Source organism: Chinchilla lanigera, unplaced genomic scaffold (assembly GCF_000276665.1).
Source record: "Chinchilla lanigera isolate Chin_1 unplaced genomic scaffold, ChiLan1.0 scaffold00056, whole genome shotgun sequence".
Lineage (NCBI taxonomy): Eukaryota > Metazoa > Chordata > Mammalia > Rodentia > Chinchillidae > Chinchilla > Chinchilla lanigera.
In genome coordinates, this window is record NW_004955457.1 from 8,820,371 (window position 1) to 8,883,485 (window position 63,115).

Genomic DNA, 63,115 nt, shown 5'->3' on the forward strand with positions numbered 1-63,115 from the left:
ATTTCAATGGTGGTAACAGTCTCCTAACTGATCGTCTACTTCCATTCAAATCCTTTCCCAGTCTATCTCCCAAACTCCTACCAGATGATTTTTACAAAAGCACAGATTCTATCATGTTACTCCCTGCTACATTTTTACTTCTATTCCAACTGGCAATGAAATAAAATCCAAACCCTTAAGCATAACATCCAAAGGTCTTCATAATCAGAATACTCCCTTCTGTGTCATCTCTTTTGCAGCCAAACCAAAGCAATTCCATTCTTCATAACACGCCACACAATTTTTTCATCTGTCTTAAGTCTGGCATTAGGCTATGAGTGACATGGGCTTTATAAATAGGCAAGAGGCTTCTCTCCTGAAGGACAGGCTTTGTCAGGCATTGAGGTGGGATGTGTGGTCTGATCATCATGTACTATTCCCCCAGTCAGCAGGAGCCCTCAGGAGCCAACCGTGTATCACTGCCCAACCTTCACCTTCAACTTAAACTCCTTCTCTCCCCTTGGGTAAATCAAGAGAACATTTTGTGGGGCTGGGGATTTAGCTCAGCAGCACAGCGTCTGCCTGGCAAGTGCAAGGTTCTGAGTTCGATTCCCGGCACCGGAAAAAAAAAAAAAAGGAGAGAGAGCATTTCATAACCCATTGCTGTGCCTCAATACCTTCCAAGTAGACATAGTTCCTCCAGAGGGTTACAAAACGCTTTACCCGTACCAAACATCTTGAGTACATTTTGGGGTGTGATAATAGAGTTTGTTCCCGTCTAATTGTGGGAAACACTGGGCAGTTCCCCAAATACCCTCGCCCCTCCTCCACATCTACCCAAAATCATGCTTGCCTGAGAAGAAAGCCATGGGTAGTTTGTTCACTGGTGTATGATATTGCTGGATCATGGATCTGTGCTTTTCACCAGTTTCTCTCAGAACTGGAGATTCTATTTGTTCTTGTTATCCAACAAAAGGCAAAATACATTTTCCTCCCAGGGCCTCTCTGGTTTTAATAGGAGATATATTTGGCTCTTGGGTTCCTTTTACCGGGGAATAATGGGAAGCTCGTTACATAGGCAAAGGGCAGCAGCATGAAATTTTCCTCTGTCTAATAGAATCCTGCAGATTCTGGCAGCTGCCCACTTCTGCAGTGGCCCCTGAAAGCCCATCGAACTCTCTCTGCATTCATCACGTGTGCTGCCAGAAGGACCTTTGTGTTGTTTTGTCAAAGCTGAGAAACAAAATCTGTCCTTCTGCCGCCCAGCCTGGTCTAAGGCCACATTTAAACATTTAATTGTGCGTGTTTCTACCAGATGTCCCTTCCCCACATCACCTGCATTTTAGAGACTGTCACTTCCATTTCTGCTAGAATGCGTGCAGGAAAATTTATTTGTTCAGAAACCAGCTTCTATTTTACCATCTATTAAATCAGAGTAGATCAGAAACCAATTTGTTTAATTCAATCAATACTTTCAGGCTGCAGAACCAGGCAATTGGAGGATCTGGATAAATGTAGCCGAAGAGTGTGATGACTTAGACCCTCACAGCAGCTGAATCCTGAGATCAATACCCTGCCACATCCTTAGGAAACCCGACCATGGCTTTGTGGCGGTTCCCTGAACTCAGCCCCACCCCAAACCTTTTCTGCACATCTCTAAGAGACTTGGGTGGGCCTGTGTATATTTGCAGCCACTGTGCAGCTTGGCAGTTACTTAAGTGATGACTCAAGATTTTATGATCATGAATATCTTCATTAGTCTTTATTTTAGTCAGAATTGCTTATTTGCCTTTCAGCAGCACATATGTTTTAAGACAATGACAGTAGCTATTTGCTCTTGCAGTCAGGTCTAAAAGCCTCTTCCTGGTATTCTTATGCTCTCCCAAATTGACAAAACCTTTGTCTCAGTGAGCCACTGCCAGCCCCGGCCACTTGGCTGTGCCTGTCAGATAAATGATAGTGTTTCCTTTATTTTTAATTTTTAATTTTTAAATTTCTTTGACAGTATTTCCATTAAACCTGTGCTGAAAGAGCTGATGCCCACCTGCTTCCATCTCCATGTCTGGTTACTGCCCAGATCCTTCTAGCCTGCCTCTGAGACCCCATTCACAGCCTACATCACCTCCAAATTACAGAGTGCACACGCACACACACACACACAAATGTATACATCAGGAAAAGAAAAACTTGTATAAATATTTTTGTTCTGGTACCAGGAATCGAACTCAGGACCTTGCACTTGCCGGGCAGGCAGTGTGCCTCTGAGATATATCCAGTCTGAAATCTAACAAATCTAATCCAATATTTTAAAACTAAATTTACTGAGACATCATGAGATTAACAGAAGTTACCTTTGGCCTCTACAATTACAACAGGTACTCACAGTGGTGGTCATGAGCTTCCAGACATTTATTAGTATGGCAAATTGCTGAAGTATCTATCTATCTATCTATCTATCTATCTATCTATCTATCTATCTGTCTCTCTATATATTTTTTGGCCCATTCTGTATGTGAATGTGCATGTGTGTGTGTATATGTCTCTATTTGGCTAAATTGGGGGAAACTTTTCTCATTTTCTCACAGTGTGTCACTTGCATTAGTTCTCTTATTTCACCCAGATAAGCAGATAAATATAAAACACCATGATTGAGTACACAGTCTAACAAGAATTTCTTTTATTAATGTTGTTTTGGTGCCTCCCACTTTAGCCTCTGGACTGGCTGGGATTACAGTTCACACATGAGTGCCTTTGTGCTAGCACCATACCAATTCGTTTTATTTTGTTTCATGTTTTTGAAACCCGGGACTTCATACATGCTAGGCAAGCGCTTTACCACTGAGCTATACCTGCAGCCCCCAATTTTTAATAGTTTTGTAGGCATCTCTATGGTCCCTTAAATTCCATAGAAATGCACAAGGTGGCAAGCTTTTCAAATTGGCAGAAATGCACAAGGTAGCCAGGTGTGGTCACTCATGCCTGTAATTCCAGCTCCTTAGCAGGCTTAGGCAGCAGGATCACAAGTTCAAGGCCAGCCTGAATGATTTGGGAAGACCTTGCCTCAACATTTTAGAAAGGCCAGGGGAAGTAGCTCAGTGGCAGAGCATTTGCCTAGCATGTGGGAGGCCTTGGGTTTGATCCCCAAAATGAGAAGAAAAAAGAAAGGAAAGACACACACAAAGTAGTACGCTTTATTTTATTTTATTTTATTTTATGTATTTATTTATTTTTGTCTTTTTGAGACAGGGTTTGGCTATGCAGTCAGGCTGGCCTTGATCTCAGTTTGTAGCCTAGGCTGATCTCAAACTCACAACGATCCTCCTGCCTCAGCCTCCTGAGTGCTGAGATTACAGGCAGGCACCACCAATACCGGGCGCATGCTTTCTTTTAAACCACTTTTTTACTTTGAGGCTGCATGATCACTTCATTTGCATGGTCTTATAAGTTACAGTCTTTGTTTTAACAATTGATTTGTCTATTTATTTGCTGACAGTGTCTTGCTCTCTACCAGGCTAGACTTAAACTCCCTATATAGCCCAGGCTGGCCACAATCTTCCTGCCTCAGCCTCCCAAGTACTGGCTTTACAGATTTGTGCCACATACCTGGCTAACAGTTCCATTTCTTACTGTATAATATTGGTAAGATTGCAAGTTGCGGATAGTACTCTGGAAAGTATCATAAATGAGTGATTTGGACCTGGTGGGAAATACGAGAGCACATATATTTCTTCTCTAAAGAGCAGTTCGAATGTTGCTATAGGAAATACAGGCTCATTATGAACATATAACATAAATCATCAAGAGAGGCAAAAAAATTGGAATTTTGAGGAAATTTCCCAATGTTCAAGTAGGAGTTCAAATATTTTGGAATACTTTTTCAGCTAGATTAAACACACAGGCCATGAGGCTGGGGACTTAGCTCAGTGACACTGCGCCTGCCTGGTAAGAGCAAGGTCATGAGTTCAATTCCCGGTACCGGAAAAAAAAACCAAAAGAAATAAAATAAAATAAACACACAGGCCAAGCAGTGTGCAACTTCTAGAAAGTAGTGATGCTTGGTAGCTGGATGAACCACAGCAGGCTGAACCAGGACTCCAAGATGGTGGCTGTCCCCCTGGAACAGAAGTCCAAGCAAGATGTTCAGGTTGGCCTAGCCTTGGCTTGCTGATGCAGTAGGCGGGATAGTTCTTTGTTGTGGCTGGCTGCCCATTATAAGATATTTAAGAGCGTCCCTGGCCTCTGTCTACTTGGTTCCCGTAGCACAGTGCCCTCCCCTTCCCAGCTGTGACAACTAACAGTGTCCCCAGACATTTCCTGCTAACCCGTGGGAGATCACATGCCCTGGGTTAGAACCACTGGTATAGATCTTGGTGGTAACAGGCATGAGAACTGGTCTCAGGACAGAGTTTCATGGGGTGCTACATGAATGGTCCAGCACTTTCCCACAGAACTACAGCCCCACCCCTTTTTATGTTTTACTTTAAAACAGAGTCTCGCTAAGTTGCTTTATTGGGGATGTAGCTCAACATAAAGACCCTGGGTTCAATCCCCAGTACTGCAAAAACAAACAATGACAGACAATATTTCTTATCAGTGTGTGTGTGTGTAGGATGGGGGATCTGGGAACTGAACCCAGGGAGCACTGAGCAATGCCTCAGCCACCAGCACCCTCTTTTAATTTTGAGCTAGGGTCTTGCTTAGTTGCCAAGCAGGTGATTCCCCTGTCTCAGCCTCTGGAATAGCTGGGACTACAGGCATGTGCCACCACACCCGGCTCTTACGCTACTACTGCTCTGGTCCAAACCAAGCTCATCTCTGGCCAGGACTATTGCAATAATTTTCTAATGGTCTCCTTATTACTACACTTGCTGCACACTTGCTGTTCTCAACCCAGCAGGGACAAGGATCTCTCTTGCTCCTCCTCCCTCCCTTCTCTCTCTTCTTTTCTTTCTTTTTGAAGTGCTAAAGATCTAACCCAGCTACTTCCCCCTTCCCCAGCTATTTTTAGCTTCTAGTTTGAGATAGGGTGTCATAAGTTGCCCATGATGATCCCGAGCTCTCCCTCTCCCCCTCAGCCTCCCCGGTAGCTGGGAACGTGGGTGTGAACCACCATACCTAGCAAACCACCTTTTAGCACAGTGTGTGTGTTTAAACATCTCTGCCTGCTAGAATCTAAAATCTAAGAGAGAAGAAACAGTTGTCTTATTTAGTGAGGCATCTCAACCAGCTAGAACAGCATCGGACAAGACGGGCACTTATCAAATAGTTGCCAGATGATGAGGGATTGGGGCTCAGAAATGGTGGTTGTACCTCTAGGTTGCTGTGATGGGCTGCAATGATGACTTTTCCAAAAATGGTATATTGAGCTCCTCACCCCCTCAAAAGGGGGACTTGAGCTTAGAGATTACATAAGGGGAACGTTACATGACCATGAGGGAGCAGACAGGTGTACACACCTGCGAATGCCAGGTCCCCTTAAACCAGCAGAAGCTGGGCAGACAGCATGGAGCAGCCTCCCTCCCTGTGCTCAGGAGGGAACATACGCTTCCCGCCTTCACCGGGGGACAAGAGACTTGTTATTTTATGCCACCAGTTGCATATTTGATGGCGCTTTGTTACCTAGGAAACGATTAGCTATTCTCTGGGTATTTGGGCGGTCTGAAATCTAACAGGGGCTGGAAGAACCTGGGGACGGTGAGCATCTACAAGCGACCGCGGCGACTGTACGCCCTCTGTCGCCCTCTGTCGGGCGTAGTCATACGGGTCTACAATCCCAGAGCGCTGGAAGGCTGAGGCAAGGAGGATCATGCGTTCAAGCCCAGCTCGAGCCATTTATTTTTTTAATTAACTTTTAATTAATTTTATTGGTACACTCTAGATATACATAATGATCACATTCATCATAGGGGATTTGTACCTATACATGATGTATCCTGATTCTTCTTTTTTTCCATTCCCCCCTCCCTTTTTTCCCTCTTCCCCTCCTTATTTATAAAAGCTTTGTTTCCACTTCTTCCTTCTTTCTCTCTTTTCCTCCTCCCACTCCCTTGTTTCCCTTCCCTTTTGAACATTTTCTTCCAGCTTCCCAATATCTCATCCTCCATTTTGGTCCTTATTTTGTTTCAGTTTCTCACACCTGAGAAACAATGCACTATTTGAACATGTGTGTCTGATTAGTTCACTGAAGAGTATGGCCTCAGGGTGCATCCATTTACCTACAAATGTCTCAAGTTTATCTGTCTTTATGGCTGAGTACTACTTCACTGTATTAAAAAAAAATTTTTTTTTTTTTATCCATTCCTTGGCTGATGGGCATTTGGGCTGTTTCCAAGATTTAGCTATTACAAACTGTGCTGCAATAAATATGGGAGTGCAGACATGGCTGTGACATGATGCTTTTAACTCTTGAGAAGATACCAAGCAGGGGGATCAGCTTGAGCAATGTAGGGACTTAGGGAGACCCTGTCTCAAAAGTAGAAAGGGTTGGGAATGTAGGCCAGTGTGAAGGCCCTGAGTTCAACAACGAAAACACCCACAAGGCCTGTGACTGTCCAAGGACGCAGCAGAACGGTGCTGGATTCCACTTTCCCCTTTCTCCACCTACCCCCATGCTTGCCGTCACCACTGCGGAAACATCAGGAAACCCGCGCGTCTCCCGCCATGCCCCGCAAAGCGCCTTAGGGTCCTGAGGCTGCTTCTCCAGGTCCCAAGCGGTCCTCGGATCAGATCCACCCAGACCTCTCCTCGTCTACGTTCCGGTGGGATGGCAGACACGTTCAGGGGTGGGAAAGAGAGGAGGATGGTTTTCCAGGAGCTTTTCTTTGGGGAAATAAGGCTCCTTTTGCTCACTGCACAGGGTTTGCAAGATGCAGACCCCTGCCTGGGCTGCTTGGCCACACAATTTCTAGTGACCTGAAAGGACAAGGCGGAGACCCCGGGAAGGGGTGGGTGTTCTGGTCCACAGGCCGAGCGGGAGCCAGGAGCGGGAGAGCAGGCCGGAAAGGGCTGACTCCAGGCAGTGCCGGCCAGAAGACCTAGGCCTGAAAACAGAGCAACAAACACGGGCCAGTTCTTTTTTTTTTTTTTTAGTGGGGATTGAACCCACAGCCCTCACACTGACCCTCACACTGAGCTTCATTCCCCATAACCCCTTTAATTTTATATTTTGAGATTTTTTTTCTTGTATCAGGAATTGAACTCAGGACCTTGCGCTTGTCAGGCAGGCGCTTATGCCACTGAGCTATATCCCTGGCTAATTTTATATTTTGAGACAAGATCTCACTAAATCACTAATTTCCCCAGGCTGGACTGACACTTGAGATCTTCCTGCCTCAACCTCCAAGAGTGCCGGCTTCATTTATGTTTCTCTCCAGCGGGTGGAAACCCCAGGAAAAGGTGGCCCACACCCCAGGCCCATTATATAGGTACAAGTGTAGCTTTTGTTTGCTTTTAAAGATGGGTTGTTTAAGCATTCTTTGAATTCTCTTAACCTGTTCTTGTGTCGTAGAGTCAGGGTCCTGCTCTTTACTTTCCCACTGAAGCCATCTTATGAACTCTGAGTCTTCCTGAGGATTTGGGGTATGATGGCTCTGCAAGAAAAGGAGCCTACATTTAACAATAACTTTGATTGAGTTCCGGAAGTTGCAGTCTTCTTAAAGTTACAATTTTTAGTGATGGTTTTCTTTTCTGTTTTTTTGGTGGGGGAGGTTGAGATAGGATCTCTCTTTGTAGTACAGGCTGGACTTGAACTCATTTTGGGCTCCTTTATGTAGTCCAGGCTAGCCTTAAACTTGCAGCAATCCTCCTGCATCTCCCTCCCAAGTGCTGGGATCACAGGTGTGTACCACCACGCCCAGCTCCTAGTTATGACTTTTCTTGTCTCCTTTCTACCTACCTTTTTGCTCTTCTACCTCAGGTAAAGGTTACAAAGATTCTGGAATCAACACTGACTTACTGATGAACTCACAAAACTGTCCCCTGCAGGGCCTGGTAGTACACATTTGTAAGCCCAGTACTTGGGAGGCTGAGGCAGGAGGATGACTTCAAGTTGGAGGCCAGCCTGGGATACACAAGCGAGTTCAAGGCCAGCCTGAACTGCATAGTGAGACGCGGTCTCAAAAAGACAAGACGAAACAAAAACAAAAACCTCCCCTGAACCTTGAAATTTATTCTTGACTCTGAGCAGGATTTGTAGCTGACTCAATCATTTATTAAGCATATGTTAAGTGCCTGTGATAGATTAAGACTTCTACTGGACACTGTGAGGTCCGGAGATGATGGATTTTTATTCCTAAGGAGTTGACTGGTAGGGGAGACATTAAAAATCGATCAGTGACATATACTGTGTTAAGTGTGACAGAAGAGGGGAATGTAATGATTAAGAGCTCAGGCTTTTGGCCTCAGATATAAATTTAGACTCAGATTACAATTTCAGGTTGTATGATCTCGTGGTAAACTGCTAAGCTTCTCTGAACTTCAATATCCTTTAGGTAATTGAAAATAATAATAGGCTAGGAGTGGTGACACCCACATGCCTAGAATCCGAGCTACTCCAGAGGCTAAAGCAGGAGAAGATTACAAGTTCCAGGACAACCTGGACAGTGTAGCTCTCTTTCCCTATCTATGAAAAAAAAAATAAAAGTACTCATTTACTATATAAGATTATTGCCTGGCATGGTGGTGCATGCCTGTAATCCCAGTACTTGGGAGGCTGAGGCAGGAGGATCATTGTGAGTTCGAGACCAGCCTGGGCTACAAAGTGAGCTCAAGACCAGCCTGAACTGCATAGTGAGATCCTGTCTCAAAAAGATGAAAAAAAGGGCCTGGGGATTTAGCTCAGTGGCACAGCGCCTGCTTGCAAGCGCAAGGTCGTCAGTTCAATTCCCGGTAGAAAGAAAAAAAAAATTTTAAAAAGACCAAAAAAAAAAAAAGGGTTACAAGATTATTACGAGGATTAAATTAAGTCAGACATGCCCGGCAACTAGTAAGTTCCCAATAATATTATTACCAATAATAATAACTAGTATTAAAATTGTCTACACAAAGGTAATGTCAGTAAATGTTTTCAAGAAAAGGTAGCATTTCAGCTGAATACTGAACAAAAAGAAGCTGGCCAAGTCCCGGATGAAGCTATTGAATTGCTTCTATTTTTTAAATTATGTCCTGTCAGATTTCTCAAAAGATTTTAGGTAAAATAATGACTTTAGTGATAGGCAATTGAGTTTGAGAAAACATGTTTTGACCTCCTTATTCTAACCTCCAGTCTAATCCCAAATCCTACATATTGCCCAATTATGTAGGAAATGATACAACTATTAATCTTTTTTCACTTGATTTTGAATATTACAGGTAAAAGTAACAAGAAATAAATTTGGTTTTGAGAAGCTGACATTAAACGGGTGTGGTGATACATGCCTGTAATCCCAGCACTTGGGAGGCTAAGGCAGGAAGATTGCTATTAGTTCAAGGCCTGCCTTAACTGCTGAGTGAGACCCTGTTCCCCTGCCCCCCCAAAAAGCTGACATTCAAGGTGTTTACCTGTGACGTCAGGAGGCTGGATCTTTAAAAGGGGTGGAGTCTCTCTAGAACTTAAGGGCTACAGATCTTGAACTCATTGCGGTGTATTAATTTGTTTTCTTTTGGGTCTGCCACAAAATTGTGCATAGCAGGAACCTGACAAATGCTCATAGCATACTAAGATTCTCTTTAGCCGGATTACTTGTGCAAGCATTATGCAAAGATGAACTGCACCTGGAGAGTCGGTTATTGTAACCGAACAATTACCAAATATCCAGATGAACTCTCATAGCTTGGAGAATGATAATGAGGTGAAGCAGGCCCATCAGCACTTGGGCACCATGCGTATAATCACAAGTCCTACTAAAAAAAATACCATGTCTGGTTTATGAAATGAAATGCTTTTATCATTACAGTCCTTCTCATTCACTGAACTTTTGTTCTTTAAAATTTCTCTTTTACATTTGCATCTCTAGATTTCTTCCTTGTCTGCCTAGCAAGGTCATGGCAGAGCTGGAGGAGGCAGTGTATGAAGAACTGAACTACTCCTATGCACTGGAGTATTATTCTCAGGAGCCGGAGTTGGAGGAGGAAGTGCCCCTGGGAGCTGTGCACTGGCTCTCCCTGCTGCTGTGTGGTTTGGCATTTATTCTGGGAATCCCAGGAAATGCCATTGTCATCTGGCTCACCGGGTTCAAGTGGAAGAAGACAGTCACCACACTCTGGTTCCTTAATCTGGCTATTGCGGATTTCATTTTTGTTCTCTTTCTGCCGCTGTACATCTCCTACGTGGCCATGCATTTCCACTGGCCCTTTGGCACTTGGCTGTGCAAAGCCAACTCCTTCATCGGTCAGCTGAACATGTTCTCCAGCGTTCTCTTCCTGACTGTCATCAGCCTGGACCGCTACATCCACTTGATCCATCCCATCCTGTCTCATAGGCATCGAACCCTGCAAAATACCGTGGTTGTTGTCATAGCTGTCTGGCTTTTAGCATCTCTCATTGGGGGCCCAGCCCTGTACTTCCGGGACACTCTGGAGCTCAATAACCGCACCCTTTGCTATAACAATTTCCACGAGCACGACCCCGATCTCATTGTGATGAGGCACCATGTTCTGACCTGGGTGCGATTCATCCTTGGCTACCTTTTCCCTTTGCTGACACTGAGCATTTGCTATTTGTGTCTCATCATTAAGGTAAAGAAGCGAAGCATCCTGATTTCCAGTAGGCATTTCTGGACAATCCTGGCTGTGGTCATAGCCTTCTTAATTTGCTGGACTCCTTATCACCTCTTTTCCATTTGGGAGCTCACCATTCATCACAATAGCTCCTCTCACCGGGTGCTGCAGGCAGCGGTCCCCCTCTCCACTGGCTTGGCATTCCTCAATAGTGGCTTGAACCCCATGCTTTACGTCCTAATTAGTAAAAAGTTCCAAGCTCCCTTCCGGTCCTCAGTTGCAGAAAAGCTAAAGTCCACACTGTGGGAGGTCAGCTGCTCCGGCACAGTCAGTGAACAGCTCAGGACCTCTGAAACCAAGAACATGTCCTTCGTGGAGACAGCTCAGTGACTTACTGCTTTCCCAAAACTGGGGTGAGGTTTTGGAGCAACTCTCCTGACAAATACTTCCAAATGAAATTTGCTTTTAGGATTTAGAGCTGACCACATTTGTGTTTATTTTTGGTCAGTTTATTGGCCTCACATTTTTGTGTGAGTATAAAACTCTGGCAGGATATGCATATTTTTCCTCTGGAAGCAAAACTGATCTGTCACTCTTGCTAATTATCCCACAGTGGACTATCACCACTGTGAAAATAGTCCCAGTTTTTAAAAAAAATAATTTTAAAGCCTCAATCTTAAATATGTGACTAATGTGCCAGATGTGGGGATGCAGTTTTGTAATCCCAGGTATCTGGGAGGCTGAGGTAGGAAGATCACAAATTCTAGGCCAGTCTGAGCAATTTAGGGAGAACCTATCTCAAAATTAAGAGGGGCTGGGGATGTAGCTCAGTGGTTAAGCACTTGCCTAACATGTGTGAGTTCCTGGTTTCAATCCCTAGCACCAAAGGAAAAACAAGTTGTTTTGCTTAAACTCATGTAATTTTGAACATGTAAACTATTAGACATACTTTTTTTTTTTGGTTTGTTTTGTCTTGTTTTGAGACAGGGTCTCTATATATAGTTCAAGCAGACCTGGAGCTCACTATGTAGCCCAGGCTGGTTTTGAACTTGCAGCGATCCTCTTGCCTCAGCCTCCCAACTGCTGGGATTACAGGCATGTGCCATCATGCCTGGCTCAGACTATTAAAATACATGTCTGAGGCAGGAGGATTGCTGTGAGTTCAAGGCTAGCCTGGACTATATAGTAAGACCCTGTCTCAAAAAAAATATACTTAATTTCTTTCTGTAGTAAATGCATACACATTTATGAATTATTTGGTTAGTTTAAAAACTGTTTGTTAGGGCCAGGGATATAGCTCAGTGGCACAGTGCCTATCTGGCAAGCTCAAGGTCCTGAGTTCAATTCCTACTACCAAAACAAAAAACAAAAACTGTTTGTTAACTATGGATGCTTAATAAACTGCCCTAAAACTTAAAGTTGCTGAACATAATAATTTACTGTTTCCTATCTCACAATTCAGAAATTTAAACAAAGGTGTGGTGGTGCACACCTGTAATCCCAGTACCTGGGAGGCTAAAGCAGAAAGATCACCTTGATTGTAAGGCCAGCCTAAAACCCATAGTGAGCTCAAGGCCAGACTCTGCTTCCAAAAGACAAAAAAAACCCAAAAACCAAAGAGAAAAACAGTTTCCACAGGCAGAGAAGAAAGTCTGTGGTCTGCTTCGCTACCCATGGACTGCACTGAGGAGACTGAGGTTTGGCTGGTTGATCTGTCTCCCGCTTCCGCCACCATCCCTCCACCATCTACCCCTTCCGCACCCAGCTCTTCCACACTGGTGACCTCTCAGCTCAGGGTGGCTGCACTGGGCAGTGCTCCAAGACAGAAATCCCCAGTCCTTTACTGCTTGCTTCTCTTGGTGCGAGAAACCAAAAGTGTAAATAAGTACCAACATAGGTATTGTGACATAGGAAGAAAATGTTCAAATGGGGATGGGAACAAGGGGGCGGGGAGGAAAGAAGGGAAAATAAAAAGAGAAATGGAAAAAAATGTTAACAAAGCTTTTGTAAATGGGGAGAAGAGGAGTTAGAAGGAGGGTAGGGGAATGGGAAAAAAAAAGAATCAAGTTATATTATGTACAGGTACAAATTCTCTATGATGAATGTGATCATTATGTATGTCTAAAAGATACCAATAAAATCTGATTGAAGAAAAAAAATTTCCCAGTCCTTACGGGGCGTGGTGGCACACACCTGCAATCCCAGCACTCTAGAGGTTGAACCAGGATTGCTACAAGTTGGAAGCGCGCGCGCGCGCGCGCGCACACACACACACACACGTCACAGAGATGGTGGATGTGCTACCCCAATCTCCTAATTATTTCAGAGAACATACAGATGACATGTTCCTGCTCCTATATTTATAAAAACACCAATATAAAATCAATGTACGTGTTTAGGTCAAGGATTCCTTCACCGAACAGTGAGTGCTTCAGCTTTGCAGGAGCCCCAAGCTGTTTTCCAGGAAGTGAAATGCTGCCCTCTGCTGGCGTCCACGGTGCTGACAACCTGAAAATTTCTCCATTTTAGGCTGGAGCTGGGGGACTACGCACTGCTCAGATTTATTCAATACCAATCTGCACCCGATTAACTCTTTAGTTTCCCACACTCCAGGTAGCACAACATAAAATCAGATTGTAAGAGCACTGTCTGGTTGTATGAAAAACTTACCTAAATTGGGTTTGATGGTACAGGTCTGTAATCCTTCCTTTTTTTTTTTTTTCTTTTTTTTGGTACCAGGAATCAAACTCCAGATCTCACACTTACCACTGAGATATATCCCCTGCCCTGTAATCCCAGTATTAATTTATAATGTTTCTAAGAGACTGAGGCAGAATGGTCTGGCCATCCTGACCAATTTTGTGAGAACTTATCTTAAAATTTTTAAGGACAGAGAGGCCAGGCAAGGCATCCTAGCACTCAGGAGGCTGGTGCAGGATGATAGCCATGACTCCAAGGCCAGCCTGCACTACATAGCAATACCGTCTCAACACACTAAACACTGGGGCTTGGGAATGTTCTATCTAGGTTCAATCCCCAGTGTAACAACCAATCATCTGACTTCTTTGATTCCCACCTACAAAAAGAAAACTTTTCCTACACTTTACTTTTGTAAAGAAATGAGTTTAAAAAGGAGGAAAAAAAGCTGGGCGTGGTGGTGCATGCCTATAATCCAAGCCCTTGGGAGGCTGAGGCAGGATTGTTTCAAGTTCAAAACCAGCCTGGGCTACAAGGTGAGCTCAAGGTCAGCCTGAACTACAGTGAGACCCAGTCTCAAAAAGACAAGAACAAAAAAAAAAGGATGCAGCTCTTCCAACACCCCAGGTTCAATTCCTAGTCATGGAAAACACTAGAAGCTGGTGCAGCGGCACACAGCTATAATGCTAGGACTCAGGGAGGCTGAAGGATGGTAAATTCAAGCCCAGCCTGGGAAATTTAGGGACAGCCTATTCACCAGCACCTCAAACAAATGTTTAAAGCAAGGGTGCTGGGTTCAATCCCATGTACAAAAAAATCCCAAGTACAAAAAAGTCCAGCCCCCAGGGCAAGAGGGGAAGGCAGATTCTTAGTAAGGACTGTTTACTGTTCTATCCCAGTGTTTACTTGGATTACTAGGTTCAATTCATTCCCAAATCAAAGTGCAATAGCCCACCACGTACCTCACGAACCTTTACATAAAGGCAAAGCCCTCTGGGCATCATTTAGCTGTAGTGTTCATCCCAGGACGTGATGTAATGCTAACTCCACAACACTCCCAATAATTAACATGTTTCAACTTTACAGCATAATGCGTTACAGATTTCCAATGTGTGTACAAAGTGATTATAATCTATGACACATTTTGGCAAGGGTTCCCTCCTGGGCTAGATGTGCTCTGGTACTGTTGCACATCCTGTAATCTTCGTACACTTACTACTTTCAAGTGAGAGTTGTTAATTTTTCCATCAACAAACTCCAATCCAAAGACACTAGGTCACAACAAATTATCACCAGCGTCACACATTGCTGAGAATAATTAATGAGTACAGATGGCACTATGATTCACCCCTTATTTAACAGATTCAAGAGCCAAAGGCTGTCCTTCAAGCTTTTATTGAAGTGCAATGATCCGGGATGAATTTAGATCTTGTTAAAAGCAGCCACATCCATGGACTGCACATAGTCCTCAAAAGCAGTGATCTGCTCCTCCAGCATGTCCGTTCCAACTTTGTCATCTTCAACCACACACTGTATTTGCAGCTTTTTAATTCCATAGCCCACTGGAACTAGTTTAGCTTAAAAAAAATTAAGGAAAATCTTGTTAGAAGTGCCTTACTGATTTGATGGGCAAAGGTTTAAAATGCACACAAGTTTCAGGTGCCGATTTCAGAATGCAGAAATGAAACTCACAGGAGCCCCAGACCAAGCCGTCGGCTTGAATGCTTCGGACGCACTCCTCTAACTTCACCATATCTGTCTCGTCATCCCAAGGTTTCACATCTAGCAAGATGGAAGACTTGGCAACAAGTGCAGGTTCTAGAAAACAAACAGCATTATTCACGTACAGTTGTATTTGTTTTCCCAAATCCAAATCTCAGCAGGGCATGGTGGCCCATGCATGCAAATCCTAGCAGTCTGGGAGACTGAGGCAGGAGGATCCCAAGTCGGTCTGAAAATAAAAAAAATGAAAAATGGCTGGGGGTGCAGCTAAGCACAAAGGCCTTGGGTTCAATTCCCAGTACCACAAAGACAAAAATGAAAGTTCCAAATTTGTGTTTTGAAATGTACAGTCTCCTTAGTCAAATAAAAGGACAGAATACATTTTGTGTCTGTCACACACATGCCCACTTTCTTTTTGGCTAAGAAAGAGGTATTTAATTGTGTAACAATTTCTTTCCCACAGTGGAATGCCGCAGCTGCTACAATTAACAGCTGCAGACCAGTAGCTGTGGAAGTTTCAAGAGAAAAAATTGCTACGAAAGGTTTTCAAACACTAACCAACTCAACAAACGTGGAAGAAATTACTTTGCGGTCAAGCCTCACAAAAGGCTCCTCATATAATCATGGAATGAAGATAAACATCACATATAAATGACCTACTTTTGGCTTTCTTGGACTCATACTGTGCAAGCCTTTCTTCCCTTAGCCTCTTTGCTTCTTCGCTTTCCTGTAAAGAAAAATTGCAGAATTTCACAAAGCTGTTGTTCTTCTGGTTGAAGCTGGTGGTGAAATTAGCACAAACACCAGCTTTGTCAGAAAAAAGCAAATCCATCAGGAGCTCAGCCGAAAGATGGTGATTTGATTTTATTCATCATGTAACCAGTGAGAATTCTGTAAAGGCAGGATTTAAACCCAGGAAAACTGGCTACACTGCCTGTGCTTATGCAGACAACCTACCAGTCTACTCTGACATAAGATGCCATACCTCTTCATCATCAGATCCAAAGAGATCGATGTCGTCATCGTCTTTATTGTCTGCAGCTCCATTTCCAGTGGTGTCTTCCACATTGGCAGGGCCGTACTTGCCTAAAGCTTTCTTCACTCCTGGCAGGCTTGAAAAAAATTTAAATTCAGTCCCTCTTAATTTGGTATAATGTCTTTTTCTAGAAAAGTACACAAGGACATGTTCTTACTGCTCTGTATCATGAGATCCCTTCTGTAATAATTTATCCTGTAACACACACCCAGCAAATACTCCTCACCCAGCAAACATCTGCACCATGTGAGATGTTACAGTCAGTACTCACTAGAATTTACTTTTTCAGTATGAATGTTTGAGATCTCGTTAAGCACGCTCAGTTCCATTCTTAATGAATGAGTCCACTTCCCCAAACCTCCACCCTCTCACCCCTTCCACGCCCCCACAGGTCAGGGCGGAAACAGATGGGCAGGGCCCTGTGGGCAAAAGCTGAGTTGCTGTTGTCCATGTTCTACCTGTTCTGCGAAAAATGGAGGACTTCAGTGTCTGGCCTTCTAAGGTCACAGGGCGATTAGCTTACAATACCACCCAACAACGCTAGAGCAGCCGGGGGTCTCCTGTCGTCATGCGAAAATTCTGAAGTTTAGAAAGCAGTTTCATCCTTCAAGCCCGTGCAAAGACACCTTTACCTGGCCTTTTCCTTTTCGTAAGACTTGATGTGATTGTACCAACGCAGGGCATGACACAAGTCGGCAGGCGGGGGGCAGGAGACGGCTTCAAAGACGGCCACGTCCGCTTGCGAGGGCACAAACCTGCCAAGGATAAAAAAGAAGTTCGCCTTAAGAGACAGCTAAGTGGCAAACACTACGCCCGCCAAAGTCACTGGCGGAAACCAAACCCATCATCTATTCCCAGTCTAGCAGACACATTTACCGACTTCTTCCAAAAGTTCTAAGTTGCTGCAGATCGAGGCCCCCTCGCGGGGTCGCCCGCTATCCCAGGACGCCCGCCACTCCGAGACGGGGACCGGCAGGGCAGCGCTGGCTACGGGGCAGCAGGGCGCCAAGATGCTGGAACTTGGCGGACCCAAGAGTAAAGCGCTTCCCAACTTCCCACGAACTGTCCCTCCGGGCCCGGCTCGCCCGCCCGCAGCCACGTGGCCGCCGGGACGCGCCGCCGCCCCTCCGCTCACCCCTCGATGTAGCTCTTGTCCGCCAGGTAATCGTTGAGCACCTGCAGGCCGGCGGGGCTTTTCAAGTCTCCGAAACCCATGGCCTCAGCTGTCTGCAGGAGCTGGGCAGCGGCGGAGGCAAGAGCGCAAAACGCCAGCGGCCGGCGCTGAGAGCCAAAAAAAAAAGGGCCGCGATAGCCCGGAAAACGCCTTATATAGAGACGGAGGCGTTTCCCTCCACGGCGCCCGGCGGGAGGTTAAAGGTCACAGTACGCTCCCGTTCTCATTCCTCCAGTAAACACAGCGAGGCCCGAATTAAATGGCCCACCAATTGTCTGCAGACCTTTCGGTGTTTTTGGAAGTAAATTAATAAAAGGAACATTTCTCAAATTTGTATTTCTACGGCTCACGAAAACTACGTGAACCGCCCTTTCAAACGCCAGAGATGACCGAAGGAGCGCGGTGTTAAGGCTCCGGCAAATTCCGGCGGAACTGCAGATCCAAATCGTCCCCTCCACTTCTTCCCCACCTGCCGTCAGGCTGACGGAAATTGCCGAAATCAATCTAATCCGGAAATTGTCGAATCTGGAGATTCTGGTCCCTCCTGGCTTTCCGTTCTCCCTGCCCGGCTGACGGAATTACCGGGGGCCGCCATATTGAGTAAGCGACCGGGTCTCTGAGGGGTCCGTGGTGTCTGGACACTCCAGCAGAGCACCCTCGGCTGCTCCGGGGAGAAGGTGAGGTTGTGTTTAGATAGGAAGGCTATTGTGCCATGGTCCGGGGCTTATTTTTTGACCTGAATGTGCCCTTTGATTGAGGCACCTCATTCTCCTCTTGTCCTTGACCGGGCACCGCCTCCCGTCCAGCTGCCTTGGGAACCTCGGAGCGGATAAGTGAGGGCTGTTAACTTTCGTTTCTGGTCCGATGGAGCAGAAAGAACGGGGAGGAGCTCCCTCGAGAGTGCTTGCCCCAGTGCAGGCTTAAGAGCGACCGTCCCTCTGCAGGGAAAGGCAGGGCAGTGCCCTGTCAGGAGGACGCCGTTTTGTCCGCAGCAGGGGACGAGTGTCCCAAGTAGCTTAGGCCTAGATTGAGCATTTGCCCCAAATTTCTTTCTCTCTCTCTTTTTTTTTTGGTTGGGGGGCAGGGTGTCACTATGGAGTTTAGGCTGGCCTTGAACTCACAGTGTAGCCCAGGCTGGTCTCGAACTCACAGCGATCCTCCTGCCTCAGCCTCCTGAGTGCTGGCCACATTTCATACGCTACACCGAAGCGGTACTTACGACTTAGTTGCTATTGCCTTTGTAACCGTCCACTCCTGTTTCGTTTTGTCCCTTGACCACTTTGGGTGGCACTTTTTATTCCTTTCACTAACCAGGAAAATGACAAAAAGAACTTTACGAAAGTTAGCCCAAGGTCGTACTGCAAGTAACACACCTAAGTTGTTATCATGCTTGTATTTTAAGATCTGAATTAGACACAACTCTGTTAATCCTCTCACTTGACAATATGGAAACTGGCATGTATTGTTTTTGTTGCATAAAACCCCCTCCTTTTTTTTTCTTTTTTTTTTTTTTGGGAAGGGCACAAAGTTCTGCGCGTGTGTGTATGTGTGTGTGTGTGTATGTGTGTGCACGCGCATCATTAAATGGGGTGCTATAAGATTGCCCAAACACCTTCACTTTTTTATTCCAGGAAATGGTTTCTATATGATAGGCAAAAATTAGAAATTTAATTCACGTAGCAAATAGTTATTAAATGTGTACTACCAAAATGTGCATAAGTCCAAATGTGTCCATAAAGAAGAATAAAAAGACAGCTAAGTAGAAATATTTCAGGCAGTCACACAGGGCTAGGCCTGCCTCAGGGCAGAAGATGAGAACACCTCAGAACTGGTTAGAGGCACATCTTAAGTATATTAAAGTCACAGTGGACAAATTTGCATACTTCCCTAAAGGATAAAGGGAAGTTTGAGATGATTGGTACAACCCTTTTGAGATTTCCTGTCCCACCAAGACTCAGACTACTAAAACTAAAGACAAGATTAAGACTATAGATTATTGACCAAGGTTAATGATGTCATCCATATGCCCTTGCATTGGATCGGTATTAGCCAAGCAGCTGTACTTGTAATCTTCTTGGTTGATTATACTTTTGCCCCACCTTGTATGCACCTCATGACTTTGCTCTGTAAAACTTTCTCAGAGAAGTGTACCTGTTGGCAGCCCATTTGGGATCCCTTCCTGTCTCAGGCGCTATTCCTGGACCCCATTCCTATTCCCCAATAAATTTTCCTACTCAACCTCCACTGTTCCTTAGAATTCATTCTTCTACTTCGGGAAACACCAACTTGGTGTGTCTGACATCTAGCAGGTTGGGAGGTGGATATTTTCCCCCTGTATACATGTGACTGGGGAGTAGTTAGGAAATGTTTAGATAAGCTGGTAAGGAGAGTCTGGGAAAAGGATGGTAAGCTAAGATGGGGAAGGCTTAGAACAGAACGAAAGATTCTTTCTGTCTTGAGGCCATGGAGAGAAGGATAGGGTAGAAAGTGGAAGCCAGGCTGCAGGAATAGTCCAGGCAAAAGATGATCATGACTTAGAATAGTGTGAGCCTATGGAGAAGTGAATATGTGGAAGAAAGTATGGACTACTATAGTCCCTATGTGGGAAAATGTCCACTCTAGTTTTAGAAGGAATTGGTTATTAACATTTTCCCACTTACTAGAGGTACACTTTCCCTCCATGTCTGCAGTCAGTCATTTGTGGATCGGAAAAGTCCTAAAAGGTTCCAAAAAGCAGAACTTGAATTATACACCGAACACTAGCTGAATACCCAAGAATGAAGGGATGTGTAGGCATACCCTACTGTAGCAGTTTCAGAGGTCCTGAGTCTCTCCAGCACTGGTTTGAGCATTGTTCATCTTGCTCACTTTCATGTTGTTCACATACTCTTAGTTCATCATGTTCATCTTGTTCAGCCCTGATGATGAGATGACTTATTATTTCCGTTCCCACTTGATAAATCTGCTTAAGGCACAAATGAAAGTGTTGCAAATCTGTATTTCTTATGTTGGAGCTATGCAGTGTTTCACTTGATACTGGATGTTCAAGAGCCAGCCTAGTTCTGTTTGACTTGCTATCTAAAGTTAGCACAAGGCTGCATTTGGTGGCTCAGAACTGTAACCACAGCACTCAGAAGGCTGAGGCAGGAGGATTGATGGGAGTTCAAGGCCAGCTTGGCTACAGAGTGAGTTCAAGGCCAGCCTGAACTGCATAGTGAAATCCTGTCTCAAAAAGACAAAGGCCCAACATGGTGGTGCACGCCTATAGAGCCAGTACTTGGGAGGCTGAAGCAGGAGGATTCCCATGAGTTTGAGGCCAGCCTGGGCTACATAGTGAGTTCAGGGCCAGCCCCACCCCCCAAAACAATCCCTGTGCTCAAAAAGACAAACAAACAAAAAAAGCACTACTTTTGTATTAGAGATAATATTAAAGTTTTAAACTTGTGTGAAATATGTAGGGATTATTGATTTTTTTTTTCTTGTGCTAGGGATCAGTCCCAATGCCTTGTGCCAATGCAGAGCAAGTACTCTACTGCTGAGCTACATCCTCACATTATTGATTTTGAATCTGTTTAATGCTCTGATTCACCAAAATCTGGTTTATTAAGTGTATCTCTGTGTGTGTGCAGTACTTATATCTGATCTATATTCTCATCCCTTTTGTTTTGTTTTTGAGAAAGGGTCTTGCTGTGTAGTTCAGGCTGGCCATGAACTCGCTTATGTAGCCCAGGTTGGCCTCAAACTCATGGTGATCCTCCTGCATCAGCCTACCAAGTTCTGGGACTATATGTGTGAGCCACCACTCCTGGCCCTGTCACTTCTTAAATTTTTTTTTTTTTTTTTTTTTGAGGCAGAGTCTTACTAAGTCACTAAATTGCTCAGGCTGGGCTCTAATTTGTGAACTTCCTCTTTCAGCCTCCCAGAGTTCTGGGATTACAGGCATGTACTACTACAGCTGGTTTCAAGTTTACTTTATATGCTATCAGTAGGGCTGAGGCTATAGCTCAGTAGCAGAGTGCTTGCCTAGCATGGGCAAGGTCTCAGCACTCCCCTACCCAGAAGTCCTTTAAAACTAGGTGCCTTGGGGGCTGGGGATTTAGCTCAGTGGCACAGCGCCTGCCTGGCAAGCGCAAGGTCATGAGTTGGATTTCCGGTACCAGAAAAAAACCAAAATCAAAAAAAAGAAAAATACATGCCTTTGTGTAGGATTTGGTGACACACGCCTGTAATCCCAGCACCTGGGCTGCTGAGGCAAGAGGATTACTGTGAGTTTGAGGCCAGCCTGAACTGCATGAAACGCTGTCTCAAAAAGACCAAAAAAAAAAAAAAAAAAAAATCGCTTCTGTCAGGTATGGTGATACATGCCTGTAATCCCAGCCCTCTGGGAGGCCAAGGCAGAGGGATCACAAATTCTGCCCATCCTGAGCGATTTAGAGACTTAGTGAGACCTTGCCTCAAAAAAACAAAAGGAGAAAGGCCCTGGGCTAAGGTCCCTAGTACCAAAAAAATTTTAAAAGACTGGGAATGAGGCTCATTGTGAAGACCCTGGGTTCCGACCCCAGTACTGGGAGAAAAATGTGTATGTATGTATGCATCTATATGCCTTCATAGTTTTTTAAAAAAATGTAGACAGACTTTATATTTTGTAGTATAGCAGTACACAGTGATTACTTCTATCATGGGGAATTGGTACATGTACATAACACATCTTTTTTCGTCCCCCTCCCCATCCTATTCCTTCCTTGCTTCTACCATCTCCTGTCCCCTTCCCATTGGAAAAGCTCTGTTTCCATATTTTTCAGTTTTTTAAATCCTGTTTCCTCTTCCCTCTATCTTTTGTTCCCCTTCCCATTTAAAAAAGATCTCCCTACTTCCTATTCTCTTTTATTCTACTGTCTGTATTTTGGGTTTCTCCTAAGACAGACCATGTGATATTTAAGTTGTGTCTCTTATTTATTTCACTTAATACAGTGGTCTCAAGGTGCATCCCTCTATCTCCAAATGCCCCAGGTTTATCCTTTTTTATGGCAGAGTAGTAACTATGTCAGATGTCCCACATTCTGGAACGTGGTCATAATATCATTTGGTGCCCCCCTTTTTTGTCTTTTCGAGATGGGGTCTCGCTGTGCAGTTCAGGCTGGCCTTGAGCTGATTTTGTAGCCCAGGCTGGTCTCGAACTCACAGTGATCCTCCTGCCTCAGCCTCCCAAGTGCTGGAACTATAGGTGTGTACCACCACACCTGGCCTGGTGCCCCTTTTTGTAAGGACATTGTGCTAGATCTTCAGAAACAGTAAATGATGAAATTTCTTGTCCTCAAAAGAGTTCACAGGTTTAGGAGGTATTAAAATTGGCATGTGTGGCTGCACATGCCTGTAATCCCAGAACTAGGAGACTGACAGGAGGATTGCTGTTGAGTTTGAGGCCAGCCTGGGCTATATTGCAAGATCCTGTCTCAAAAAAAAAAGATACTAAATTTATTAACATACAGCTCATTAAATGGAATAATACCTGTAATCCCACTACTAGGGAAGCTGAGGCAGGAGGCTGTGGGAGTTGGAAGCCAGCCTGGGATACATAGTGAGTTTGAGACCCTATTAGGATTATGTAGTGAGACCCTGTTTCAAAAAACAAAACAACTTTATGCATATATGCTATTTTTCAGTAGTACTGCTACAGCTATTGAATTCTTTTACTCTTGAAATCTTTCGTGATACATTCTAACCACCTAATTTTCATTTTAATACCCTTTGAATTTCAAAATGAAAAATTACAGTTTTAGATGCTTAATCCATGTGATCAAATGAGTAGACCGGAAGTTCAGTGTGTAGCCAAGTGTGGTGTTATATGCCTGTAATCCCAGCACTCAGGAGGCTGAAGCAGGAGGATAACTGTGACTTCTAGGACAGTGTGGGCTACACAGTGAGTTCAGGGCTGGCCTGAGCTACATAGCAAGACCCTGTCGCAAAAAAAAAAAAAAAAAAAAAATTCAGTTTAGCCTATGTGATCAAATGAGTGTACAAGAAACTAAACTTCTGGTAGTTTTTTTGTTCGTTTGTTTGCTTATGTGCATCTTTGTTTAAGTGGCAATGTCTTTGTAATCCATTCCTGTTCATTCAGCAAACTCTGAGAGTGGCACTGTTGATACTTTGGATAATTATTGTCGGGGGTGATCCTGTGCACTGTAGAATGCTGAGCAGCTCCCTACCTTCACCCCATTAGATGCCAGTAACCGCTTCCCGATTGAGACCACCGTCTCTCCAGATACTGCCACACGTTGCGGGGAGCATAAGTGCCCCCAGTTGAGAACCACTCTTAAAGCTTACTGCGCACCAGTCTTGGGGGTAGTCACTAACAATGGAAAGACTCAAGGAATTCAGTAATGTAAGGGTAGAACAAGCACGTAAGCAGATTGTTGCAAATCTGAAAAATGTATTGCTTAGCACAGAAAATGGCCCTTGAAGCACATCAAAGGCTTTGGCTTGTAAAGCAGCTCAAGGCAGGAATCGCACAAACATTTTAGGAGGTAACTGCGCTTAGTTCATTGACAAAATACATATTGGCAGAAAATGAAGGCAGACAAGTAGGCTTTGTTTTATACAGCTATTAATATACATTTTGTTTGTTCTTTGCAGTACTTGGGATTTGAACCCATGGCCTTGGCACTGAGCTGTATCTCCGGCCCTTTTTTTATTTTGTATTTTGAGATAGGGTCTTGCTAAGTCAGTAAACTGCCCATGCTTTGCTGAAACTTGGGACTCCTCCTGCCTGAGTCTCCCAGAGTGCTGAGATGACAGGTGTGCATTACCATGCTAGGCTAAGCAGTTATTCTGGAAGTTTATTTTAGTGTATTGTAGTGTTTAAGTTTGATCATTTCTTTATGTTTATAAAACAACAAAGCTGCCAGGAATGGTGGCACACACCTGTAATCCTAGCACTTAGGAAGATCACTTTGAGTTCGAGGACAGCCTGGGCTATAGTGAGTTCAAGGCTGGCCAGAACTACATGGCAAGACCCTGTCTCAAAACAAAAACAAACAACACAAAGATGTCTTTTTTTTTTTTTTTTTTTTTTTTTTGAGACAAGGTCTTGCCATGTAGTTCAGACAGACCTTGAACTCACTGTGTAACCCAGGCTAGCCTTGAACTTGTAGCAGTCCTCCTGCCTCAGCCTCCCAAGTGCTAGGATTATAGGCATGTGCCACCATGCCTGGCCTGGCCAAAGCTGCCCTTTATGTAGAATTAAAAAGCCCAAATGTATATACTAGCTACTCTTACCTACTTGTCAGGTAGCACTCTGAGACTGAGTATTCTCTTTTACAGAATTGGAGGAATAAGGTCAGGATTTGTGAATACACAGTGACTTAATATATGCACAGTACTTTAAAACAATACCAAAAACTGTAATTGGGTGTTTTTTTCCCTACAATAATATCACTCTTCTTTGTTTCAGTTTTAGCAATATGTTGAGGATCCCTGTTAGAAGGGCCTTAGTAGGCCTTTCCAAGTCTTCTACAGGATATGGTGAGTTGGGTTTTTTTACATTCGTGTTGGACTTACCTTTGTGAATTCATTGGTCTGTAGAATATCTTTTCAAAAACCTGAACCCCTTAATTTGTTTTAAATAAAATAGAAATAAGTGATCTAAGTTGACAGAAGTTTTCAAAATAACCTTTGCCTCAGTTTATAGAAATTCTGTATAGCAGGAAGTACTGTAAGAGAAACTACACATCTGCCAGGCGTGGTGGCGCACACCTGTAATCCCAGCATTCGGGAGGCTGAGGTAGGAGGATCGTTGCGAGTTCGAGACCAGCCTGGGCTACAAAGTGAGCTCAGGGCCAACCTGAACTGTCTTGAGACCCTGTCTCAAGACAAAGAAAAAAGAAAGAGAGAAACTACACATCAGTGCCAAAATGGGAAAATGAGTCATTTTGTTTTTGAAGTGCTACAGGTCTCAATTTGAGCTACTATTAAAAGTAGACAAAAACAAAAAAAAAAACAAAAAAAACAAAAACCGAGGGGCTGGGGATTTAGCTGAGCGGCACCACACCTGCCTAGCAAGCGCAAGGTCGAGAGTTCAATCCCCGGTACCGGGGAAAAAAACAAAAAAAAGTAGACAACCATATTTTGTTTGATATACAGGATTGAAAAGGCTTGTTTTCTAATTCAGTATTTTAAAAGCTTTCATCTAGAGAAAGAAAAATAATATAAAATGCAGAAAAATCTTACATACAGTTAATTAATCCATTTTTTGCTATAATGAGTTCGGTGATGGTAGTTTATTTTTTACTTCACTGTCTTGATGTCAGTTCGAACAACTGCCACTGCAGCCAGCAACTTGATTGAAGTATTCGTTGATGGCCAGTCTGTCATGGTGGAACCTGGAACTACTGTCCTCCAAGTGGGTATATGCTGTGATTTTTTATTTTCATTGGCACGTGTTCCATGATTTTGAAAAGCCTATTTTCTTCAAACTATTTATTTGCTTCTTAGAACTACAAATAACAATTATATGAAAATAATTTGATTTTCAACCTTCATGTTTCTTTTTTTTGTCTTTGTGTTAAAAACTGAGTTGTTCTTTACGTTTTTGGCATCTTAGTGAACTGTGGTAGTTGTTTTGTTTCACTTCTACCTCTTGCATGATACACGTTAAAAAGCATGAAGTTACCTGTACCGCTTACCATATGAATATGTGCTGCCAAAGTGAGCATGAACTAGTTACCATCTGTAAGTTTATCAAACAGTAACCTTAGTTTTTTGTGGACCTGTTGGAAGCTTTTCACTTTCATGTAATCTTTCTATTTTTAATACTGTTTCTAGGGTTGCATCCTACAAAGCAGGTCAACAGAGCATAGTATGCTCTTGAATTCATAATCTTCCAAATTTCTCCAGAAGTAACGGGTGGGTCCTGAAGAAATGACGGTTCATTCCACCTGTAGGTTATTACAGAGCTAACTCTTGGTTGTTATTTTCAGCAGTCATTTCCAGACCATATGCTAGACATAGATATGTAGGAATTAAGTGTGTAACAGAAGTGTTTTCAAGGTGCAGTAGAAGGGGTGGGCAGTGGAAAGTCATTTGGTAGAAAGAAATGGCAGGGAACCTCGGGTGATCCCTGAGGAGGTTTTAAACGATAAAATAGATCGTTGTGTTCGGAAAGTTTCAAATAGTTCATTAGTGACAAATCATAAGGTATGAAGAGGAGATAAGATGACAGGAAATCAAGCTGTTGAGGAAGGGCAGGTCTAGTCATGAGCTAAAATAATCTGCCAAAAAAAAGAGCTTATTGTTTGACCCCTTGGAAATTTTGGTGACAACAACTGTAGAGGATGATAGTGTGAAAAATGGCAAAACTGGAGAGAGAAAGGGAATGAGTATCTTGTATATGTGGAGCAGGAAGTAAAAGGGCCTAAAAGAACGAGAATAAAAACAAAAAAGGTATATTCAAGGATAATAAGTAGTCAAACCTTTAGGAATGACGGAGAACAGGAGCTATGAGGATTTTCTGTTCTTTCCTGGCTTGTTTGGGGATATATTAGGAGACAGCAATAATTTGAATTTAAACTGTCTATGGAATATATACATGCAAATCCCTTTTTTAAATTTTTTTTTTTTGGTCTTTTTGAGACAGGGTCTCATTGTGCAGTTCAGGCTGGTCTTGAGCTCACTTGTAGCCCAGGCTGGCCTCGAACTTGCAACAATCCTATTGCCTCAGCCTCCACAGTGCTGGGATTACAGGCGTGTTGCCACCACACCTGGCTTCACAAATCCCTATTTAAATTCAAAGCTTAGGGGAAGTAGCCTATTAGGGTTTTAAGGAAAGGTTTAGATGGAATCATGGAACATGAACTAGAATGAAAACTGGGGAAATGTCCGTCTTTATTCTTGAGGCTTTAAGCACATAATTAAAACATTTTTGCTGACTCAATGGTTAAAGCATTGGAAGTGAATGAGATTAGAGTGAGAGCTGAGGATGGAAGAGCTGACTGCAGATATTTGAACATGTTTATAGACTGGAGGAAGAACTACAAAAGAAGCGGTGACCATTAGTCAGGCAGGGTTATTCTCTCTCAATTGCCAAACAGAAACTGGAAAGAGGTTCAGCCAGAGTGAAAGCAAGAGTCCGGGGGAGGGGAGTATATGGAACCAAGAGCAGAAGTGGATCAAGGCCAGCTAGATTGTGTGATTTGCTGTCTCTAATCCAAAGGAAGGGAGCCAAGCAAAGAAGTCCAGATAAAAAACCACTGGGACAGACTTTAAAGAGGAGCTTTTGTCAACAATGGCTCAAAGCAGACATGGGGAGTCAAGCCTTCAGCATAGTCTGAGAATGCTTTATCCAAGTGTTCCATGTGAGACGGCATGCTGAGGTTCCTTAGACCCCATGAGTTTGCTTGGATTCTGAGCCAGCAGGAGTCGGAATCAGGAGCAAAGGAGGAAGGAAATACTGTGTCTTTAGGGACTGATGTTAGAATGGATAAAGATAAGAGATACTTATGGCAGGAATGAGATGGCCTCTTCTGCTTCAGCAAGAACAGAGTGAAGTCACATTATTCTAATGGAAAACTGTGTCTGTCTGTCTGTCTATCTATCTATCATCTATCTGTGGTGGATTGGCAACTGGTGGTCAACTTGTAATACCCAGCTGAACTGAACCAGTGTGGTGATGGGTGTGGGAGGCCCACCTGGGGATTGTTGCCAGCAGCATAAGAGGCAGAACTGGGGAAGAAGAAGACAGGGTGTTCAGAGCTGGTAGAAGCTGTTGGGTGCTGTTGGAAGCTGTAAAGAGCTGCTAGTTCTCTTGGAGGAGCTTGTCATGCTGGCTTTCCCGATGAGCTTGGTTGCTTTCATTGTCCATGGAGTTTGGGACCGTGTTGTTGCTGAGAATGGCTTTGGTTCACTTTGGGAGAGCTCTGGTCCTCACTTTGGGCATTGCTTCCTGGCTCTGGAGGGGAAGATGGTGCACCGCTCAGTCTCCTGGAGAGGCTTGTTGCGTTGGCTCTCCTGATGGGAACTCTACTTTCCTCGTCATCAGAGGAGCCTGGGCCTCACTGTCACTGAGGATGGCTGTGGTTTCAGTGGAGTTCTGGTTCTCACTTTGAGCGTCACTTCCTGGCTCCAGTGCACATCCCTCAGCCTGCTAGCACAGATCTTTCTTAATGCTGGCACAGACTTTCTAGTTTCTACCACTGCCTTTTGGGCCTTCCCAGCACAGATCCATGGAACAGGCCTGCATAAGACATTGTCATGGTCTCTAGCCTCCAGTTAGACTAATGGGAGGCATTGTTATGGGCTCTAGGTCTTCAGCTGGACTCATGCAGGACATTACTGTGGGATCTCGGCTCTCAGCTGGATTCTTTGGTCTTTAGTGTGTGGACAGATTTCCTGCACTCTCTTTTTGTATATGATTCTTTTAGTGACTATTATAAATAATCTTATAAAATATGTGTCCTATATTACATTGTTCTCCTTGCAAAAACCCCAAATCGAAACTCTGTCCGTCTGTCTGTCTGTCTGTCTATCTGCAGTGCTGGGCATTGAATGCAGGGTTTTGCAGAGTTGCCCAGACTGGCGTCAAATGTGTGATCTAGCTGCCTCCAGGTTCTGAGTAGCTGGGTCACAGGCATGCGCCACTGCACCCCACACAAATTGTGTTTTGTTTTGTCATCTAGGCTTGTGAGAAGGTTGGCATGCAGATCCCTCGGTTTTGTTATCATGAAAGGCTGTCTGTTGCTGGAAACTGCAGGATGTGCCTCGTTGAAATTGAGAAGGCTCCTAAGGTACTTAATACCTAAGATTCCACACCATGCTGTAGGAAGTAGAAAACTTTAAATCTTGCAGCTAACTTTATTTAGAGTCTGCTGTTATAGAGTCGAACATAGCCCTGCTTTACTTTTCAGTGTTTTTTGTGTGTGGGTGAATGACTACATTCCAGAACTGGAATCACCTTGATAAAAGGGCTTTATGAACTTAAGTGCCAAGTTTAGATACTAAAAACAGCTATTAAAATTTCCAAGCGCCTATCAGATGCACAACCAGGATGTGGAACCATAAGTAGCATGTTAGAAGTATGTGTGAAGTAGCATTTTTACTAGAAAAAGGGGCACTGGGAGGGTGAAGCATGGAGAGCAGACCTGGGCCCACAGACCTGAGAAGGAAGGAGGGACTTGAAACTGGTCCCCGGCACCCTTGTGCTAACGAAAGGAAGGAGTGCAGGCCACATCTTCATGCTGCCTGTGTTCCAGTCCAAGCATGCCTGAGGACATTGCAGAACTTGGGAAAGTGAGGTTCCCAGGGACTTCACTGCTGACTGGGCCTCTGCTGGGGCTTCCGATGCCTGGGTCGCAGTTGGTATGGCCTTGCCTTGTCGCAGATCTCCCTTTGACCCAGTTTCCTATGCACCTGCCCATTGGACCACAGATAATGGACGTAAATTGCAAAACCCAGTAGGGTAGAGGCTAAGGTTCTAGGCAGACTTGAGCGCACTCTGTCTCTGTGTACTGGGGAGGTGACTTCCCCTTGGCAGCAAAGAGCTTCATTTTCAGGAGTGTAGCAGTTGTGTTGGCATATGCAGTTTTAACTCAGTAGTGCCTCTGCATGAAGGCATAGGTTTTTTTGTTTTATTGTCCCTGGTACCAGAGACTGCACCCACGGCCTTCATACTCTGCTGCATTCCAGCCCTTTTTAAATATTTTTTTTTTTAAATTTTGAGGCAGAGTCTCCTGCCTTAACTTCTCAGCGTGAGTACTATGATTACAGATATTTGTCAGCATTCCCAACTGAAAGCATAATTCTTAGATGTTGTTTTACAGCAATTGCACTGACTCTTAGAATAAATCTGAGAAGTATTTAAGAAGTAAGATGTGTGTGTTAGATCATTTTGTGTTGCTGTTAAAAAATACTTGAGCTGGGTGTCATGGCACACACCTGTGATCCCACCACTCAGGAGGCTGAGGCAGGAGGATTGTGAATTTGAGACCAGCCTGGGCTACAAAATGAGCTCAAGGCCAGCCTGAACTGCATAGTGAGACCCTGTCTCAAATAGACAAAAAAAAAAGTAATAAGGCAGATTATATTGTGATTGAAAAAACTTGAAAAGTTCTAGTTTGAGAAATATTCTGTTCTTTTCTTGTTTTTACATGTATAATGTAATGCTTTTATAGAATTTAATGCTTTTGTACATCGACTTGCTTATAATTACAAATAAATACAACTCTTGAAATCCCAGGTTGTAGCTGCTTGTGCTATGCCCGTAATGAAAGGTTGGAATATCCTGACAAACTCGGAAAAATCTAAGAAAGCCAGGTACTTCATTGTTGTTAATGTAGTAGACTTTGTTTGCATGGTTTTAGCCCTTCCCTTGAGTAGTTCGGCACAAGACTCACAGGAAGTTGATGTGCTTGGTTTCCAGGAGACAGGAAATGAGTGCACAGCGGAGGAGGTCATGTCAGCGACTTACAGGGTCGAGCCAAGAGTGTGATCAGCATTAAAGACCCTAGTGTAGTAATTTGTTCTGCTGACCAATGGAGTCAAAGATTTACTGAGCTAAGACTGTTACTAATTTCTATCACTGATTGCATTTATTTTTTATTTACTTTTGCCTTTTGTGGTGCTTGAAATCAAACCTTGGTATGCACACTAGGTGCCTGCTCTACCACTAAGCTACACCTCAGCCCTATCTGATTTTATTTTGACCTAATATGAATATTTTCTGAGGACCTTCCAGCAATTTGTGATAATTCGATATTGTTAAAAGTCATAATTGTCTAGATTCTCTAATGATATTTTATTCTTAGACACTTTTTTTTTTAGTTCAGAGAATTAAATTCACAACCTCTCACACACTAGGCAGGCACCTAGTGCTGAGCTATATCCCCATCCCTATTCTAGAGTCTTATAAACAGTTTTCAAGTTATGTGTCTAATGCTACCAGAATGCTAGTTATGTTGGCATTTCTGATAATACCAGTAAATGTAAAATTAATACCAACTATGTGTGTCTGTGAAAGTTAAAAAGCCATTCTGAGTGCCAACTATTTATGTCATTTTGTATATTGTAATTTTTCATACAGAGAAGGTGTGATGGAGTTTTTATTAGCAAATCACCCATTGGACTGTCCTATTTGTGACCAGGGAGGTGAATGCGATCTGCAGGTATCCAATATAATTTTTTGAATCTTTTTAGTTGTCTCAAATTGTAATTTCATTAGCAGCATTACGTTGACTCTTCGTTAATCTGCTTAAGGACCAGTCCATGATGTTTGGAAGTGATAGAAGCCGATTTTTAGAGGGGAAACGTGCTGTGGAGGACAAAAACATTGGCCCATTGGTGAAGACCATCATGACTAGATGCATACAGTGTACTCGATGCATCAGGTAATTCTTTTCTTTTCTCTGCTGCAATGTCATTGTATCCTTAACATTCACAAAGCTTGGTGGAATAACAACATTGGAAAGGATGGCAATTTTTGTTGGGTGGGAGAAGGTTGTTATTTTTAACATTCTTTGCATATTCCAATAAAATTAGTAAGCTGTTCACTTTCAGTTAATACCAGCTTCAGTTGAATTGAAAATTAAAGTTGAGCTGAGTGTAGAGGTACACAGTCCTACCCATTTGGAAGATTGAACTCAGCAATACCCTTGTCTCAAAAAATAAAAATGCCAGCTGGGCATGGTGGCGCATACCTGTAATCCCAGCACTTGGGAGGCTGAGGTGGGAAGATCATTGTGAGTACAAAACCGGCATAGGCTACAAAGTCAGTTCAAGGCCAACCTAAACTGCATAGCGAGAACCTGTCTCAAAAATACACACACATACACAATTAAATTATAAATATAAATAAATAAATAAATAATGGTTTGGGATGTGACTCAGTGGTAGACTTGTTGCTAGATATGTGTGAAAGCCTTGGGTTCAATTCCCAGTGCTGCAAAACTAAAAACATAAAGCTGATGAGATGTACATGCCTATAATCCTTGCTGCTTGAGAGACTGAGGCAGCAGTACCGTAAGTTTGAGACCCTACCTCAAAATAAAAATTAAAAAAGGGCTGGGGGCATAGCTCAGCACTCCCTGGGTATAACCCTTAGTACCACAATATAAATGAAGGAATGAATGAAATCTATAAACATTCATTCTACATTAACTTGCTGAGCTATACACATAGGGTTTGTGCAGTTTTCTCAGCACTCCCTGGGTATAACCCTTAGTACCACAATATAAATGAAGGAATGAATGAAATCTATAAACATTCATTCTACATTAACTTGCTGAGCTATACACATAGGGTTTGTGCAGTTTTCTGTTTGTGTTATATCTCATTATATTAAATGCATACATTTATTGGAATTGTACACAAAGTGTGACTGAAAAGTATGAGTGTTTATTTTATTTTTAAAATTTATCACAACAGAAGACACATTGCTATTAATCCTCCTCCAAGTATTCCCTTTTGCTTTGAACACATTTTTGGTATCATTTTTGCCACTTTCTGTTTTGTTTTCTGAAACAGGATCTCACTTTGAAGTTCATGCTGGCCTTGAACTCACTATGTAGCTCAGGCTGTCCTGTAATTGCGGCAATACTCCTGCCTCAGCCTGCCAAGTGCTGTGATTACAGGTGTGTGTCACTATGCCCAGCCCATTCTTGCCACTTTCTGAAGAAGTTGTGGAAGTCCTCTTTAATGAGTGTCTTTAGTTGCTCTGTTGTGACTATTTTCATGTCCCAAATAGACTCCAGGTATTTACCATTTATAGTCATTTTGACTTGGCAGCAGAGCTGGGAGTACAGTGCCACATCTGGTGAGGAAGGTGGATGAGGACACCGTCATGCTTTTACGAGGCTGCCTTGCTATTGGGTGGCACCAGGCTGCAGTAGTCACTGTATTTTTCATCACACCTATATGGACGCTAATGAAAGCTCAGAGAGAACTTCCAGAACTGCATCACAAAGTGGGAAGAACAATGGCATATGTGTGTTTGAAACAAGGGGGAGTATTTTGAGGAGGGATATGGCAGTGTGTGTGTTTATCTGCTTTTTTTGTTGCTGAGACAAAATCCCGATGCCCAAAGTTAAGGAAGGAAAGGTTTATTTAGCTCACAGTTTGTAGAGGTTTCAGTCTATAATTGGCTGGCTCCAAGGCAGGGTAAAATCACTCAGAAGAAACAGTTCTTAATGGGCAGAAGGTAGCAAAGAAATAAGGAGCAATACAAGCCTCTTTCTGTCCCTTATATTGTATCCAGGCTACTGGGATTAGGGTGGTGCCAACTGAATCAGTGGACTGGTTTAGTAATTACTTACCATTAATTCCAGCAGCCTTAATCCTAGCATTGCACCGTGATCACACTCTAGATCCAGTCACCCACCTGCGACTACATGAGGCTTTGGGGGACATCTAGACACAAGCCATAACAGTGTCTTTATCTGGAATAAATTTTTTTTAACATTTACTGCATATTGTTCATGTTCTTCTTTTCTTTTTTGGCAGTAGTGGGGAATTGAATCCAGGGCTTTTGCACAGAGCTACATCCCAAGCCCTTTTCTTTTTTTTTTTCTTTTTCTTCCGGTACCAGGAATCGAACTCACGACCTTACGCTTGCCAGGCAGGCGCTGTGCCACTGAGCTAAATCCCCAGCCCCCCTTCTTTTTTTTCTTGCTTTTTTTTTCTCCAAGCCCTTTTCTGCTTTTTATTTTGAGACAGTTTCTTGGTAAATTGCTCAGTTAACTGGGCTGGCCTGGAACTTATGACCCCCTCTGTCTTGGCCTCCCGGAGTGTTGCGATTACAGGCATGTGCTATAATACCTTGTTGGAATTATTTTTTATTCAAGGACTATGCTTGCCATTACAAATACCCTTTCAGTGTTTGAAAATGGTTATCTTTTTCCACCATTTAACAACCCATGTTTATCTTACAGGTTTGCAAGTGAGATTGCAGGAGTGGATGATTTGGGAACAACGGGAAGAGGAAATGATATGCAAGTTGGCACATACATTGAAAAAATGTTCATGTCTGAATTATCTGGGAATGTCATTGATATCTGTCCTGTAGGTGCCCTCACCTCTAAGCCATATGCCTTCACTGCCCGCCCATGGGAGACAAGGTATTCATCTTTGCATTTTTTGACAACTTAAAAAATTTTTATTCACTACTACTAAAAAAATTCAGTGTCACTTTCTTCCCGAGTTTTAATTGTAGTGGTCTGCTAAGTTTTTGTTTACTCTAAGCAGAGCCCTTTTTATTGGAGGCGGTAAGATTGAAGGATAAGGTGAACCTCAGCAAATTTAGTGGAGTTTTCTTGGAAATTAATTTTAAAATATTTAACCACAAAATTATGCTTTTCACTTGCTCTTTCCAGCCTATAGTCCTGATATTTTAAGTTCATAGCCTTCTAACTTTTCAAGTACATGGAAATGTTCTACTTTGGCTCAGCAGCACAGTGCCTGCCTGACAAGTGCAAGGTCCTGAGTTCAGTTTCCAATACCAAAAAAAAAAAAAAAAAACGAAATAATCATGCTTTATTTAACCAGTTCCTAATACATATTTAGTTTGTTTGTGGTTTTTTTCTTCCGGGAACTGACCTCAGGACCTTGCACTTGCCAAGCAGGCGCTGTGCTACTGAGCTATATACCTGACCCTGTATTTCTTTTTTTTTTTTTTTTTTTTTTTTTGGTTTTTCTCTGGTACCGGGAACCGAACTCACGACCTTGCACATGCCAGGCAGGTGCTTTTGCCGCTGAGCTAAATCCCCAGCCCCTGTATTTCTTTATAATTACAAAGTTGTAGCAAACATTGCTATTCATAAATTTTTTTGTATGCAATATTTTTGATTCTTATAAAACCAAGAAATGGAATAGGTAGATATAGCAGGTTTGTTTTGCTTTTTTGTTTGTTTTTTATTTTTTGATAAAGGGTCCCACTGTAGTTCAGGCTGGCCTTGAACTCACTGTGCAGTACAGGCTGGCCTTGAATCCCCAGTAATCCTCCTGCCTCAGCTTCCTGAGAGCTGGGATTACATGTGTGTGTGGCCACACCCAGCATGTGTAAATATTTTTAAGATTCTTAAAACATATCATCAAATTGTTCTTCAGTTTTAACTTCATACTTTTCAGCTCCAACTCTGAAATTTCTGTGTTGGTTTTGAAAAGTAGTACCTGTATCCTAACTGAAAATGTCTACTTGTTGACTCATGGGTATCATACTTCCTGTTTAATTATTTTTTAATCATTTATTTTTTATTACTGTTTTTTTTTTACTGTTTATTTTTACTGTTTATTTTTTTACTGTTTATTTTGATTTTTTGCTATGTAGTTCAGGCTGGCCTTGAACTCACTATGTATCACAGGCCAGCCTCTAAGTCCAGGATTGTCCTGCCTCAGCCTCCCAAGTGTTATAATTACAAGTGTGTGCCATCATGCCTGGCTCTTTCATTCCTTGGTTCTTTCAACATATTTTAGGTTTTGTTTCTTTTTGTTTTCCTTTTTTTTTTTTCTGAGATAGGGTCTTCATTTGTAGGTTAGTTGTGCTTTGAACTCATAGTATAGCCCAGGTTGACCTTGAATTCATGGTGATCCTCCTGCCTCAGCCTCCTGAGTGCAGAATTACTAAACATATTTTAATATAGTTTTCATTTTTAACTGAGATTTCTTAGGAATTGCCCCTGTGTCTTGGTAGTCAATTGTATTTAAACACCTTGAACTACAGTAAGTCTTTGATCCTCTGCCATTGTATTAGCATATAACAGAGGGACATAGTCAAAGCTCAGGACATTTTCAAGTCCATCCAGCTGTGTTAGTCAACTTTGTGTTATTGTAATACAATACCTGAGATGGTCACATTAAAAAGAGTGAAGGCTTATTTGGGCTCAGAGTTCTGTAGTTTCCCCGCTCACAGTCAGTTGTCACATTGTTTCAGGGTCTGTGGGTAAGCAGCATATCAGGGCAGGAGCTTGTCACACAGGAAGCTGACTCACCTCATCATCAGTGCAGGAAGGAGCAAGAAACCCTTCCAGGTCACTCCCTGAACCCCAGTGAGCTCAAACCTGCCCATGCAGCCTTGTCTCTTAAAGGGTTCCCTACCTCCCAGCAGCACATGGGCTGAGGAACAAGCCTTTGCTATGCAGCCCTTTTTCCAGATCCATACCTCGCACTAGCTTTGTAGTTTATCTTTGGCTCTTTTTCTTTTCTTTCTTTCTTTTTTTTTTTTTTTTTGGTCTTTTTGAGACAGGATCTTACTGTGCAGTTCAGGCTGAGTTCAGTTCACTCACTTTGAAACCCAGGCTGGCCTCGAACTTGTAGCAATCCTCCTGCCTCAGCCCGCTGAGTGCTGGGATTACAGGTGTGTGTCACCATCCCTGGCATCTCTTTGGCTCTTTGAGTCTCAGTGTTGTCCAAAAGTGTATGAGTAGCTTGGGCTGAACTGTGACTATGTGTAGCCTCAGTGAGGAATGCTTTCCCTGCTTCAGCTCCAGCCTCAGGTGATTAGAGTCCTGACTCCTGAGCTCCAGTGGCTTCCAGGCTATTACATTTGTGGGCAGGTTCGCCACTGCTTCCAGCTGAGTGAAGTGCTTGCATCTGCAGCAGAAAGCTTTCAGCTCTGCACTCCACCCCATCACGGGAGAACCTTCAGTGTGAGGTAGTGAGACGGGGGAGAAGAAAGAGCAGCTCCAAGCCAGACATGCAGCGCAGAGCATCTTGTCATGCATTAAAGCTTCTCGTGTTGGTGCATGCCAGGCCTTGGTAGGTTTTCCAAGTGCTGAAATAGTGGTTTTTGTCAGTTTTGTCCAGCTTTGTTTTTGGAAGGGTGGATTTGCTGAGCTCTTTAATCATCTATAGCCAGAAATTCTGCCACTCTTGAGCATTTTAATGTTCACATTGCCCAGAGATAGCCAGTTGTAAGCCCTTTAAATCGGCTTCTGTGTCAGCTATCAGTTTTGAAGGCTTCATTATCACATTGGGAATTGATATGATATGTTTGACTGTGGGAGTACCTTTTGAATTGCACTCCCTCTGAGCACCATCAGTTTTAGAAATTTAGAGAAAATTTAAAAATTTTTAGTGTACCAGGTAACAGAAACTGCTGTTTTCTCAAAATGAACAGAGAGAATGTTTATATGTTTATTTCCTCAGAAAGACAGAGTCCATTGACGTAATGGATGCAGTTGGAAGTAATATTGTGGTTAGCACAAGAACGGGAGAGGTGCTAAGGATCTTGCCACGGATGCATGAGGACATCAATGAGGAGTGGATTTCTGATAAAACCAGGTGTGTGCTATTTGTTTTCCTTTTTTAGTTTACTTAAAAGAATTTTAAAATCATTTTTATAAAAATGGTTGTATTTACAGATTACCTAATGAATAGAGACTATTGAAATTGAAATTTTTTAATAGAGAATGGGGCAAAACTGACAGTGATAGTCCTAGGTTTATTGATAGCTTTTCTGTTAACTTTGAGAAGAATCTTTTCCCCATACATGGATAAATTGAAGTAGATTGAGATACTTTTTCAGTTGATTTAAAGATACTATTTCAATCTGTTGTACTCTGTTGGGGAAAAGAAGTTAAGTAAAGGCCCTGACACAACATCATTTTGATAAAACTCTATAGGTACTTAAGTTTTACAAATCATTTTGGCTTTTTAGCTGTCTTTTTGTGTGTTACAACTTTAAGGTTTTCAGTTAGTTAAAAATATTGAAAAATCAAACTTTTTCATCCTTTAGTTTTAAGTGATGTTCATAAAATAATAAACTCTTCTTGCCCATAAACTAGACTAGCTAATTTGTATTTAGATATTTGTTATTCTTTCTGACACTGTAACCGATCTTGTATTTAAATGACATTTCTTGTAGATGTTAAACTTGAAAGTTATGGTTGCCTCTTCAGCGAGCTCCCACAAATGGTGTGATTTCTGTTGTCTAGATTTGCATATGATGGGCTGAAACGTCAGAGACTCACAGAGCCGATGGTCAGAAATGAAAAGGGGCTTTTAACCTACACCTCGTGGGAGGACGCACTGTCTCGTGTAGCTGGAATGGTAAAACATTGAAATACAGAATAAGTAGTGTGTGATTGTCAAGAAACATCTCTCCTGCGAAGAGGGGATGTGTTTCTTTTTCCTTCTTTTCTGTTGTCAAGATTATAATCAGTCTTTCACTTGACAGAAAGTTACTGAGCCATGTGTCACTGTTATGCTAGGTGTCTCGATTCCTACCTTTTACAGTGTTGCATAAAAGGAAGATATGTACGTAGGCCATATATACTGGCTGCTATGAGTACTTGTACTAGGACTGATAGGAAAGGCAGGCACATAGGAAAGGCAGGCCTGCCCAGAGCCAGTGTACCAAGATGCCTTCCCAGAGAAGGCTGAGAAAGAACATGAGCCAGCCAGAAGTGGAAGGGCTGAGGTATACGGCAGTAATATTGAGTGTGCTCAGCATTGCATACACCACGGGCTTTCATTTGCAGTACTGAAATAAAGAGCAAAAGTGGAGAGAACAGTTTTCCAATCAGAGAACAGCAACACAGACGAAGACCTAGAGGGAGTGGCAGACCCTTCAAAAAAGGTTTCATTTAAAGTTTCATTTAAAGTATAGCTGCAGAGTCTTCATCTTCCAGACCTCATTTTGAAACCCTTTTGTTCTTAAATATAAAGTATATACCTTTATGCCTGTAATCCCAGCTCTCAGGAGGATCACTGTGAGTTCAAGACCGGCCTGGGCTACTTGGTGAGTTTGAGGCCAGCTGGAACTACATAGTCAGGCCTTGTCTCACAAATAAATGCATACATACATACATATACCTTCCTTCCAACCTGGTGTTAATTAGTTTTGGTCTCACCTAAACAACTACTGCTTCTCACTGGAGATGGAAACTAGGGCCTCGCATGGGATAGACAAGCACTCTACCACAGAACTACATCCCTGGCCCTTTTTATCTTTTGAGACATAGATTGTAAGTTGCCAGATTAGCCTTGAATTTGATTCTCCTGCCTCATTCTCCTGAGAGCTGAGTTTATAGAAATGCACCACTGTGCCTGGCTACTACTCACTTTTTTTTTTTTTTTCTCTTTTTGAGACAGGGTTTACTATGCAGTTCAGGCTGGCCTTAAACTCACTTTGTAGCCCAGGCTGGCCTTGAACTTGCAGCAATCCTCTGCCTCAGCCTCCTGAGTGCTGGGATTATAGGCGTGCGCCACCATGCCCAGCCTCACTTTTCAATTAATAATTAGTGTAAAGCTTTTTAGTCAAAAGGTTGTTGCTTTTTTTGGTACAGTACTTCGATATGATTGTCATTTGTTTTCAGAACAACTCATTGTGGTCTTTGCCAACGGTGAGTTTCTCATTGATGATGTTTTCGTCCATTTCTAGCTGCAGAGTTATCAAGGCAAGGATGTGGCAGCAATCGCAGGTGGCCTAGTGGATGCTGAAGCCCTGGTAGCTCTGAAGGATTTGCTTAATCGAGTTGACTCTGACACCCTGTGCACAGAGGAGGTCTTCCCCACCACAGGCGCTGGGTGAGAACTGTGAACCTATGACCTGGCCCGCCGTTTGTCCTTTTTGTTATCGGATGGTGTGTAAAACAATCACATCTCTCGTGTGAATGACTACTGTAAACTCCCCAACGTAGCCATCTGTTTATTTTCACATGTTGATAAAAATCAAACCAAGAGCTAGGTGATGGAATATAGTTACTAATAAGTATTGAAACTTTAATTTAGAAATACTTCATCAAAATGTTTTGTCCGGGAGTGGGATGGGCTTGATGATAATGAGGATATTCAATGGATTCTTAGGATATATTAGCTTTAAAGTAAACTTGAGTTATATAATTGTTTCCAGAACAGATTTACGTTCCAATTATCTTCTTAATACTACAATTGCTGGTGTGGAAGAGGCAGATGTTGTTCTTCTGGTTGGTACAAATCCACGGTTTGAGGCACCACTATTTAATGCTAGAATTCGAAAGAGGTTAGTAACGTTTATTGAGGGGTTTTAAAATACGTGATTTTTTTTTCTGATGTATATGTGAAAAAATAGAATTGTAGAAAATTCCTGTAAGTACTACTTGTAATGAGATTCCAGAAGGCAGTTTCAGTGCAGTTTCTAACAGGTCCATCCTCCAACCACCACAATGTTTAAAATGGCCTTTGTGTCGGGCGTGGTAGTGCACACCTGTAGTCCCAGCACTTGGGAGGATGAGGCAGGAGGATCACTGTGAGTTTGAGGCCAGCCTGGGCTAGAAAGTGAGGTCAAGGCCAGCATGAACTGCACAGCGAGACCCTGTCTCAAAATCAATCAATCAATCAATCAATAAATAAATAAATAAATAATGGCCTTTGTGTAACCATTTTAAAACCATTTTTTCCCAGATTAATTGAAGTTAACATTTTGCCATATTTGTTCTTTGATACCGTGTATGCATGTACTTCCTTTGAATCACACATATCATACTAAATCATCTGGAAATAAGTGCCTGCATGGTACCGAAATACTTCAGTGTGAATTCCATAACAAGAGGTATTCTCTTAATCAGGAAATTTAGTATTGATGGAAGAGTATTATCTGATGCACAGTTTATATTCAAATTTTATATATTGTCCTGTAATTTCTTTTATAGAAGTTTTATTTTTCCTGTCTACCAGCATCTTGTAGAACCATATATTGTAATACTTTTTTATTTTATTTAATTTATTTATTTATTTGTTGTTTTTTTGAAACAGGGTGTTGCTATGCAGTTCAGGCTGAACTTGCACTCACTTTATAGCCCAGACTGGTGTCGAACTCACAGTCCTCCTGCCTCAGCCTCCCAAGTACTGGGATTACAGGTGTGCGCCACCACACCCAGCCTTATTTTTTTTTTTTTTAAAAGACAGGGTCTTGCTACTTAGTTTAGGCTGGCCCTAAATTCATTATGTAGGTCAGTTTAGGCTGGCCCTAAATTCATTATGTAGGTCAGGCTGGCCTTGAATTTGTGACAAGCCTCCTGCCTTAGCCTCCCAAGTGCTAAGATTATAGGCATGCATCACTGTGCCTGGTAGGCCTCTTTTTTTTTTTTTGGTACTGGGAATTGAACTCAGGACATTGCACTTGCCAGGCAGGCACTTGTGCCACTAAGCTATGGCCCTGGCCCTGGCAGGCCCTGTTTTAGTTTGTTGTTATTTTTTGTTTGTTTGTTTGTTTGTTTTTTGAGACAGGGTCTCTCTATGCAGTTCAGGCTGGTCTTGAGCTCACTTTGCAGCCCAGGCTGGTCTTGAACTCATAAGGATCCTCCTGCCTCAGCCTTCAGAGTGCTAGGATTATAGGCATGTGCAACCACACCCAGCCAGGCCCCTTTTTAGAAAAATATTTTTTAAAGAGGACAGGTGAGTTATTTTGTAGAACACTCCCCAATCCTTGTTTTATATCTTAAAGACTTGTAAATAGGGTGGTCGTATAATTTATTGTCTAAACTGAGAAATTATTGAGAGTGAAAAAGGGTGTTAGTTACTTCAGGGTAATAGGTAAAATCTAGCTCTGTTTCAGAGAAACTGCTGCACTTACAATTTTTTTCAAAGAGGGTAGATTCATAGTTCTCTGTCATAAAGAATAAATATGATTGTCATAGTTTATCTTCATGAACTATGTTTAAATGTCTTTAGTGAACAGTTAAGAGGTAATGGATCTGCCATGTAAATACAACAAAATAGAAATTTTAGATCAGCCATTCTCTAAATTAAGTATTCTCTAAAATCGAAGTCTTTGTTTGCAGCTAATTTATACGTAGCTTTCCTACAAAGGAGATTAATGCATTGAATTGCTTTGGTGTGTATTTTTGCAACACTGTTTTGAAGAGTATACAGCAAATTTTATCTGTTAAGGTTAAATGTTCTTTAAACATTTTGTAATTATAAATAAAGACGGGGCTTTGCATTGATGAGGCCAAGATTGTACTTACTTTAGTTGGCTCTAAAAGGTGTTTTTATTTCAGTTGGCTTCATAACGACTTACAAGTGGCCCTGATAGGCAGTCCAGTAGATCTCACTTACAGATACGACCACCTGGGCGAGTCCCCCAAAGTTCTGCAGGACATTGCTTCGGGAAGCCATCCATTCAGCCAGGTGCTCTCAACTTACATGTATCTACTATTGTTGATCTTTAATTACTATTGTAAAAATGCATTGTTTTTGTAATAATGTGTGATTATTGTTAAATTTTTAGTAATATAGAAATGATGGAAGATAGCACACTGTGTTGCTGCACTAGTTCAGTGGTAGAGCACTTGCCTGATGTGTGAGGCAAAAAGCACAACCTGCAATCCCACCACCCCAAAACATCCTGGTGAAACATCATAATCTGCTATAGAGAGAGAAAGCTGGATGGCTACACAAACAAAAACAGATCATAGTCTACATGCCTGTCTCAGTTACTTTTGTCATTGCTGAGGCAAAATACCAAAAAGCCAAAGTTAAAGGAGGAAAGGTTTATTTCAGCTCACAGTGTGTAGGTTTCAAGGCAGGATAGCATGGCAGAGGGGCATTGCAGAGGAGAAACTGTCCAGGGAAGGGCAGGGCAGGCAGAAGGCAGCAAGGCAGTGAATTAGCAAAGCACTTTCCATCTAAACTATCTGTTTTTTGGGTGGTACCACCGACACCCAGGGTAGAGCACCTTTAATCTCAGGACCATACACCCTAATTCAGCCACCTTTGAAATTCACCACTTAACACTGCATGAGGCTTTTGGGGGACATCTAGATACAAGCCATAACAATGCTGGGTTTTTTGTTTTTTGTTTTTTTGAGACAGGGTCTCACATGTAGTTGAGGCTGACCTTGAACTCATTATGTAGCCCATGCTATCCTCGATGTGGTAATCCTTCTGCCCCAGCCTACTGAGTGCTAGGATTATAAGCATGTGGCATGTGCCACCATACCTGGCTTATATATGCTGCAACAGGGGACAGACACTACTCTTTCTATGCCTTATATTGTACCCAGGCTACTCAGGGCGGGTAGCACTCACACCCTTAATCCTAGTGTCCTTGATCCTATCATTGCACCACAAATCAATCCTAGCATCACACACTCTAGCCACCTCTGAAAAAGCTCCACCTATGACTGCATGAGGCTAGACCCAAACCATAACATTCCACCCCTGGTCCCCCAAAGACTCGTGCACATCCCTTTATGCAAAAGGTAATTTAATCCATCTCCAAGAGTTGCTAAAGTCCTAATAGTTTCAGCATTGCTGAAAAGTCCAAGTCCTCTCAGAGTTAAGGCAAACTCTTAGGTGTGAGCCCCTGTACAAATGAAAAGAAAGTCAAACACTCCCATTATACAGTGGCACAAGATGGATGACATTTCCATTCCAAAAGTTACAAATAGGGGGATATAAAAGAATAGGACCAAAAGCAAATCCAAAATCTAGCAGGGTAAACATTAAGCCCTGTAGTTCCATGTGCAGCATCCAAGGCAATCTGTGGCAATCTGAACACCAAAGGATGGCTCCATCCATATGGCACTACATGTAGTTGTAGCTCCTGTGGCTTTTCTCTGGAGCTGACTCTGCTCCCTCCTGTGTGTGTGTGTGTGTGTGTGTGTGTGTGTGGTTTTCTTCTGGTACCGGGAATCGAACTCACGACGTTGTGCTTGCCAGGCAGGCGCCATGCCACCGAGCTAAATCCCCAGCCCCTCTGCTCCCTCCTTGCAGTTTTCCTCAGACAAGCCCCATTTCTGGTTTCTCCAAACTTCTGGAGTCTTCACTGCACCTTTGCCTTCACACTTGGAGCTTCACACATTGCCCACTCAGGGGCGTACTACCTGGCTCCTAGGGCTGAAGTCTGGGTGGAAGCCTTCCTGACCCCACAGCTCTTGCATTCTGCATGCACTTAAAACCAGTGCCGCATGGATGATGCCAAGGTTTGCTGCTAGGCTTGCTTCTGTCTTGGCTGTAGGGGTCCAGTGGCTATGAACCAAATCTCTAGGAACAACTTCCCTAGGCCTTCCCATTCTGGAATGTGGTGCTCTGAGGCTCTCTTCTCAAAGCAAAGTCTTTGTGCTGGCTTGGTAGCACATATACTAAAATCATTGCAAAGTCTTTTACTTTTACAGTTTGAGGCTGCAAAGGGTGTAGTCCTGCTGGTTCTTGTGATATCCTTGGGCCATCTTTTCTATTCTGCTGTTCTTTGTCAGTAATCAATATTTCCTCTGCTCTGTCTTTCTAGTCTGTAGCTTTACTAGTGCTTCCTTTCTGGGAGAAGTCAAAACATTTTAAATCTTTCTGCTGGGTTCTTTGTTCTTGATTCTCAACATAAATCTGACTAAAAGCCTCCCAACAGTAGCCATGCCACCAGAACATTAGACTGCCTTGAAATTTGTTCTGCAAGATTAATTAGTCCACTCCCCTTCATTAGTCCAATGTCCACTCCCTTTAATCTCAGTCTCCAGCAAAGTCTTTGGACACAAGCAAAGTGCAAACTTTCTGCCAAAGCATAGCCCACATCATCTGGAGTTCAGTAAGTAGCCAGTGCAGTCCTTCTTCCCAGCAGAAACCTCTGGAGCCTGGTCTTCACCAGCAGCGTTTCTATCAGCTGGTCTTCTGAGCTCTGACTGAAACTCCCATCAAGTACAGCCTCAGGCATTCCATAGTTACTCCTTCAGCCAGCGTCTCCAAACCTTTCCAAACTCTTCCCACAAGCCATTCTCAAAGGCTTCTTAGCCACATGGTCAGGTACAGTCACAGCAACAACCCCACTTCCCTCATCAAATTCTGTGTTAGTTCCTTTTCTTTTGCTGAGATAAACTACCTGACACCTACAAGTTAAAGGAGGAAAGGTTTCTTTGGCTCACAGTTTTTAGAGGTTTCAGTGCATCATCAGCTGGCTCCGAAGCAGGGTGACACAGCAGACAGGCATTGCGAGGAGAAACAGTTCATAGCAGGCAGAAGGCAGCAAAGCAGTAAAAGATGACCACAGCTCTTTCTATCTCTTTTATCTATCCAGACTACTTAGAGCAGGTAGCACTTACACCTTGAGACAGGGTCTTTTTTTTTTTTTGGTTTTTCTCCGGTACCAGGAACTGAACTCACGACCTTGCGCTTGCCAGGCAAGCACTTTTGCCGCTGAGCTAAATCCCCAGCCCAGCACTTACACCTTAATGCTAGTGCCCTTGATCCTAGCATTGCACCATGAATCAGTCCCAGCTCACATATTCTAGATCAGCCACCTCTGAAAAAGCCCCACTTGTGTCCACATGAGGCTTTGAGGGATATCTAGGCCATAACAGTTCCTTTGTTACTGTGATAAAGCCTGCAATAAGCTTCTTCCCCACCCAGTTGTGTTTTGTTGTTGTTGCCAATTTTTAAATTTTTAATAATTTATACTTGATTCTTGTGTGAAGTTCATTAATTTCACCAAAATATTTCCTGAAGATAGTGCATCTCTCTCATTGTGGGTACTTGCTTAGCCTGTGTAAGGGCTGGGTTCAGTCCCTAGTACCACTCCAAAAAAATACATAACAGCCAAGCCCTGCTTGGTGGTTCTGAATAGAAAAAAAATGCTACTATGATTTACAAAAATATATCAAAAAGTGTTCAGTGAGAATGCTTCCCATCTTGTTTCTGGTTTTTATCTCTGTGTAATAGGCAACTAGTGTTCTTAGGGTAATTTTTCTTCTGTTGTAGATTTAAACACTATATTTTCCATCAATTCTGTTCTCTTTATTAGCAGTGCAGATGTTGGATCTCTTTTTCTCTTTCATCTGTCCTTTCTGCTTTGTTTTTTAGTTTTCTTTTAGTTTGTTTTGAATAATCTGATAGCCTATTTCCTGTCAGTATTTGCAGTCCTGTTTTGTTGTTGCAGGATGGTATTCACCCCTGTGATTTCCTTTTTTTTTTTTTTTGGTTTTTCTCTGGTTCCGGGAACCGAACTCACGACCTTGCGCATGCCAGGCAGGCGCTTTTGCCGCTGAGCTAAATCCCCAGCCCCCACCCCTGTGATTTCTTTTCCATTCCTTTCCCGATTTCTTTGATGAACATCTACTATATAGTCATTTTATTTCTCTGAGTTCTTTTTTTTTTTTTTTTTTTTTTTGGTGAGAATGTGTTGATTGTGTTTTTGTTTTGTTTTTTGTTTTTGTTTTTGTGACAGGATCTTACTATGTAGTCCAGGGCTGGTTTTGAATTAATAACCCTCTTACATCAGCCTCCCAAGTGTTGGGATGATAGGCGTGCACCACCATGCTTGGCCCTGTTGCTCTGAATTTTTGTTGTTGTTGTTTTTGAGACATGGTCTCACTATGTAGTTTAGTGAGACTGACCTTCAACTCACTATATAGCCCAGGCTAGCCTTGAACTTGTGATGATCCTCCTGCCTCAGCCTCCTGAGTGTTAGGATTTCAGGTATGTGCCACCATGCCTGGCCTGAATTCTTAATGTTTTTTTGGAAATTGATTTTATAATGAAGGTACTGTTCTTTGCACCTTTTAGGCATAATTTTCCTGCTGATTCTTTGACTGTGGCCTGCTATTAGCTATATATTCTTAAGCTTACTTCTTATTAGTCCATCTTCCACCAAGTTTGTAGTTTTTTAGCATGCAGAGAATCACTGTGAAATCCCTGCGTCTTCTTGCCTGTCTGGGATGTGACAAGGAGGAGATAATGGGATGTCAGCATAGTATAGTTTGCTCTCACACGCCATCTAAATCTCTAGAGGGGCATTTCCCCAGACTCATTCTGACCAAGGGAGGATACTTAGCTAGCATTTCATTCCCAGTGCTTACTTGTATAAAGGTAAGCATTACCTTTTTTTTTTTTGAGACATGGTCTCCTATGTAGCTCACTCTGGCTTCAAATTCACAGTGATCTCCCTGGCTCAGCCTCCAGAGTGCTGGGATTGCAGTTGTGTGCCGCCACACAAAGCATTACTTTTGTAATACTAGCTAGTTGTATTTGACATTCACTCAACCATTTCACAGTAGTATCAGTAAGATGCTTTGGATTAAACCAGCTGGTTGTGTTTGTGTCCATGCTTTGACTAGCATATCAGACACTCTTCATGTTGCAGCTCAAACTTGAGACAGAGTATTACAGGTGCAGATATGTTCTTGTTTTTTTTTTTTTTGGTTTTTCTCCGGTACCAGGAACCGAACTCACGACCTTGCGCTTGCCAGGCAGGCGCTTTTGCCGCTGAGCTAAATCCCCAGCCCCTACAGGTGCAGATATGGATAAATGTTTAGAATCTTTGTAATGTTTTTAAATCAAAGTTTTTTCTCTGTTTTTTAAAATAGGTCTTAAAGGCAGCTAAAAAACCAATGGTGGTTTTAGGCAGTTCTGCTCTCCAAAGAAATGATGGGGCAGCAATTCTTGCCGCTGTTTCTAGCATCGCACAGAAGGTCCGGGTGACTAGTGGTGTGACTGGTGATTGGAAAGTTATGAATATCCTGCACAGGTCTGTGGATTACTTATTTTATACAGTGTAAAATTCAAGCAATTTTTTGTGTATGTGTTCCTGATTCACTGTCTTTTTTTTTTTTTCGGTCTTTTTTGAGACAGGGTCTCAGTATGCAGTTCAGACTGGCCTTGAGCTCACTTTGTAGCCCAGGCTGGTCTCGAACTCTCAGCGATCCTCCTGCTTCAGCCTCCCAAGTGCTGGGATTAGAGGCATGTGCCACTAAGGCTGGGTGGGTTAATTTTTTTTTTTGTACTGGGAATCGAACTCAGGCACTGTGCTCTGAGCTCTATCTCTGGCCCCACTGTCACATTTTTTGTCACATTTATATATACAAATGAAATTTAAAACATTGTCCAGGGGTTGGGGATTTAGCTTAGTGGCACAGCGCCTGCCTGGCAAGTGCAAGGTCATGAGTTCAATTCCCGGTACCAGGAAAAAAATAAATAAATAAAAAAAATAAAACATTGTCCTCATTGCAAATGTGAAGTACAGACCATATTCTCTGTGTAAGAGGAACCCAAGATAATAAATAGTACTTAACGTATCTGAAATAGTGTTGAGAAAAAATTAAATTTATAAAAATACTACCATGATTTACAAAAATATTGTAAAAAGTGTTCAGTGAGTATGTTTCCCTTCTCTGTTATATCTTGGTTATGTCTGTTGTATCTTGTTAAATCTGTTATATCTTCTATTATGCCTTGGTTTAAAATTGAAACAAGCTGGGCACAGTGGCACATGCCTATAATCTCAGGTATTTGAGTAGTAGAGGTTGAAGGATCATAAGTTCAAGGCCAGCCGTAGCAACTTAGTGAGACTGTCTTTTAAAAAGGAATGGGGAGGTGCTAGAGATATACCCCCATCCTTCTTGAGTTAAATCCCCAGTACAAAGCCAAAGAGAGCAACAAGGCTTCTGGCTTTGACTAAATGATAAAAAAATGTAAAACAAACCTAGACAACTATAGACAACTATGGACTGAAACATCTACAAACTGTGAGCTGAAATAAACCTTTCCACCTTTTTTTTTTTTTTTTTTTTGGTACCGGTAATTGAACTCGGGACCTCACGCTTGCCAGGCAGGCACTTGTACCACTGAGCTATATCCCTGGCCCCAACCTTTCCAGCTTTAAAAAAAAAAAAGTAATGTGAGAATTCTGCTGAAGGTTTTCAGGGTTTTTTTCCCCCATCAGTAATGCAAGTTTATTTTAGAAAAGTTAGAGAAATGTGCAAAAATGGAAGTAACCTTTATTCCACTATTTATAGGTAGTTACTGTTGCTTTTCAATGTCTTCTGGTCTTTTTTTTCCTTTAGAAAATGTTTTAATTACATAGTTGGAAGCATAGTGAATACAATTTTAAATCCTGATTTTCATTGGTTTTCAATACTAATTGAGAATTTTCTCCTATGATTAGAAATTCCTAAGAGCCAAACATGGTAGCACATAATTGTAATCTCAGCACTGGGAAGGCTGAGAAAGGATTGCATTTTTTTTTTTGGTCTTTTTTTGAGATAGGGTCTCCCTATGCAGTTCAGGCTGGTCTTGAGCTCACTTTGTAGGCCAGGCTGGCCTCGAACTCACAATGATCCTCCTGCCTCAGGTGCTGGGATTACAGGTGTGCACCACCATGCCCAGCTCTTACTTGTTTTAGAAAGATTGTACCAGTTAACAAGATTGCCAGTCACAACTAGACCAGAACAATTCTACTGTTTAACATATAGTTATTCTAGGCCTCTTCCGTAAAATATAGGGACAGTAATACACACCTATAACCCCAGCTACTTGGAAGGCTCAGGCAGGAGGATCAAAAACTTGAAGGCAGCATAGGCAACTTAGCAAGACTTCTTTTCAAAATAAAAATAAGGGTCAGGGCTGTAGCTCAGTGGTAGAGCACCTGCCTGGCATGTGCAAAGCCCTGTGCTTGGTCCCGTGCTTGCCACCTAAAACAAAGTAATATTAGATATATTCATAGACAAATATTCCATAGGGATACTTATGATTTTCTCTAAATTATGGTTTTTTTGAGTGGCATTTAAATTTCTCTCTTTTAGCTTTCCAAATCACCTGATTTTGCTGGGCATTATGGCACACGCCTGTAATCTCAGCACCAGGAGGCTGAGGCAGGAGGATTGCTACAAGTTTGAGGCCAGCTTGGGCTACACAGTGAGTTCATGGGTAGCCTGAACTATACAGCAAGACTCTCTCAAAAAACCAAAGAAAAAAAAGAAAAAAGTCTGGCTTTAACATGTGTTTTATGCCTTACTGTATTGAATGAGTCAAACTAAAGACAGAGTTGGCATAAAGTTTCCATTAAATATCCCATGAAGAGACCCAATGTCCTAGGTATCTTACATTTAAGGAAGAAAGGGTCTTTCATAGTGGTTTTTTTGTGGCTTTTTTTTTTTTGTCTTTTTGAGACAGGGTCTCGCTATGCAGTTCAGCCTGGCCTTGAGCTCACTTTGTAGCCCAGGCTGGTCTCGAACTCTCAGCGATCCTCCTGCCTCAGCCTCCCAAGTGCTGGGATTACAGGCGTGAGTCACCACGCCTGGCTCATAGCGTTGAATGTAAAAAAAATTAGTCATTGTTTATACTGAAAACACTGCAAGTATGCCGAAATCCCATGATTATTTTCTAGGGTTGCGAGCCAGGTAGCTGCTTTGGACCTTGGCTATAAGCCTGGGGTGGAAGCAATTCGGAAGAACCCCCCGAAACTGCTGTTCCTCCTAGGAGCAGATGGTGGTTGTATCACGCGACAGGATTTGCCAAAGGATTGTTTCATTGTTTATCAAGGTAAGTAGCACCTGTGATACCAGGAACAGAATTGCACTTTGTGTATAGTAAAAACTGTTGGGCAGTACATTTAGTGCCTGAATATTTTCCATTTGAGAATTCTTTCTCTCTCTGACCCTATTTTTCAAAACCAAATTATAGGCAGTATTATAACATAGTTTATGTCGCAGTTGGAACAATTGTCTGATTTTTTTTTTTTTTTTTCCTTGCTAGTAGGGATGGAACCCAGTGTCTTTGCCCTGAGCTATATCCCTAGTCTTTTTCTATTTTTTATTTTGAGAGAAGATATTAATAAATTGCTAATTTGCCTGGGCTAGGCTTGAATTTGTAATGCTTTTGCCTGAACCTCCCAGAGTGCTGGTCTTACAACCATGTATAGTCGCTCCCAGCTAACAAGTGTTATTTACTAGGAATTAGAAGCGGCCTAAATGCCCAGTAACAGGAACAGTCAAAGTATGCTTACTCATATAGTAGATTACAAAACAATTAAAAAATCAACTTTGCAGAGAACAATGAGAATTATTATGTAATCAAGGCAAGCACTTTCATGTAACCTATAAAAAGTTAAGCAATCACCTGACAGTTACTGAATTACATATATTTAATTATGTAGCAGTATAATTTTTATATTTGATTCCCTATCTTACTTAAACTTTTGTAGAAGTGATCACATTTTCCTGCAGTAAATGGAATGTAGTGTATCCCTGGATATCTAACAACGTCTTACAAGCTTCCATTTTATTTTATATAATAGATTTTATTGCCATGAAGAACATCATACAAAGCCAGGCATGATGGCGCACAGCTGTAGTCCCAGCACTCAGGAGGTTGAGGCAGGAGGATTACCATGAGTTCCAGGCCAGCCGAAGCTACATAAGCAAGACCTTGTCTCAAAAGAAAAGAGAACATTATATACAATATTTAGTATTTTTGATATAGTTAAACTAAAATACATAAACTAAAATCTTATTCCTAGTCCTTTTTTTCCAGAGGTAGTTGTTGATGATGATTTTGGTATGCATACAGCACACTTTTAGTTTGTACACACACTTTTTAAATGTACACACAATCAAACTGTATATGTTGTACAACTTTCTTTCATTGACTCAGGTCAATTTCTAAAGTCACAATTCTTTTTTTTTTTTGTTTTTTTGAGACAGGGTCTCACCATGCCATTCAGGCTGGCCTTGAGCTCACTTTTTAGCCCAGGCTAGTCTTGAACTCACAACATCCTCCTGTGTCAGCCTCCCAAGTGCGGGGACTACAGGCATGTGCCACCACACCCAGCTCCACCGTTTCTTTTTTGAATAACATTTTTCTTCTACCAGGTTTTGTTAATGAGTGGTTAGTAGTCTTTCAGGATACTGTTTTCTGTAATTTTCTGTTTATGCCTTTTTAGTGTTACTGTCATAGTCCTCTATAGTTTGCCTGCTTCCACCATCTAAGTCTGCTTTACAAAATTTCACTAGTATGACGTCTTCACTTTGTAAGCAAGAATGTACTTGGTTGTGCATTGTACCCATGTGTGGTACTTGCAGTTTTGTTTTTATATACAATAACCTAGGAAGATGCACACCATATACTTTAAACAATAATTTTAGCAGGAAAAGAAATTGAAGTGGGGATAAGATAGGTTTAGTTTTTATTCCTTTATTGTTTTAATTTGAAAAACACTCCAGCCGGGCGTTGGTGGCTCACGCCTGTAATCCCAGCACTCCAGAGGATGAGGCAGGATGATTGTTGCGAGTTCCAGACCATCCTGAGCTACAAAGTGAACTCAAAGCCAGCCTGAACTGCATAGTGAGACCCTGTCTCAAAAAAGACAAAAAAAAAAAAGAAAAGAAAAACACTCTGATTTTTTACATGGTAACTAAGGGCCAAAGGTGTAACTCAGTGGTAAATTATTTGCTTAGCATGCTCAGATATCCCCAGTACCACATAAGGTAAAAACAGGAATTCAAAAGGATCTATACATCGGTGCATGTTTTTTCCTAAAATGTGGTATGCCATTTTCATCTTTCCACAGGGCATCATGGTGATGTGGGGGCTCCCATAGCTGATGTTATTCTCCCAGGAGCTGCTTACACAGAGAAGTCAGGTACTTACGTTAATACTGAGGGCAGAGCTCAGCAAACCAAAGTAGCAGTGACACCTCCTGGCTTGGCAAGAGAAGACTGGAAAATCATACGAGCTCTCTCTGAGGTATTATTATTGAGGCATTTCTTAGTGATGCTGTTAAAGGGATATTGAACATGTTAGCTTGTTACAGTGATTTACAAAGTCAAGGCAAATGTCAGTCCAAAGAACAGAGAGGATGTGAATAATGTCTATAGGAAAAATGTGTTCAAAAAATGGAAAGATTGTGATGGTTGTTCATGTGTGCATGCATGTGTGTTTGTGTGCATATATCTGTGTGAGTCTGTGTTCATTCCTGGGGATTGAACCCAGTGCCTCACATGTGCTAGGCAAGTCCTCTACCACTGAGCTATATTCCCAGCCATTTTTTTTTTCCTCTTGAGACAAGGTCTCATTAAGTTGCCCAGGTCAGCCTCGAATGTATGATCCTGCTTTAACCTCTTGAGTAGATGGGGTTGGAGAGGTGTGCCATTGTGCTTGGCTAGAAAAGGACGATTTGAAATTCGTATTTTTATTATCTTTTGCCTAAAAAACACTTCTCATTTCTTTTTGCCGGTTTTGCTATACAATAAGCATCATGCCAGGCATGGTGGCACATGCCTGTGATCCTAGCACTCCGGAGGCTGAGGCAGGAGGATCATCATGAGTTCAAGGCCAGCCTTGGCTACATAGTGAGTTCAAGACCAACCTGCACTACATAGCAAGACCCTGTCTCATAAAACATAATAATAACAGTAATAATCATCGTGATATTTAGAATAACAATGCACCGTTTTCTGTAAATTTTGTATATGATTAATACCAACTTAGCAGACATATTCAGGTTTAATATAGCTTCGTCCCTCTTTTTTTTTTTTTTTTTTTTTTTTAACGTACCAGGAATCAAGCTCAGGGCCTTGATCTTGCTAGGCAGGCGCTGTGCCACTGAGCTACATCCCTGGCCTTAGTTTTGTCTCTTTAATCATTTATTTTATAATGAGTTTTATTGGGGAGTGCTTGGGATTGAACCCAGTGCCTTGAACTAACGACACAGTTTACTCAGCTCTGACTTTCTGTATGTGTGTGGTACTGAAGCTTGAACCCAGCACCTTTGCACTGAGCTCCAACTTTAGCCCTTTTTTATTTTTTATTTTGAACCAGGGTCTTGCTAAGTGCTAGGGTCTTGCTAAGCTAGGCTAGGCTTGAACTTGCGATCCTCCTGTGTCAGTCTCCCAGAGTGGTAGGACACCACGTCCGGCTTCTGACATTTTAAATAATAAAGCTTTATCTCATTGTTTTGGCATCTGATCTATTGTAGATTGCTGGTATTACTCTCCCATATGATACTCTGGATCAAGTGAGGAACAGATTGGAAGAAGTCTCCCCCAATCTTGTTCGATATGATGATGTTGAAGGAGCGAATTACTTTCAGCAAGCAAGTGAGCTTTCCAAGGTAAGAGCTTGCCGGCGAGCAGTGTAGTGAGTGGTGTAATCATATTAGTTTCAGTGCTGTTACTGATTCCTTACTCCTTTTTTTGCAGTTAGTGAACCAGCAGCTTCTTGCTGACCCACTTGTTCCACCTCAGCTGACTATAAAAGACTTCTATATGACAGGTAGGTACCTTTAGTACAGCTCTCAGTGTGAAAAATGAGAAGGACTCAGGCATACACTTAGCAGGATAATTATGATTTTTTTTTTTTTTTTTTTTTCGGTCTTTTTGAGACAGGGTCTGGCTATGCAGTTCAGGCTGGCCTTGAGCTCACTTTGCAGCCCAGGCTGGTCTTGAACTTGTAACAATCCTCCTGCCTCAGCCTCCCAAGTACTGGGATTACAAGCATGTGCCACTATGCCCAGCTATTATTATTATTTTGATTGGTAGTGTTTGCTATTTTTAATTCTTGAATGTTTTCCAAACATTGAACTGATGTGATCCTATTTTTTTGATTGTACTCTCATCTTTTTCAAGCAAAGTTTGAAAGTCTGAAGCTAACATTTTAAATATGAAACTTTGCTACTATAAAGAAAATCACTGCAGTGCAGTTTAGGGAGGATTTTTCAAAGTGATAAATAGCTGTGAAGATTTTCTGAGAATGATAGGGGGAAACATCAAAACATTTAAATGTGAAATATGATAAACACTGCTTCTGATGTAAATTGTTAGAGTTTCTAAGGAATCCAAACAAATGAAACTTGTTTTCTGCATGTCTGACAACAGTTGATAAAACATCAAAGTTTTATGAAGTAGTTGATGCATGGTTTTGTTTTGAGACAGGATTTCAGTAAGTTGCCCAGGCTGGCCTCAATCTTATACCGTTGCTGCATAAGCCCTGTGGGTAGCTGAACTTGTAGACGTGAGCCATTGTGCCCTATTTAATTTTCAGTAATTTTCTATCAAAAAATAGAGTAGTAGATTTTATTTTTTTGTGGTGCTGGTAATCAAATCCAGGGCCTTGCATATACTAAGGTAATGCTTTTCCACAGAGCTATATTCCCATCCCAGGAGTCTATTTTAGAATTTTTTTATGCAGTTGTAACTAAGATTAGTCAATAGGTTTTTCTCAGTGAGATTATAAAAGTTATGTTCCTTGTAGAATAAATACCTAAGTCCAAAATCACTATGATGCGACTTTCACAAAGTAACTACAATTACTTTTAGCATTTTGGTCAGTTATCTTCCAGAGATGCATACATATTTTATTTAAACAGAAAACAAAATTATTCTCTTACTGTGGTGGATTTTTTTATAGTTTTATTTATTTATTTATTTATTTTAATTTTTTTATTTTAAAGAGTAAAAGAAGGACAACATAATAATAGGAGGGGCTTACCAAATTACAGACAAAGTGGTAGGAAATTATCAGTGGTTATTGTTTTATATATTGTTATCTACAAGATAGTTTCTCAGGAAAACAAATAGACAAATAATAGTGAGTTACAGACAAAAGGGGTAAGAGATTATCAATAGTTGTTGTACTATACTTTGGTATCTTCAAAGTGGCTTCTAAAGACGATAAATAGAACTATACATGAGTGACGTATTGAAAAATCATTAACTATTCTCAGTGGTTATTGTAGGAAACACATAATAATAAACATGCATCCATTTATGAAATAGGATAGGAACAAGACAAACATTATAGAGTTATGGATAGATTAGTAGGAAAATATCAATGGCTGCTGTAATACATGGTGTTATCTTCGAAGTGGTTTCTCAGGAAGACAGAGATACGCAAGAAGGATCTAACAAGTAGTTACAGCCTAAGGGTTGTCAAAAATAGCATATTACCTCCTCACCAGTGACTCCTGTCACTGAGGTATGACAGCTGGAAGGAAGGCCAGGATTGAAAAGAAGGACCGTAGGGGCTGGGGATTTAGCTCAGCGGCAAAAGCACTTGCCTGGCAAGCGCAAGGTCGTGAGTTTGGTTCCTGGTACCGGAGAAAAACCCCCCCCAAAAAAAAGAAAATAAGGACCGAGAGACTTGCACCTGTGTCTAGCAACAGGCTGTTTTCTTGTTCCTCCATAGTCATGATTACCCAGGGCTCCTCCATGGGGATGACAGTCTGGCCAGGGACAGAGGGCAGAGTATGCCCTGGGCCCTCTCATTCCTGTTGGACTGACTGATAGGATGGGTCTGAGCTCTGGGGCCTCTGCTTCAGAGGGCAGACTGATCTCCAGTGGTCACCTTTGCACTCAGGGCATGGCCCATGGGGCCTCTTAGGTCAGTTCCTCTTGAGGTGGCCTGGCTTTTAACAGTGGTAGCAGATGAATGCAATCATAGAGTTCTTCTTGGGGCCCCAGGAATCAGACCTGGGGTCTGTTTCTCTTAGTGCTGCAGCAAAGCAGCTGCTTTTTCTTGGTCTCTTTGTTTTCTCTCCTTGGCCTCCTCCTCATCATGGCTATAGAACACTGAGGAGGCAATTCTTACTAAAATCTCAAGTGAGCCATCTGGGGCGAAAGCCATTCTTTGTAGCTTTTTCTCTCCAGCCTCCCATCGCATTGGGACCCCACAACCAGTTAGTGTCCTCTCCCCAACCGTCAGCACAGGCAGAAGGAATCCTGCTGCAGACTTCTCTGGAGCTCCACCACAGCCTGTACTGTCAGGGGAAGAATGGCTTCCAGGGAGTCTCCCCAGGTATTATGTAAGGTCCTCCTGGTTTACAGCTTCCGAACAGCTCTCACAACACCAGTCCACAGGACCTCTGACTCCTTAGGCTTAGTCTGTATGCTCATGTTTTCCAAGTCCTTGTTCAGCAGCTGCTTCTCCACTGACTCTGGACCTTTCTGGTTCTCAATGTCAGGAGCAAGAGTGACCCGTTGCATGGGATGTATTCCCAGGGGTTTCTCCATGTTTGAATGATTCACTCACATCCGTGGGTAGGCATCTGCAGTCGGTGCATGGTGGGCCAATTGTGTCATTGTTTCTCTGTGTCATGGTAGTTCTCATTGAGCAGCAGCGGCCAGCCTGAGGACCAGCGTGCGACAGCACTCGCCGGCACGCGGCTTCTTGGGCGCGGGAGCCCCTCCTCCCAGGCGCCTGTCAGGCTGGGGGCAGGCCCGAGGGCCAGCACTCCCCACCCGGCAGCTTCCCAAGCACTGGGGGCCCTCCTTCTGGGCGTCTGCGAGGCAGGGAGTCGGCCCAAAGACCGAGGCTCCCGCCTGGCGGCTTCCCAAGCACCAGGGGCCCTCCTTCCGGGCACCTGTGAAGCGGTGAGCCAGCCCGAAGACCGAGGCTCCCCGCCATGCCGCTCCCCATGTGCTGCAGCCCCTCCTCCCGGGCGCCTGCTAGGCTGGGGGCTGGCCCAAGGGCCAGCACTCCCCACCTGGCCAGTTTTATTAAAATATAATACACATACCATAAAAGTTATCCAGGTTTGAAATTCAGTTGACTTTAGTATATATACTATTCTGTAATCTTTTTTTGCTGCAATAATGGCATTAGAAGCTCAGCGTGGTGGTGCACACCTGTAATCCCAGTGCTGGGGAGGCTACAGCAAGAAGATTGTAAGTTTGAGGCTAGCTTGGGCCATGTAGTGAGATCCTGTCAGAAAGAGAGGGAGGAGTGAGGGAGAGAGGTCTTCTTACATTTGACTTGTATAAATTGTGTGTGTGTGTGTGTGTGTGTGTGTGTGTGTGTATGTATGTATGTATATTTTGTTTTGTTTTTTGTTTTTGTGACAGTCTCACTATGTAGTTCAGGCTGGCTTTTGAGCTCATGTGTGTAGCTCAGGCTGGCCTTGAACCCATGGTGGTTTTCCTGCCTCAGCCTCCCAAGTGCTGGGATTACAGGCATGTGCCACCATGCCCAGCAAGACTTTTATAATTTTTTAATGGTTGCATACTGGTGCATTATCTAGCTATTATATTATTCCTAAGGGTAGTTACTAAAAGCATTTAGCCAATAAAGGGCTTATGTTAGAATTTGTTACCCATAATTACATGTGACTGTAGAGCCTTCTAGTCTTCTCATTATTGTTGCTGAATATGTGCAGTATTAAAGCTCTCCTGTGTAGCCAGCTCTGGTGACATACGTCTATAATCCCAGCATCTGGGAGATTAAGGCAGGACAATTGGAAGTTCAAGATCTACCTAAGCCACATAATGAGACCATCTCCAAAAAGGAAAAATGTTAAAAAAAAAAAAAAAAGAAAAAATTTTACTGTGTCCTTTTTAAGAAGTTATGCTTAACAAAATGCACATTTTCTTACTGTCTTTCAGATTCCATCAGCAGAGCTTCACAGACAATGGCCAAGTGTGTGAAAGCTGTCACAGAGGGTGCCCAGGCAGTGGAGGAGCCGTCCATATGCTGAGATAGCTACCACCCAACTTCGCTGCAGATAGTAAATGGACATGTACATTGAAGAAATTCCTTAGAGGTTTAACTCTTTCAAAAAATCTGAAGATAATAATATTTAAGGTTATGCCATCTTTATTTGAAAGTGGTATTTCAGGTATCAAACAGATTGGCAATTTCAGGTTTATATATTATGTGTGTTAACTATACATTGCTCTTTCATGTAAAAGCATCAGTAATCTTTGTGACAAATACAAAGACAATCTTTAAACTGTGAGTTTTAATCTTCATAGATCATTTATGGGCCAGGGATACAGCTCAGCAGCACAACACCTGCCTGGCAAGCATAAGATCCTGAGTTCGATTCCCAGTACAACAAAAAAAATTTCTGTTTATAAGATGGATGAAATCAAAAGACCTTCCATTAAGAACCCCATTTTTCTAGTGCTTAAAAAAAAAAAAGATTTAAACATTAGGTCAAGCCAGGTATGGTGGCTCATACCTGTACTCCCAGCACTCAGGAGGCTGAGGCAGGAGGATCATTGCAAGTTCAAGACTAGCCTGGGCTACAAAGTGAGCTCAAGACCAGTTTGAACTGCATAGTGAGATCCTGCCTCAAAAAGACAAAAAAAAACAAAACTGTATTTAGTAACCATCTGTAGTGGTAAGCCAACTAAATTATTCCAGTAATGGAAGAGAAATTACTAACTTTAATAATTTTCATTTGTCAAAACTAAAAAGACATAAAAATTTTAGCTAATGTAGAAGATAAATCCAAAGGTAGTTTTTGTTTCATTGTTTGCAGTATTGGAGAATTTATCCATAAATGTGCTAGGCAAGTGCTCCACCACGCTGAGCTACATTTTCAGCCCTTTTTTGTTTTGTTTTTGTTTTTATTTTGGTCTTTTTGAGACAGGCTGTCACTATACAGTTCAGGCTGGCCATGTGCTCAGTTTGTAGCCTAAGCTGATCTCGAACTCGCAAGATTCCTCCTGCTTCAACCTCTCCAAGTGCTGGGATTATAGGCATGCGTCACTGCATCTGGCTGTTACTTTCGTTTTTATCTTGAAAGACTCACTAAGTTGCCTAAGCTGGTCTTGTACTTGAGTTCTTCCTACCTTAGCCTCTCAAGTAGCTGGTATTACATGTGTATACTACCACACCTGGCAAGTTTTTTTTTAAATGAATGTTCAAGGGCTGGGTGTGGTGGCGCACACCTGTAATCCCAGCACTCGGGAGGCTGAGGCAGGAGGATTGTTGCAAGTTCAAGACCAGCCTGGGCTACAAAGTGAGCTCAAGACCAGTTTGAACTGCATAGTGAGACCCTATCTCAAAAAAAAAACAAAAATAAATAAATAAATAAACAAATGAATGTTCAAAATCATTCCTTTCTGCTTTCATTAAAAACAGCCCAGGAGCTGGGGATTTAGCTCAATGGCGCAGCGTCTGCCTGGCAAGTGCAAGGTAGTGAGTTCGATTCCTGGTATTGGAAGAAAAACAAACAAAAAAAAAAAGAAAAAAAACTTAGCCCAGCTATAGGATGTCGTTTTCCTTACATAACAAAGGATAGGGTGTTTAGAATAGCCAATATCTTTATCTTTAAAAATTTTATAAGGCCAGGCATGATAGCACTTGCTTGTAATCTCAATACTCAGGATGCTAAGGTAGGAGGATCACAGAGTTTGAGGCCATTCTGGTCTACAGAGTGAGTTTCAGACCAGTCTGAACTACATAGTGAGACCTTATCTCAAAAACAGAGCCAAAACAAAAAACCTATTCTGTAGGGCTGGGGATGTACCTCAGTGGTAGAGCATGTGCTTAGCATGTGTGAGGGCCTAGGTTCAGTCATAAGCACCAAAAAAAGGAAAAGACTGTATAGAACTTGGTACCTTAACAGCTTTTGAAAGTTTAGTGACACATGATAAAGTTGTATATTTTCCTTAGGACTGAGGTATAGATCAGTGATGTAGAGCATTTTTTTTAGTATGTGTGAGACCCTGCGTTCAGCTCCCAGTACCCAAATCCAAAACACAACATAAACTTGTCACCTAGTAACCTTTCTTGTTTGTTTGGCTGTTTGGCTTTTTTGTTATTTTTCATTGTTTGTTTGTTTCAGACAGGGTCTTGCCATGTACTCAGGCTCACCTTAAACTCACTGTATAGCTCAGGCTGGCTTTGAACTCAGTGATCAAGTGCTGGGACTATAGGTGTGTGACACCACACCTGGCCCTTAACTAGCTTTTTCAGCGATCTTTATCTTCAATAATGCATCACGAAGTTGTGTACTGTGTTTTATACATTGTTCAGGGCCGGAGTGGAGGTCAGTGATTAGCATGCATGAGGCCCTGGGTTCAGTCCCCAGTACCAAAACAAACAACAAGAACAAAAAACAGCTGTGTTTAAAATTCCCAGCTGCCTCAAATTACGTAAATTCTTGCCCAGAGTGTTTGCCTTCAAGACAGACTTCCCACACCTGAGTCTTGTTCGCTGCACTAACCTCGAGGGAGCATGCTCCAGTTCTGTCTCTTACACAGCTGTGGTCAGTGAACGGGTGCAGACTTCATGGGTCAGTGGGTAAGAGGATACTCGGCAGAAAAAGGTGATGGCCGAGTTGATCCAGACCCTTGGACTCCCCTCTGGGCACCATACGCGAATATTTTAATTCTCTGAAGAATACTTTGGTGTATTATTAGTTACTTTTTTATCTCTGGGACAAAATCTGACACACAACGTTGGAAAGGTTTATTGTGGCCAGTTTCAGGAATTTCAAGTCTGTGGTTAGAAACTCCATTGCTGTTAAGGCTATGGCATGGCAGGAATCGCTGCTTGGGTCACGGCACCCGGGAAACAGAAAAAGAACCAGAACAAAAGATACACCCTTCTTTTAGTGTGGTTAAATACTCTAGTTCCAGCACTCTGGAGGCGGAGGCAGTTCATGGTCATTGGGGTCAAACAGTGAGTTCAAGTGAATGGAAAAAGAAGCTTTGGGGGCTGGGGATTTAGCTCAGCGGCACAGCGCCTGCCTGGCAAGCGCAAGGTCGTGAGTTGGATTGCTGGTACCAGAAAAAAAACAAAAAAAAAAAAAAGGAAAAGAAGTTTTGTCCTTCAAGACATGCCCAGGTGACTACTTCCTCCTCCAGGACCACTTCCTCCCAGCCTGCTGTTCAGCCTGTTTCATAAAGTTGGGAAAACCGGCTACTATCCACAGGCAGAAGATTGAATCTAGACCCATAGCTTTCACCACATACTAAACTAAAACCAAAATGGGTCAAAGAACCAAATGTTAAAACACTTAACTTGCTGGAAGACAAAATAAGTAAAACTCTTAAAGGCCACAGGGGTAGAGAAGGACTTTCTGAACAGAACCCTGGTTGCACAGGAAATAGTACCAAGAAACAACAAGTCGGATCATATCAAATTAGAAAGCTTCTGCACTGCAAAAAACATACAGCGAAGGGAGAACCTGCAGAATGGGGAAAAAAATTTTCCAAGCAATTCCTCAGAAGACTTAATGTCTAGGTTATCTAAAGAACTTTAAAAAAAAGACTCCCCCAAATAAAAGACAATAAAAAAAAATCACACACAAGCATCAATATCCCATGGTTTCTCTTCTATGAGAAACCCAAAGTATGAATAAAGAACAAAATAGAAGATTGATAACGGGAGCTGGGGCACAGTGGCGCACACCTCTAATCCCAGCAGCCTAGAGGCTGCAGTAGGAGGATCCCTGAGAGTTCAAAGGCCATCCTGGGCTACATAGTGAGTTCAAAGCTGGTCTGAATTACATGGTAAGATCCTGTCTCCAAAAAGACAGATAATGAGAAGTAGATCTTTTTCAAAGGGGAAGGCCATCAAGAGATAAGGGAAGGAAAGAGGATAAAAAAGGAATTAAACCGCGTTATGTACATGCCACAACTCCAAACAAGGAATGTAAATGTTACAAACGATTATGGCTTTTTTTTTTTTGTCTTTTTGAGGCAGGGTCTCCCTATTCAGTTCATGCTGGCCTTGAGCTCACTTTGTAACCCAGGCTGGCCTTGAACTTGCAACGATCCTCCTGCCTCGGCCTCCCATATGCTGGGATTACAGGTGTGCGCCACCACGCCCAGTGATATGGCTTATATTCAGAAGTCATCCAAAGCCTCATATGCTCATAGGTGAGGCTTTTGGGAGTGACTAGCTGGTGGATATGTGATGCCAGATTAGACTATTGGTCAGTTTAGCACAGTTCTGGGTATGGATGGTGGATCTAGTGAAGAGGGAAAACTCACCCTTGATGTGGGTGGCACCAACCCATAGGCTTGTAGCCTGGATGGCATGGAAAGGGAAAGGAGGAAGTCTCACTTCTTGCTGTTGAAGTGTCAAGAACGGTGCCCTGTGCCATACCACCCCACCTTGGGGTCAGCTGACTATGGACTGAAACCACTACAGACTGAGCTAAATAAACCTTTCCTCTAATTTGTGGGTTTCAGAGGTATTCTCTCCTAAGCATGGGAAAGTCAGACGTGTGCTAAAAATAAAGAATAAAATGAATAAAAGAATAATGTTGCTTTTACCGACATTTAGCCTATTCAATAAATAAAATGTAGTGAAGCATAATATTTAAATTAATAGCTGGCTGGGGATTTAGCTCAGCGGCACAGCGCCTGCCTGGCAAGCACGAGGTTGTTAGTTCAATTCCAGGTACCGGGAAAAAAAAAAAA

General features: G+C 42.4%; 3 protein-coding genes across 6 annotated transcripts in view; 2 read left to right on the forward strand and 1 right to left on the reverse strand.

Annotated features, from left to right (window-relative positions):
• Nucleotides 1-11,473, forward strand: part of Gpr1 (G protein-coupled receptor 1) — a 56,922-nt gene extending 45,449 nt beyond the window's left edge. For 3 of the 4 annotated variants that reach the window (XM_005396997.2, XM_013520684.1, XM_013520685.1), the window contains one exon: nucleotides 9,972-11,473. In XM_005396997.2, the coding sequence (XP_005397054.1) occupies nucleotides 10,000-11,064 (1,065 nt within the window). In that variant the 5' untranslated portion in view covers nucleotides 9,972-9,999 and the 3' untranslated portion in view covers nucleotides 11,065-11,473. Of the gene's footprint in view, nucleotides 1-7,368; nucleotides 7,404-9,971 lie in introns of those variants that run through there. The other variant, XM_013520686.1, reaches the window with a different exon arrangement.
• Nucleotides 11,474-14,750: 3,277 nt separating this feature from the next.
• Eef1b2 (eukaryotic translation elongation factor 1 beta 2) lies at nucleotides 14,751-17,446 on the reverse strand. The gene is made up of 6 exons (XM_005397000.2): nucleotides 17,265-17,446; nucleotides 16,762-16,884; nucleotides 16,079-16,205; nucleotides 15,754-15,820; nucleotides 15,064-15,189; nucleotides 14,751-14,948 (listed from the first exon to the last, which is right to left on the reverse strand). The coding sequence occupies exons 1-6, from the start codon at nucleotides 17,342-17,344 to the stop codon at nucleotides 14,794-14,796; spliced, it is 678 nt and encodes a 225-aa protein (XP_005397057.1). The 5' UTR covers nucleotides 17,345-17,446; the 3' UTR covers nucleotides 14,751-14,793.
• Nucleotides 17,447-17,845: 399 nt separating this feature from the next.
• Nucleotides 17,846-58,689, forward strand: Ndufs1 (NADH dehydrogenase (ubiquinone) Fe-S protein 1, 75kDa (NADH-coenzyme Q reductase)). The gene is made up of 19 exons (XM_005396998.2): nucleotides 17,846-17,980; nucleotides 24,754-24,824; nucleotides 25,610-25,701; nucleotides 28,973-29,080; nucleotides 30,529-30,605; nucleotides 31,372-31,453; nucleotides 31,545-31,675; nucleotides 34,214-34,399; nucleotides 37,425-37,559; nucleotides 38,213-38,327; nucleotides 39,661-39,806; nucleotides 40,132-40,260; nucleotides 42,260-42,389; nucleotides 47,552-47,712; nucleotides 50,350-50,504; nucleotides 52,531-52,706; nucleotides 53,938-54,072; nucleotides 54,161-54,233; nucleotides 58,337-58,689. The coding sequence occupies exons 2-19, from the start codon at nucleotides 24,764-24,766 to the stop codon at nucleotides 58,426-58,428; spliced, it is 2,184 nt and encodes a 727-aa protein (XP_005397055.1). The 5' UTR covers nucleotides 17,846-17,980; nucleotides 24,754-24,763; the 3' UTR covers nucleotides 58,429-58,689.
• The last annotated feature ends 4,426 nt before the right edge of the window (nucleotides 58,690-63,115 follow it).

Bases quoted from the DNA above. Each gene is read 5' to 3' on its own strand.
- Ndufs1 (XM_005396998.2), top strand. From the start codon at position 24,764: ATGTTGAGGATCCCTGTTAGAAGGGCCTTAGTAGGCCTTTCCAAGTCT. The intron at 25,702-28,972 runs GTGGGTATATGC...TTTGTCATCTAG, and splicing joins CTGGAACTACTGTCCTCCAA to GCTTGTGAGAAGGTTGGCAT. The intron at 54,073-54,160 runs GTAAGAGCTTGC...CTTTTTTTGCAG, and splicing joins AAGCAAGTGAGCTTTCCAAG to TTAGTGAACCAGCAGCTTCT.
- Eef1b2 (XM_005397000.2), bottom strand. From the start codon at position 17,344: ATGGGTTTCGGAGACTTGAAAAGCCCCGCCGGCCTGCAGGTGCTCAAC. The intron at 16,885-17,264 runs GTGAGCGGAGGG...TATCCTTGGCAG, and splicing joins GACAAGAGCTACATCGAGGG to GTTTGTGCCCTCGCAAGCGG. The intron at 14,949-15,063 runs GTGAGTTTCATT...ATTTTTTTTAAG, and splicing joins CGGCTTGGTCTGGGGCTCCT to CTAAACTAGTTCCAGTGGGC.